Raw genomic sequence first — 68,913 nt, 5'->3', positions numbered from 1 at the left:
GGGCACATATGTGGGTGTGTGTGGTATGTGTGTATGTGTGTGCATGCATTTGTGTGTGCATCTGTGTCTGAGGTATGTGATGCAGGTGGGCAGTAGGGCCGAGGGAGCCGGTGTACATGCTCAAAAACTAATCCTCCACCTCCACCTGAGGGCTGTGTGAGGGACAGCGAGGCCTATGCAGGTGTGGCACTACATTCATTGCTACCTTGTGTGTTTTTCTTCTCCTTTGTCAGCTCTGAGCCCCTTGTAGGCCTTGGAGTACCCCAGCCATCCCACCCCTCCCCCCAAGGAAATGTCCCAGTGAGACATACCTAAGGCAGTGTGTGAATGTGTATGTTGAGGGGCAAGCAAGGAGGAGGAAAGAATTCTGAGATTATCAGGGATAATCTGTCCCTCTCAAGCCAGGTCAGTGTGGGTGAAGAGCATTGACAAATAATTTAAAGCAAAATCTTATACTTTGTGTAGAGAAGAAGAGAGGTGGGAGGAAAAGGGAGAAGAGGAAAGCACAGGAGAAGAGTCACAGAGCTGAACTGAAGAAGACCTCAGTGTCCTCCTAATTGTTTTATTTTAATTTAACTTAAATTAATTTTATCCCTAATACCCTTTTTATTAAGGGGAAGGCACTGAGTTCAGAGAGGTCCTGTGATTTGCCCATGGTCATACACCTGTTCACTAACAGAGCAAAGACCAAGACCTAGATGTTCTAGTGCCTTTGTCAATCATATCGTCCATTCTCCTAAGTGGAAGTAAAGTTTTAGATCCCTTGTGTTTGTGGGGACTTGTCTCCCAGCAGCATGAGCTTTGGATGGGGACATCACTCACCCTGAGTGAGGAATCAACCAATGGAGGAGGAATGGCCTGCTACTTTCAGAGCAAACACCAGTACCGGGTGGGCCCAAGACATGCACTGTGGTGTGGGGAGATCCTGGCTGCTCAACCTTCAGCCCCACCCTCTCTCCCCATTCCCAAAGCATCCAAACCTGCAAAGAGCTGAGGACGTGGATGCGCTGCTGCTGGGCATGGCCTCCCAGATCGCTGAGCGAGAGGACCATGTCGTGGTCGAGGATGTGCTTGGTGAGGCTGAGGCTATCCCTTCAGCCTGTGCCCTGCTGGTCCCTGGGTGGGGCTTCTGCTGGAGCTCCCGTGTCAGGGCAGAGAGGGTGCCTGGGGCTGGGAACCTGCACTCTTTAACTGCTGAGAGACCTAGTGACCATGGTTCCCTCTGTGTGACTTCAGTCCCCCTGGGGCTGGTTGGAGCCTGGGTCCTGGGCTAGTGTTGCTGTGGTAGCCCTGAGCTCCCTCAGATCCTCCGCTATTTCATCCCCAGATTTCTGGCCTGGACCCCTGAAGTTTTCCCGCACAGACTACCTGGCTGGTTGCCTGCAGAGGGGCCGGGATCTGGGCCTGCCCTCTTACACCAAGGCCAGGGCAGCACTGGGTCTGGCTCCCGTTACCAGATGGCAGGACATCAACCCTGCACTCTCCCAGAACAACCACACCGTAAGGAGGGGTTGGGACCCAGAGGGCAGGGTGGGAAGGTGGAAGCACATTGGCCCAAGACAGGGAAGGCAGTCAGTGAGATACAAACACTAGAGACAAGTCCCTGGGGAGAGGGATGGGACTCACCCAGGTGGCATCCCAGTGTCATACACCACGATGGAAGTTACCAGACCAGCAGGATTTGGCAGTAGACCTTGTGACTCTGCCAATCTAGCAAATGTTTGTTGAGCATCTCTTGCATGCCAGGCACTTAATAGGCATTATCTCATTTGCTCTTCTAACAACCATCTGAGCAAGTGTAGAAGGTCCTTGACCCAGGGAAAAGCTGTACTATTTTACACTTTTTTGATACTCAAGCTGCCTTTGGGGAGTCAACTGTCATACCCTGAGCTATCTCGCCTGGGCAAGCGACGTCGCTTGCCATCAACAGACCAGTTTTGGTCCCCTTACCCTCTTGGCATAGTGGCATTTCTACAGTTGCATGCTTGCTTTATTGCTTTTCTCCTTACTGTTTTATAAGATTGTTGAAAAGTGGAGAATTGAAAGGTTGATGAAGAAGCATTATGCACATGGGGCCTGTAAGCTTTATAAAATCAATATAAAGATAGGGGTCACCGGGCACACCAAAAGTAGCAAATCTTTATCTTAACTGGCCCTTGCTGGAATTAAGCTGGGCAAATGTTTGTTTACATAGCAGAGAAAAGAACTAAAGTAAAGGTCAGGTAGAAAGTGCTGCTCATATAATGTTGAAGTCTGTCTCCAAAAAGAATGTATATGAAGGGATTTGATTTTTAAGAATTTTTTTAGTTCTCAAGAATAGAAACCTTCTCTAATACATCATTCTACCTTTCCAGCTTTTGTACTGATTTTGATCCTCAACTTTCATACCTTTTTGAGAACAATCCACATAGGGAACTGGCTGCCCATTTTATTCCAACGTTCTAAAATAGGCAGCTGAGTCTGTGAGCGAGTTTCCATAAATGAGTTAACTTGTGTAAAGCACTCAGAATGGTGCCTGGGGCTTAATAAGTGAGTAATTGTCACTTTCATTTATTATTATCATCCCTGGGGCTGATCCCTGCAAACTACCTCTTTTCCCCAGGGTGGGTGCCAGGTCCTTGCACTCACTGCTATCCCTTCTTGGCCCCAGGTGCTGGAGGCCATAGCTGCCCTGTACAACCAGGACCTGTCCCGGCTGGAGTTGCTCCCCGGGGGGCTCCTGGAGAGCCACGGAGATCCCGGCCCCCTCTTCAGCACCATCGTCCTTGACCAGTTTTTGCGGCTGCGGGATGGCGACCGCTACTGGTTTGAGAACACCAGGAATGGGTAAGGCCTGCCTGGGTCGCTTCCTCAGACTTCACCTTGGCCTGGGCCCCAGGCCCTCTGTGTATAATGTCAGCAGCCCCGTGATTCCCAGCTGGCCTCCCCCTCTCCTTGGCCCCTCTGGAGCCCTGGGCTAGAGCAGGCATTTCTCTCCCAATACAATATCTCCTCAACTCTCCCATCCCCAGGCTATTCACTGAGGAAGAAATCGCAGAGATCAGAAACACTTCCCTGTGGGATGTCCTAGTGGCTGTCACCAGGATGAACCCCAGTGCCCTGCAACCCAATGTCTTCTTCTGGCATACGGGTGAGTGGCCCGGGGGATGCTTGGAGTGGCCTGGGGTCTGGTATCTCATCCCTCCTCAGCTGTGGGCCTGGTTCGGGTGTGGCTGGGCAGTAGACTTCAAGGAGGCAGTGAGTCACGGTTCTGCCCTTGGGAACTTTGGTTCTTGGCACCAAGGTGGCCACATGTGGCTGTGTAGTTTCCCTTCTGCACAACCCCAGGGGGTACCCAAGTAGGGGCAAGACTGAGACTCAGAGAGACCTAGGGAGGAGACTCGCATCTGCTGGGCTGAGCCTGGGGTGGGTGTAATATCAAGAAGGCCCAGTGCAGTTAGGATATCCTAATCCCACAGCTGTGACAAGGGAAGTGCTGTGTGTGTGTGTGTGTGTGTGTGTGTGTACATATGTGTGCGTGAGGGAGAGAATGACAAGGGTAAGCAGCTCCCATACCTCTGCTACGCAGAACCCCCCCCCCCCCATGTTTCCTGCTACCCTAACCTCCTCAGTGATTCTGTACCAGAGCCTCTGGTCCAGCACTCTCAGAACTCTAGCTTCCTCTGCCTCCCCAGGAGACCCCTGCCCGCAGCCAAGACAGCTCGGCACCGAAGGCCTGCCAGCCTGTGCTCCCTCCATCGTGCGCGACTATTTTGAAGGCAGTGGATTTGGCTTTGGGGTCACCATTGGGGCTCTCTGCTGCTTCCCCCTGGGTAAAAGTGATGGGCAGGGGGGTATTGGGTGAAATGCAAAAGCTGAGGGGTGGCAGTGGGGTGGTTTCATCTAGGACACTAACTATGCAGAGTACTGTTTCTTTGGGCATATGATGAAAATATCAGAGCAGGAGGGGATGTGAGAAGTATCTGACCCGCAGATAAGTCAGCTTCAGGGAAATTTGTCTTTCTGTCCTCCTGGAGTCCTTCCAGGGCCCCGGTTGGTCAGGAGCCACAGGGAATCCAAATCTCACAGTTACTTGCAGGAGCCTGGGCCTGGGAAACTGTCCAAGGCAAACCCTACCTGAAAATCAGTTGAGAACTAGCTGGGGCAGAGGCTTGAGACCTAGACTTTGGCATGGCCATGTGTGAGTCCACCAGGAGCATGGCAGAGCAGGTCCAGTCTCTGGCACAAGGACTCTGGCCTTAGTCTCCGGCTGGCAAGGGACCTGAGTGGTGGAAGCCGCAGAGGCTGTGCTGGTCTCTTGGAGGATGCTCAAAGCTCCCTCCCCACCCCCAACCAGGGAGCTTCACAATTTGAGACAACTGAATGAGCTGACCTAAGAGGTGGGGAAAGCAAGGGGTCTTGCCTGTTAAAGGGGCCACTGATCTCGCCAGACCCCCCACCCCTTCCTCTGAACATCCTCCTGCCTCTGCCCACTCAGTGAGCCTGCTTAGTGCCTGGATTGTTGCCCGACTCCGAAGGAGAAATTTCAAGAGGCTCCAGGGTCAGGACCGCCAGAGCATCATGTCTGAGAAGCTCGTGGGGGGCGTGGAAGGTAGGTCTGAAGCTGCCAGGGCAGTTCAGGGGAGGACATAACTCAGAGCTGCAGACCACCCCCACCTCAGCAGCCTAAGGAAAAGGCCTCCCTTTTCTAGGCCTCCAAGCACATGAGGGCAGGTGGGAAGAGCCATGGAGGCATCAGGTGGACTTTGGACCTGGAGTCCTTCAACCTCCATAGAACCTCCCCATGGTCCCACAAAAAGTGGGTGTGATGGACTCATGGGGAGGAGTCACAGGGCCCTGACTACATTTCATAGGCTTACCAGGACTCTTTAGAATCCTCGGCAATGGATGCTGTGTGGCATCTTACCCTGGAATTTTAGGCAACAGAGAAGAAATTAATGGAAGTCCAGAGTCACACTGATGAGGACTGGAATCTGGATTCCACCACTTGGGCTTTTGGGCCTTAGGCAGATTTTTTAATCCCTTTAAACCTATTTTTTTCTTGTCTGTTAAACAGGAATAATAACAGCACTTATCTCACAGGTTTATGAAGATTAAATTAACTAGTTCACTCCAAGTGGTTGGTACAGTATTGGGCACACAGTAAACACTCAGAAAATGGTAGTTGTGCTTCACATGGGCTACAGGCACAGCAGGATTCTTGGGGAGGGGCCTCTGTACCTAAGAAGGGGCCAGGAGCTACAGAGGCCTTGACCTAATTCCAGCCTGAAGCCAGCCTCGTTCATCCTGGCCCCAGCCAACCCAGCCCTGTCTCTCTAGCATTGGAATGGCAGGGCCACAAGGAGCCCTCCCGGCCTGTGCTGGTGCACCTGCAGCCTGGACAGATCTGCGTGGTGGACGGCAGGCTCTCTGTGCTCCGCACCATCCAGCTGCGGCCCCCGCAGCAGGTCAACCTCATCTTATCTGGCAACCGTGGACGCCGTGCCCTGCTGCTCAAGATCCCCAAGGAGTATGACCTGGTAAGGCCCAGCTGGTCCCATTCCTGGGCCACAGCCAGGGAGGCAGCCCGGTGGAAGGGAAAAAGCACTGAATCAGGAAGGGTTTCCAGCTTCTAATCCCAGGCTATAGTACCTGATAGAGAGAGAAACATGAACACGTTTGTCCGGCTCTGGGCCTGTGGGGTGACGTGATCTCCCCAGTGCCACCTTCTTCCTGCGCAGTCCTCCCCCCTTTTCTAAGGATGCCCCAGTGGGCCCTAGCTGGGAGTCCTTGGAAGAAGTCAGGCCCTCTTCCCTGCCCTCTGATTATAGGATCTAGTGAATTGTTAGAGATTTTGGAGAGGAACTCAATCAGAGGCTGGTTTTCAGCTATCTGACTCCCGGTCCCTTCCATCATCTCTCCTCCCTGCCTTCCCTTCTCTTCTCCAGTGCGAACAGAGAGGGAAGGATGGCTGCAGACATGTGTATCTGAAGGCAGTCTCTGCACCTATAAGTGAGCCCAGAACCCCACTGACCCCAGGACAGAACAGTAAATTCCTTTTATAAGGGCACTCTTTCCAGCGGCCTCCGACAGAACTCACGCAAAGCTCCTGGCCCCAGGAGGCCTCCACAAAGTGTTGCTCTCCCTGTCACCACTCCGTAGGTGCTGCTATTTAACGTGGAGGAGGAGCGGCAGGTGCTAGTGGACAACCTCCGGGCGGCCCTGAAGGAGAGCGGGCTGAGGTTCCAGGAGTGGGAGCTTCGGGAGCAGGAGCTGATGAGGGCAGCTGTGACGAGAGAGCAGCGGAGCCACCTCCTGGAGACCTTCTTCAGGCACCTCTTCTCCCAGGTATGTAGCTAGGCTCGGGTCTATCCATGCATGTCTGCTTGTGGTTGTGCCCTTGCCTGCATGCGGCCATGGGGTGACTCCAGGGAAAGTCAGGAGCCCTGACACTGATAATCAGGCCTACCGCATTTTTGGCCCAATCACCTGGCCTTTCTGTAAGGAGATGCTCTGACGCCTACCTGTGCGACTCCAGGGAGGGCATGTCAGAAGTTTATCTGCGTGTGTCACTCAGCTTTCTCCTCAGGACTGTCCAGCCTTTCTGCCGTCACTTAACTCATTCTGACTAAAAGGCCGCAGGAAGCCCAGGTCAGTGTGGGGGCAGTGAGGGCCTTTGGTTCCCCCTTCCTTGGTGGAATGCTGCTGCCAGAGGCCTTCATGGGGCTTTGGTGCTCACTTTGCATACTTCCAAGAACTACTGAGAGGATGTGGGAAAACAAGCCAGGAAGAGAAATGCAAGGACTCAAGTCCCTATCAGGCACAGAAATAAAGTAGCCTGGGTCCAGGAGGGTGGAGAGGAGAAGCTTGGTAGAGATAAGATCCATCCAGCCCAGGTTCCACGCAAGGACTCTGTCCTGCCTCTGGGAAGAAAGAACAGCCACAGAAGGGAAGATAACCAGCACGGAATGATGGCTACAAAACAGCTAAGAGCTAAGCAGTGTAGGAGTTCAGCAAAGGTAGTGAGTCTTCAGGCTGGTGGACAGTCATGGTTCGGGTCACATTTGGTGAGAACTTAAAAAGAGGTGGAAAATTTTTGCTCAGAGGAAAGGAGCAGGAGGGACTGCACAGTGGTGCCCAGTAGAAAGGCAAACAATTAATGTTTGAGGAGAAGGAGCAGGGTTGGCTGGCCTGGGAGAAGATTTGGGAGGGAAGCGGCCAATTAATGGTCATTTACAATGTGCCAGGCACAGGTCTTTTGTCATTTACTCCCCAAGCCCATTGAACTGGAGTATGCACTAGAATGGAGGGATCCCCAGGAGAGGAGACTCATTGCGAGGGCCTGGGGGGGCCAGAGCACCTCTACTCAGTTGGGGACCCATCAGGACTACAGGGACTCCTTGTGCTGGGGGTGCGAGAGTGGGCTACTATGACTTGGGGGTAGCTGCCAACCCTCTCTATCTGCACAGTGCTTCCAGTTTTCAAGACATTTTCCACACAGTTTCTCTTGTTGATTCTCACAATAGCCCTGTCAGACAAGTAGGGCACATAAGGAAAATGAAGGCCAGACAACTGGAGAGACTTGCCTGTGGTCACACAGCAAGTGGGTGGCAGAGCTGGGACAGGAACCCGGTCTTTTGCCTCTAGCCCCAGGCTCTTTCCACTAAAGCTCCTTGTTTTGAAGCAACAAGGTTTGCCTCATGAAATCATAGCCAAGTTTGGACCGGGGGCTCCCGGTTGACAGGCAGGAGAAACAGGTCCTGTGGCCTGAGGCCTGCCTCCTTCCCCCACTGCCTGTTCTGATGCTCGGAAAGCTCCTGGATGGGCTGCAGATAGCCCACTGTGAGAACTCTCCTTTCCCAATCCCAGCTTTTTCTCAACTCAGCTGAGGCTTTTCTTTTCTTTTTTTCGAGTCAAAACTCCTTTGGGTGTAGGAGCAAGCTTGTACTGACAAAGGATCAGTTGACTGAGGCTACAGTGATATCTCAGGAATTCCAAAGGGAGGATTGTGTCCTGGCCTGGAAGGGGCAAGGAAAGGGAGAGTTGCCAGCCAACAGGGTCACTTACTTCTCTCTCTTAGCCTGCCTGGTTTTCTCTGTATGTTCACTTCCCTCTGTCTGTGTCTCTGAGCACTTGGAAGAACATGGTGGTCCACAGCTTCTGAGGTTTCTTGTGCTCAGGTCAAGACAGACCTGGGACCTCATAGTCCCATTCCACATCGCCTGCTTGGATCAAGTGTGCGTCCCTGATCTACCCAGCTACCATAGAGGACCAGAGCTCTGTAGAACAAATGGCCCTAGGGACCACCTCAGGGCACAGGACAGGTGCTCAGGAGATGGTGGGGGGCAGACACCTGGAAAAGGCAGCTCCTATAAGCCTCAGCTGGACTTCAAATCAAGGATACCTTGTCTCCTTCTCTCTCCCTCCTTCTGCTACTGCCCGGGGGCAGGTGCTGGACATCGACCAGGCAGACGCAGGGACCCTGCCCCTGGACTCATCCCAGAAAGTACGGGAGGCCCTGACTTGCGAGCTGAGCAGAGCTGAGTTTGCCGAGTCCCTGGGCCTCAAGCCCCAGGACATGTTTGTGGAGTCCATGTTCTCCCTGGCCGACAAAGATGGCAATGGCTACCTGTCCTTCCGGGAGTTTCTGGACATCCTGGTGGTCTTCATGAAAGGTAGGGGAGAAGGGAGTAATCGTCCAGGTAGGCGGTGATAGAAGGGGCTAGAGACTGAGGCTGGAGGGTAGCTGACCCATTGGAGATGGGGAAGTGCCAGGCCAGGTCTCCAGCCACAGCAGGCATCTGGGAGCACCCAGGTAGAGATCAGGAAGCAGAGTGACCCCTTGTTGTGCTCAGCAGTGGGTCACACTCATGTGAGGCCCCTTCTGGCCAGCCTGGGGTTAGGCAGGTAGGTTGGGGCTCTCACAGGGTCCTCCTCCTCCCAGGCTCTCCTGAGGAGAAGTCTCGCCTTATGTTCCGCATGTATGACTTTGATGGGAATGGTCTCATTTCCAAGGACGAGTTCATCAGGATGCTGAGGTTGGTCCTGTGGGATGGCCAGAAGAGTCCTGGTGGAGGAAAGGAGTGGGGGCATGAAGGTGGGAACAGGAGGGTAAAGAGCAGGGGCCATATAGCCGAAGACTGTTATAAACTAGGAGGGGGCTTGGGATTTGGCCAGTTGGGGCCCTTCTGTATGGGCTCCGAAGGCCTGGTGGGATGGCCAGTAGGTCCTCTTGTCTAGGCCTCAAGCTCCTTTTCTGGGCCTGATGGCTTCCCTCCCCCATCCCCAGGTCCTTTATCGAGATCTCCAACAATTGCCTGTCCAAGGACCAGCTGACGGAGGTGGTGGAGTCCATGTTCCGGGAGTCTGGCTTCCAGGATAAGGAGGAGCTGACGTGGGAGGACTTCCATTTCATGCTGCGGGACCATGACAGCGAGCTCCGCTTCACGCAGCTCTGCGTCAAAGGTGGGGCGGCCTGGGCTTGGGGCTGACTGATGTAGCCATTAGACACAGCAGGCACAGTGCCTCGGACCCACCTACTTTTAGAAGCCCGCAGAAATGTTTTAATCTCTTTAAAATCAGAAGAAGGAATAATAATAATGAATAGGTGGCAACATATCCAACCTGGATTATATCCTTTTATATACCAACATGACTGTAAAAAATATTTACCTTTTATAAATATATGTATTTACTTTTTTTTTTTTTTTTTTAAGGGCAGAAGTGGTTTAGTAAGTTGCCAGTGCCTAGGGCCCACAAGAGTCCTAATGCAGTTTTGCCCCAGGGGTGGGGGGGGCAAGATCGGGATGGGGTGCAGGAACAGCAGATAAGACTCTGCCTCTCCCAGCTCGCTGTCAAAGCCCCTGCCCTGGGTGCCCAGCACCGGGGGGGGGGGGGGGGGACAGTGTCTCCCTATTACAGCCCTGGGCCATAGTCACCTGAGCTACAGGGTTTGGTGGCAGGTGTTGATGTCGGGGGAGGGGTGGCTCTGGTTTTGTTTGCCTTTATATTCCTTGTCTGTGTGCTCAGTTCATGTTTGCTTGAGTGCATGGAGACCCACTTCTGTTGTCCTTCCCCCTACTCCTGTCCCACTCGCGTCTGACTCAGGTGGGTGGGGGCTAGAGCCAGGGTGAGGAGGGGGCAGGTAGCAGGACTCTGTGGCCTCCTCCAAGCTGTTACAGTACCATTATATTGTCTCACTGGGGCATGTTGAGACCAAACCCAGCCCCTCCCAGGATTACGAGAACATGGGGGAGTTGAGCAGCTCAGATCGGGGAAAGGGGCGAGTTGGGCAGGACAGAGCTAACACTCTGCTCAGGGTTTCCCTAGCCCGGGGCTGGAGAAGAGGCGCAGTGCAGTGCAGTGCAGTGCAGACCCAGTACTCCCAATTCTCCTGCTTCTCACTTTTCCCAGGCAGCCAGGGCAGTAGGCACCTGGGCCTGAGGGCAGAGCAGGGGCAGGTGCCTGGAGATGAGCCCAGGCCAGAGTCCCAGGAACATCCAGCCCCTGGGGTGGAGGACCAAGCTGGAGGAGTGAGGATTATGTAGAAGAGTACCTCTGGGTCCTATCTTGTTTTGCTTTTAGTTGTTGTTGTGTCTTGCTATTTCCTTCAGATTTACTATGAAACATTTTAAACATACCTACAGAAAAGGTACAAGAATAGCACAAGGATCATCCCTTTCCCTGTGCACCTAGATTTGCCTTTTGGTACCATTTTGCCCCTCAGTGCTCAGCCCAGACAGGCATGGCTGGCTCATGGGAGAGTATCTCCCTCCCCAGCATTTTATTATGAACATTTTTATTTATTTATTTTTTTATTTAGATTTATTTAGATTTATTTATTTATTTATATTTTTATTTTTTTTAAGATTTTATTTATTTTCTGACAGACAGAGATCACAAGTAGGCAGAGAGGCAGGTAGAGAGAGTGGGGGGAAGCAGGCTCCCCGCTGAGCAGAGAGCCCAATGTGGGGCTCGATCCCAGGACCCTGGGATCATGACCTGAGCCAAAGGCAGAGGCTTTAACCCACTAAGCCACCAGGTGTCTCGGTTATGGACATTTTTAAACAGAGGAAGGTGGCAAGGATTTTATGGTGATCTCCATTTATGCACCTCCTAGGGCTACATTTAATTCCCAGTAGCTTTTAAGCTGGAGGGTTTAGCAGGGGTTTTGTGGCAGAATGGTCTCAGCAGGAAGATTGTATATAGTTCCTGAACTCTATCCCATAAGCCTGGTTCCAGTTCCAGAAGTGGGGCTGAAGGTGGACATGCACCCAGGGGACACGGCCTGGCCAACTTTGTTTTAGGCCTTCTCCCTGCCCACTCATGGTTGGGACGGGGTCCCACTGGGAGCAGAGTTTAAGGCTGGGGCACCCAAAAGGCAAGGATACTGGCCAAGGACCCTCTATGGTATGGATATGGGGTGAATGCCAGGGCTTCCTGGGCTCTGGGCCCTGAGCTGCTGCTCTGCGTTACAGGGGTGGAGGTACCTGAAGTCATCAAGGACCTGTGCCGGAGAGCCTCCTACATCAGCCAGGAAAAGATCTGGTGAGCTCTCATTGCAGAATGTTGGAAGGAGGGCTGAGGTGGGAGGAAGACTTTTCTCTCCCTTACCTGCCTATGTTGTGCCTTCACACAAATTAGTAAAAAGGGCTCCTCACTCTAGGCAGACATAGCCCTGCACCAGGAAGAGCCGAGAACCTGCTGGATTTCAGTCCTCACCTACTTCCTGGGTCAGATGCCCTTGTGAAGGGCACCACTGTGTGTGTATCCCCAGGACATAACTCATTCTCTCTCTAGGTCTCTAGAGAATCCTGCTGTCCCCTGGCTGAGAGCTCTGACCCCTCTGAAGACAGACCGGGACAGCAGAGGATCAAGTGGCTCAGGTGGCCAAAATCCTCTCTCTCTCATTCCTGTCCTAGTCCCTCCCCCAGAGTGAGTGCTCGCTGTCCCCACAGCAACGCTGACGTGGAGTGGACAGCACAGAGACTGAAGTGCCCCATGGACACAGACCCTCCACAGGAGATCCGGCGGAGGTTTGGCAAGAAGTACGCCTGCTCCTCCCCTTAAGGCCAGGCAGGTCATTCATCCCTTCAGCATAAAGGGGTGTAGGCAGGAGGCAGAGTTCATGCCCAGGGAGATCATAGTCTGACAAGATGATCTGGTACATTGATAGAGTGTCCCACTGATGACTGTTGTAATAGTGGTCAGAGCAAGGGGCTTCAGAGCTCAAGGAGGTTCTCACCTCTGCCTGGGAAGTCAAGGCAGGCTTCCTGGAAGGGGTGTCTTCTGAGCTTCCAGCAAAGGGTGAGAAGAGAGCAGGGTAAGAAGGGCCAGCTGCAGACTGGGAGGGGAGAGGGCTATCTGAGTGTGAGTGGGAACAGGGCTAGAGGAAGAGCATCCCCTGGGATAAACTGACCAAGTGAGCACTTGCAAGGCTGTCCCTACTCTGCTTGGAGAGTGTGGTAAAACCTTAGAGGGTCTGCACACTGTTTGGCTTGAGCAACTGATGGCCTTTCTTTGCTCTGGGAAGATGGGTGTGCACTGGGGGAGGGGGCACTCCATAGCCAGAGCCAAGATTTCCCATCTCCCAGGGTCACATCCTTCCAGCCTCTGCTGTTCACAGAGGCTCACCGGGAGAAGTTTCAGCGCAGCCGACGCCACCAGACCTTGCAGCAGTTCAAGCGCTTCATCGAGAACTACCGCCGCCACATCGGCTGTGTGGCTGTGTTCTATGCTATTGCTGGGGGTCTCTTCCTGGAGCGTGCCTACTGTGAGTGTGGGCAGCCCCACAGTCCCGGCTCCTGCGGGCCCAAGGGGACTTTTTGAACTTGAAGAGAGGCTCTGGGGAAGGTGGCCGGGGTGGGCCCTTAACCCGCCTCCGCAGCTCTCTGTCCTTTGCACTGCTCCCCTCTCACCCGCCTGGGCTCCCCGACAGACTATGCCTACCAGGCTCACCACACGGGCATCACGGACACCACCCGTGTGGGCATCATCCTGTCCCGGGGCACAGCCGCCAGCATCTCCTTCATGTTCTCCTACATCCTGCTCACCATGTGCCGCAACCTCATCACCTTCCTGCGAGAGACCTTCCTCCACCGCTACGTGCCCTTTGACGCCGCCGTGGACTTCCACCGGCTCATTGCCTCCACTGCCATCATCCTCACAGGTAGGGCCCCGCAGTCCCAGGGTTTCTGTCCACATCCTCCTGCACCCTGCTGCCTGCCCCTCTGCTCTCCTTTGTGCTTGAGTGTAAGCCCCAGATGTCCTTCTCAGAAGGATGGAGCTGGCCCCATGGTGGTGTGAAGTGAGCCCAGGAGCCCCACATGCTCTCTTCCCATGCTCTCAGGGCCCCCTCACCAGCCTCTAGCTGACAAGCTACCCACACCCCAGAATGAGGGCACATCAATGCCTTCTTTCCCAGCTTTTATGTGGTAAAACGTACTCCTTGAGAGAAACCCAAAGAATGAACTTCCAATGGTATAATTTCAGATTCCTGTGGCTGTGCTCACAGATGGTATATATGGGGCATGGTGGAGGTGGGGAGGGACAGGAGGATGATGAGAGACCAGAAGTGCAGACCCCTAAGGCTCTTCTTCAGGCCTCCAAGACTGGGTGGCTGGAGTCCTCCAACTTGGGCTGAATGGGTTGAGGGCCCCCACCAGGCCACCCCCTGACTCACTCCCACCCTGTCTGGTCTTCCTTAGTCTTGCACAGTGCGGGCCATGTGGTGAATGTGTACCTGTTCTCCATCAGCCCACTCAGCGTGCTTTCCTGCCTCTTTCCTGGACTCTTCCATGACAATGGGTGAGTGAGTGGGTGACTGTGTGTGTGCATGTGCATATGTGCGTGTATGTGTGCATATGTGCGTGCGTGCGTGCGTGCGTGTGTGTGTCAAGGTGGGGGATACTTTATGGAGCCAAATTTCCTTGGCTCAGAGGATAGTGTCACCTTCCAAGCGATAGGACAAACAATGATCAGCCAGAGCCCTGGCCCCAAGTGGGCAGAAAGGGAGACTGGTGGCTGGGTTGGGGTGTTTCCTCTGGAATATTCTTTCTGGAAGTCCCAGACATCTCTCAGCATCCTTCCTTGCTTTCCCTTCTCCACAGGTCTGAGTTTCCCCAGAAGTATTACTGGTGGTTCTTCCAGACTGTGCCAGGTGAGAGTCCTCCCTACTCTGAATTTCTGGGTCTGGCTCTGAGCTCTTGGCTCTGGGTTCCAACTGCTATGAGGCAGCACTCAATCAGCTCTCAGCATGGGCCAGGCTCTGCCCTCTGGTCCCGAGGATTCTCCAGGGCAGTAAGAGCCTCTGCTTCCCAATCCTTCTCTTGGGAGTTTGGCTGGGCTCCTGCCCCAACTCTGAACATCCTCTGCTGTGGTATGGGAGTGTTCCCCTCTCCCTACACCCCAACATACACACCTACCATGACAGTGGCTTTGAGGAATGCTATGCATGTTGGAGAGATGGGGCTTGTCAAACTAGACAGAGCCCTCCACCCCTTGTAGTCTGTCTTGACGAGGGCTGTTTAGGGACATATCCCTAACTCCCCATAATCACCTATTTTAGAACTATTAGCTGTGAATCTATTCAGAAGCTTCTCAAACCTATTTATATTTTCAGTCTGTTCCCTCCTTGGGGTAATACATTTTCTACACTCCTCTCTGTGAAACACAGTATTTTTTTTTTTTTAAATCCTAAAACAATCTGCTTTGAACTTCAGAGTGCTTGCTAATTCCTGCACACTGGGATTTAGTGGGTAAGGCTGTGTTTATGCCCTCCTCTCTTTTCAGGCCTTTACAGGCTTTGGTTAGATCCCTTCTTAACCTCAGCTTTTCCATACTGCAGGGCTCTAATCTTCTTAATTTCTGCCTCTCTCCTCCTTGACACTTGAGAGGCCATTCTCTGTCCTCATATTCCCATCCTGAATCTAGTATTGCTCTCTTGTGTACCCCAGGCCTGGGATCCCCTGTGAGAGGAGGGTCCTCCCACCAGCACTGGGCTGAACACAGGGGTCTCAGGTGGCTGTGCTTACTCATTAATGGTCCCACAGCCCACGCTGTTGTAGCCAAGGCAGGGGCTATGGGGCTTAGACAGAGTCTTGACTCCATGGGGGCAGGACCTGCAATGTCCAAAGTCTAACCCAGAGGGCCCAGAGTTGTTGCCCCTGCCTTCTTTCAGTCAGCACACATTTATATGAGGCCCACAGGATGCCAAGCCCTCAGGAGGTGCTAGGATTCTGAGCTGAACCAGCAGCAGCCTGGTCTCTGTTCTTGTGGGCCCGACAGTGAGGGAAGTGACAGACAAAAAACAAATGACACCAGTACTCGAGAAATAACAATCAGGACAAGGCTTAGGAGGGATGAGCAGAGTCTGTTGAAATAAAAGGAATCTGTAATCAGTGGTGTGGGGAGAGAACAAAGGAGAAGCCTGGCTTCCACCACCCCCACCCAGAGCAATGAAGTGGGATGGGAACCCTCACCTCTGGCTGCCTCAGAACAGCCCCGCCCCTCTGCCCTTCTCCCCATGTTCATTTCGCAGGGCTCACGGGGGTGCTGCTCCTCCTGGTCCTGGCCATCATGTATGTCTTCGCCTCCCACCACTTCCGGCGCCATAGCTTCCGGGGCTTCTGGCTGACCCACCACCTCTACATCTTGCTCTACGTTCTGGTGAGGGCTCCTGGGGTCTGGGCGGGATGATCCCAGGAAGGCCATGATGGCTTCTCCATTCCCTTAGTCCTCTCAGGAATCCCCTCCACTTCTCACTTCACAGCTGGAGAATCTAGTGTGGGGCTGCCAAGCAGACAGACCCGGGGATGCAGCACCTGGAAGATGGATGCCCTGGCAGGGGTCTGGCAGTAGCAGCCCCACCAGGCTGGTCTGCATTCCTTGAGACACCCCCACATCATTTCTGCCTAGCCAGTGATTCTGTAGTTCCCCGGTGGCTAGTGTGAGCTCCTAGGTGGGCTGCCTACATGCAAGGGAGCAATACCCTTTCTATTTGAGAAAACGTATCTTAATTTGGTTCTGCCACTTTTGTTCCGATCCTGTTTTTTGAGGTCTTAGTACCCCAACCTTTCTGCCCAGTGGAGTGCCACTTGTAGAGTTAATGAGCTTGCTCAAAATGTTTTCACTTGGTCTATTGATAAGATGGATTTTTAAGACTCTACTTGTTCCCTTTCCTTCTCCTTAACCCAGGCTCTGCCTCCCTCTCTTCTCTTGTCGTCCTGTTCCCTTTATCTTCTGTGGGTTTGCCATCAGTTGCACAAGCTAGTTAGTTCCAGAGCTGACTCCAATCTGTGCCTGTGTCATGGTTCCACTTGGCTTCCTACTTCATGGTCACAGGCAGTTCCCTAAAGAGCACCCGAGAGTCCTGCTGAGAAGCTAAACTAAGTCCCAAGGCCCCAGCGTCCCCACCGATGATAGCTTGGCTGCCAACATTCAGAAGCACAGAGCCCAGATGGTTGCCATCTGTCACCTGGCTCCAGGCGGAACTGCACTCAATCGTGAGACAGAGGGAGAGAGTCCATGGTGGCCTGAGTTAGGCTGGCACCTGGGGGCTGCCCTGCCTCCTCTCAAGTGCAGTTCTGTCTTCACTGATCAGAGGGTCTGTTTCCCTGTTGCCCGAGGCTCAGCACTTCATGGTTCTGAAGATGAATACCCAGCGTTGGGTGAGGTCGTTTCCTAGAACTGATGATGTTTGTTTCCAAAGGGATCTCTGCGTTCTTTGGAAGCTGGCTAATTTGTCCCTCCCTACCCACCCTTGCTAGGGTGGAGCCGCAGCCTCCTGGGTCACAGTTTCTGCGGGCGGGCGGAGGTGATGTTCTGGGTCCTGGTGAAAAAGCAGCTGTTCTCGATGGGAGATCCAGAAGGGTGGCCAGACTGACTCCCTGAGACCAAGACCCCTTTCTGACTTATTCCTGGGTTTTGGGGATCACTGGAGTTCAGAGCCACCCTTCCCACCAGCAAGGAAGTCAGCAGCTCAGAAAGGTGCGAGACCCTCTGCTGGGCAGTCCTAGAGCTGGCCGCTAGAGGGAGTCTCACCTGGGGGGATATCAGGGCCGAAACACCCACTTATCCCTCATGGCCACTTGACTTGGGACAGAAAGAGAAGCTACAAGTAAAGGATCCCAGCGTGGAGTGGACCCTGCAGAAGGACGTCCAAGCTCCTGATCCAGGCAGAAGAGGGCAGGACTAGCTCCCCCCACCCCACCCCAGCTCCTCAGCCAACCATGAATCTGCAGCAACTTTGTGGTTTAAAAGTAGAGCCAACACTAAATAGGATGTATAAACAGAGCGGTATGAGGTCACCCAGACATTGTGCTCAGCCTGGTTCAGTGCTCAGAAAGCCTTGGGGGTGGGTGTGGGCTCCATAATGAAAGAGGAGCTTGGGGAAAGTGGAGCCAGTTCAGGGAAGAGCCCAGAGAGGTTTGGGTTAGTCCTGTGGGCAGAGGAATACTAAGCTGGGGATGGGGAGAGCTGAATGAGGCGTCATAGTTCAGTTTAACAGTTGTCCGTTGAAGGGTCTAGTACACATTTGTTCGGTGGTACGCTGTAGTGAGGTGGAGGATGGGGAGACTCAAAGCTAGGCCCTCAGGAACTTGGGATTTGCTGCAAAGATAAGGGCCATGCCCTTGAAATGGTCAGAATGAGCAGACAATATAGGATTAATTGCTGAGCTGAGTGTTCCAAACAGTGAGTTTATAGTAGCTCACTGAAGGGAATTTCATTTGGGCCAAACTGGTTAGGGAAGACGTTGGGGAGAAGAAGATGGGACTTGAGCCAACCCTTAAGGAGAGGTAAGCTAAGATTTGACAGGGCAGAGTGGAATCTGAAGAGCATTCCAGATAGAATAAAGGGCATGAGCACTGGTGCAGAGGTGGAAATGATGACAGAATATTCAGGGCACAGATGGGACAGGCCTGGCTGTGGATGGCCCTAGGGTATTAGGTGGTGGCAGGACCTGTGTGCGCTGCAGTGGCCACTGAGGGGCTGTGGCTCAGTGGGGGGGCCGGGCCACATGGGACAGCATAGACAGAGGAGACTGGGCAACATGCAGGATCAGGGCTGGGAGAAGGAATAGAGAGCCAGTGGAGAGATGGAAAATGAGTGGCCCAAGAGAAGCAGCAGATGTGGCAAGGAATGGGCAGTTGCTAGTGCCACAGATGGCCAACCGTGGGAGCAAATGGAAGGAGACCTTGGGGTCTGACCATTCATGGGACGGGTGAACCCCCAGCGAGCAGGTCCTGAGAAGAGGTGGAAGCAGAAGCCAGACTTACCAGACTTAGGAACAAGCAAATGGCAAGCATGGGGGCAAGTTGTGTCTGACCTTGTTAGACCAGCTTTTTGGGGAAAGGACAAGAGCTGAACAATTCCTCAGTTATTTCATGGAAAAGGGGGACTGGTTAGGTGTTCTTAGTCTCCAAAGGCAGAGGATAAATTGGGGGAACTCCTTTTACTAACTCAGCAGTTATTAAATGCCTACTGTGTGCCAGGCAGCAACTGGTAAGAGCTGAGAGTATGGTGGCAAAAAAAAAAAAAAAAAAAAAAAGACAAACACAAACCCCCAGTCCAGTGGGGAAACATGTCAATGAAGAAACAACATTAGTGTGGATAATGACAAATGTTCTGACAAATTTTAAATACATTTTAAAACAATGAGAGAAGTAGCCAGGGGAAGAACCAGGGAGAAGGCATTCCAGGGAGAGGGCACAGCAGGTGCCAAGGTCCTGAAGCAGAAAGACTTGCTACGTTTGAAGAACAGGGAAGGGGAAACAGTGGCAGGCAAAGGCCAGAGCATCTCAAGATCCTGTGGTATAATGGGAAGTCCACTAAAGCTGGTTAAGTTGAGATGGCATGATAAAATGAACTTTAAAAAAGTCACACTGGCTGCCTTGAAAAGAATGGGTCACACAGGGCAGCCCTGTAGAAGACCACCCAGGAGGCTACTGCAGAAGACCCATCAAGAGTCAAAGGGGCTGGTTTAGGATGGTTCCAGAAAGGTGAAAGTAGTTGGGGTTGGAAGTGGTTGGATCTGGGAACCTGGAGGGAGCATGGTACACGGAGAGGTGGGGGTGGAAGGTGACCGTGGGGTGGGGTGGGGTGGGTGGAGGATCCTAGGGGCTAAGCTCTGAGCTGGCCACAGGCACTATTGTGGGTATGGCTTGGTCTGAGCCGAATTCTTCACTCTGTCCAGCTCATCATCCACGGCAGCTTTGGCCTGATCCAGCTGCCCCGTTTCCACATCTTCTTCCTGGTCCCGGCACTGATCTATGTCGGGGATAAGCTGGTTAGCCTGAGCCGGAAGAAGGTGGAGATCAGCGTGGTGAAGGCTGAGCTGCTGCCTTCAGGTACCAGCCTAGACACAGTCAGGGACCACCTGGGTGGTACTGACAAAGCCCACAGGGCATGGCCAGAGCCTGGACCTTGCAGTCTCCTGGCCTGGCCCAGTGGAGTTGGCAGGGGCCTTGGGGTGGCAGTGATGAGGGAGCTGGCAAGAGAAGCTCTTGGCCAGGGGACCTGAGCCTCTCTCACAACAGAGAGGGAAGGAGCCCAGGCCAGGCTGCTCCTTTCCCTGTTGACCATGTGTACCAGTGCTTCACTGCCCCTCCTTCGGGTGGGCATGGCCCAAAGGGAGTCACGCCTTCTGGTGGGAAGAGGCCTTGGCATATTCCAGAAGGAGAGCTGAGGCTGCAGGTGGGGGAATTTTCTAGAGGCCACAATGGTGTTGGGTCCTGGATAGCAGCCTCCTGCCCACTTCCTTTCCTCAGGAGTGACCCACCTGCAGTTCCAGCGGCCCCAAGGCTTTGAGTACAAGTCGGGACAGTGGGTGCGGATCGCCTGTCTGGCTCTGGGGACCACTGAGTACCACCCCTTCACACTGACTTCTGCACCCCACGAGGACATGCTCAGCCTGCACATCCGGGCGGCAGGACCCTGGACCACTCGGCTCAGGGAGATCTACTCACCTCCAACAGGAGATGGCTGTGCCAAATACCCAAAGGTGACCAGACCCAGGCCAGATGAGCTACCCATAGCAGGCCTTGCCCTGCAGCCCCAGGCTCCCCAGCGTCCCTCCCCTCCCCCAATCCAGAGACCGGTCTTTCCAGGTAATGCCATGGTACCCCCTTTCGCCTCACTCTATAAACATACCCGCCTTTCCCTGCCTCCCCCCTCTAGCTTCAGAACTATTGTGGTGGTGGAGCTTAACTCCAGCCTACTCTTCTTGCAGCTGTACCTCGATGGGCCATTTGGAGAGGGCCACCAGGAATGGCATAAGTTTGAGGTGTCAGTACTGGTGGGAGGGGGCATTGGGGTCACCCCCTTCGCCTCCATCCTCAAAGACCTGGTCTTCAAGTCTTCGGTCAGCTGCCACGTGTTCTGCAAGAAGGTGAGTGCCCTTTCTGCCTACCCCTGCTCCCTATCACTATGTCCATCTCTGCCTGTCCCCCCTGCCTCTGTTCTTCATCTGAAGAACAAAGCACAGTTGGCCTGACCCCAGAGTCGTCAGGGTATCCTCAGACCCTAAGGAACAGAGTTGGAGAGGGTTAAAAAAACCTCTCTCTGTCTTAGAGAGGTGGCCAGTCCCTGAAGGGAGCATTGTTAGGTTGAGAGAAGAAAGGGAACATTTGGGGTGGGGCAGAAGTGAAACAGGCTCTGCATTCAAGAGGAAGAAGAGGGGAGGTGGTGCGAGGCAGGCTGGTGGGCTGGGTTGGTTCCAGGAACACAGCCCAGGCCCTCAGGCCCCCTCCATCCCAGTCCCTTCACCCCAGCCTGGACCCAGTAGCAGGCCCCTGCTTGTTTCTCTGGGCCTGGCGGGTGAGTCAGGGGCACAGGAACGCAGCAGGCAGAGGCCCAGCCCATGCGCTGTCAGCACTTGGAGGGTGACAGACCGCTCCTCTTCTCCGCTGTCCATGCCAACTCTGCCTCTGCTTCTTAACTCACACAGCTCCGCTTCATTCTCTTCAGAAGTTGGACGTGGGTCTCTCTGTGGCAGCTTCCATCCTTTCAGTCTCTCTTTGAGCCCATTCCCATCTGCTCCAGGAAGCCAGCTGGGTCTTCCCTAAGGCTGCTCTGTGATGTGCCCCTTAGTAGAACCCTATCCCTCTGGGCTAGGGTTTAGAGCCTCGCAGCCTGAGGAGGGCCCATTGGAGGGAATGGCAGGGCAGGCTCGGACTGAAAAAGCTGCTTCCCACCCCATCAGACCTTCAGCTCACTTGACAAGTGTCCTTTTTCACCACCCCAGGTTATCAAGCCTTTTACCTTTCTATACTCTGGGATAACTCCACACATACTCCCCACCCAGAACCTGGCCTCATGGTCCCTGCAACACACCATCCCCCAGGGTGTCTGGGGAGAGACACAAGCTGGCCAAGACCGGAAGAGTTCTGTTGCTGGATCCCTGGGATATGGGGACCCTGAGCTAAGCCAGGTCCTGAGCTCCCACCATGTGTCCCCAGATCTACTTCATCTGGGTGACGCGAACCCAGCGGCAGTTTGAGTGGCTGGCTGACATCATCCGGGAGGTGGAGGAGAATGACTGCCAGGACCTGGTGTCCGTGCACATCTACATCACCCAGCTGGCTGAGAAGTTTGACCTCAGGACCACCATGCTGGTAGGGCAGGGCGGCTAGGTGGGTATATGGGTTGGCAGGGTGACACAGATGGCCAGGCCAGGTGCGTGGACAGCCAGGTTCAGACAGCAGGAGGCACAGAGATGGTGGTCCTGATCCACAGCCTCCAGCTCCCTCCCCACCCCATTCTCTGTCTCCTGAGCTGCAGGCTGGCTTGGTCTAGGCATGGACCCTGACTGTCCTTGGCCTGACCTACCTCTGTGCCCCCAGTACATCTGTGAGCGGCACTTCCAGAAGGTGCTGAACCGGAGTCTGTTCACGGGACTGCGCTCTGTCACCCACTTCGGCCGCCCCCCCTTCGAGCCCTTCTTCAAGTCCCTGCAGGAGGTCCACCCGCAGGTCAGTCCCACCCCATATGAAGGTTCTCCTGGCCTTTATCCCCGGAGGTCTGAGCAAACCTCCCAGGTCATCTCCATGAGGGAAGGAATTGATGGGTGATGAGAACACATCACCCAGGAAATAAGTGGGTTTCATGGAGTAGAGAAATAGTAGGGGTCACTCTGAGGGGCTAAGGGGGGAGCAGCAACAGAGATTGCTTCTTTTAAAGCCAAGGTGCCTGTCTAGAGGGAAGGGTGCAGTGACTGAGCTCGTCCTTACCGTAAAGTCAGAGCTACTCTTACCATGAATACCCAGCCAGCCCTCACCCTAGATGCTGATCTTTACCATGAACGCTGGGATAGCCACTGTCTCATAATGGCCTAGCCCTCAGTGAGACACTAAGCTAGCCTTTAACTGGAACGTTTATTAACCTCGCCTTGATCTGAAACACTTATCATGTCCCCAAAGCTGACAAATGCCTTCAAGGAGCTGGAGGTTGGACCCACACAGAGCAGGTCTACCAAAACTGAGCTAGATGTAAATACATCGAGCCAGCCCTCACCACACATGGTGCAAAGCAAACCTTTACCAGAAACCTGGAAGGAGCCCTCATCAAGGACTCTTGCCTGTCTTTAACACGAACACTGAGCTAGCCTTCACGTTCCCCTCCCCCAACAGGTCCGGAAGATTGGGGTGTTTAGCTGTGGTCCCCCGGGCATGACCAAGAATGTGGAAAAGGCCTGTCAGCTCATCAACAAGCAGGACCGGACTCACTTCTCCCACCATTATGAGAACTTCTAGGCCTCCTGCCCAGGGGTTCTTCCTACTGCCCAGCTGAGCAGAGGTTTGGGCCTATACCTTACTCTGTACTTCCTATTTCTGACTCCCTCTACCTCCTCCCCATTCCCACCTCCGAATTTTGGTCCAGGTGGCCATGGTCAGTCATCCATATGGGTTCAGAGACTCCCAAGTCCAGAATGTCTCAGCCTGGAGAAGGAGGAGGCACTGGCTGGGAAACAGGTGAGACCTGTCAGGAGAGCTGTTATTACTTTGGGGCAAAGTGATACCTCTTCTTCCAAGCTAAGAAAAAGTCTCTAAAGACTGGAGCTGACAAGCAGTGCGTATGTATATTAGGGAGCTGTGAGCCTAAGGATGGAGGGGGAGCACAGATGCTGGCATCTTGGAACTCTCCCACCAAAAAAGCCTCCCCCTCCGCTAGGCTCCCCACTGTCAAAAGGGCTGGCAAATGCCTTGAGGTGGGGTAGAGGCTGGGCCCGAAGAAAGAAGTCTACAGGAACCCCCTGAGCATCCTAGTCTAACAGCACAACTGATCTTCTCTCCCCAGTTTTAAAACGTGTACTGTAGTCAGAATCTGGCCCAAAATCTATGTAGTGCTCCTCACGCCTTGTCTCTTCTTCCTACTGCAGCAGTCTCCTTTACAAATAAACCACTTTTCTGCCCTCTGGGTTTCTTTATCCTGCCTGAGAGTGGGGTTGGGCACTGGCAGAGGAAGCTACTCCACCAGCCAGCTCACCCAGGTTGGTGCAGACAGTCGTCTGAACCTGCCAGCACCTTCTGGATAAAGGAACCGGCCCAAGGTCGAGTGCTTTAGCTGGAAACCTCTTTCCCAGCTCCCGTTCCTGATGAAGGGCCTCTCAGGGCAGCTAGTGTGGGGCTTCTGGAGCCTGATCAGGAAGGGGTGGGAGTTCCTGAGAAGGTGGGCTGGGCACCAAGTTGTGGGGGTGTGTGGCAGGACAAGGCAGGAGCCCACAGGGAGCCAGTCCGCCTGGCTGGCTCCAGGACCTCTGAGCAACAGGAGTTGGCCACTTGGTGCCTACATGGGTCTTCCCCATAAAGAGATGAAAGCGAGGACACGGATGAGCACATCCCCTAAACACTGAGCCTGTTTGCTCATCTCATCTCCAGAGTGACTCAGTACCCTTCAAGTTATAGGGCAAAGCTCTGAGGGAATTTCTAAAGCAGGGCCCAATTTCAAGTGAGACTTTCAATTGTCCTCACAGAATTCTATTTGTGAGATCGCATATCCTCGATTTCGATAAAATATTTCGATAGAATAGAAAATCCGAAATCCCATGTTGGACACTACATTCGGATGTTGCAGGTCCCAGGGAAACGGATGTTTGTTCAGCCCCATGGGGAGCCGCGTGGGAGCAGGAGGGCGGGCCTGGGGCGGGTCGCCAGCGATTCCGACCGGCGACCCGGTGGGTATTCCCGGGGGCATGGCCCACAGGCTTTGGCCGGTCCAGGTGTGGGCGCGGGCCGGGGCGTCTCCGTGGCCGGGCGCCGGGTGTGGCCCGACACCCGCGACTCGCGGTTAGAGGCACGGCCAGCAGGGGGCACGCGCGGACCGCCCCGTCAGGCTCAGCCGCCAGCCGGAGGCCTCAGCCCGAACGTAGATCGGGCCCAGACCTGCAGGCTGCGTTTCCTGGGGGCCCGGAGTCCGGGTCGGCGAATGGAGGAGGCGCAGCAGGCCCCGCTTCCTCTGGAAAGAAAGCGCAGTCGGCCGCGCCAGCTTTCCCGCCTCCGCGGGTGCGCGGCTTCCGCGTGGCAGGGCCGCCCGCTCCCCCTCGCCTGGCGCGCTGCCTCTTTGTCTCTCCGCGGCTCCCCTCCTCCCAGACGAATGGCTGTTGGCAGGAAATTGGACGCGCTCTTGGGGAGCTGCGCAAGTCGGCGTGGCGGGGAGGGGGCGCCGCGCGGCCGGCCGGCTCCGGGTGCCCCCGGCCGGGGCGGGGGCGGCGGGGGATGTTTTGACATCTCGTCAAGGGAAGGAACTTGATGCTTCGAAAGTGCTTTTCACAGCCGGCCTGTGTCTGCTCCCAAGTTGATTTATAAACAGAATCTGTGCTCGCTTCGCAGCTCCCTCCCTCGACAGCCCGGGGGGCGGCGCTGGAGGCGCGGACGCGGCTGTGCCTGGCAGGACTGGGTTTATTTATTGCATTTGGCCGGGAGCCGGGGCGGCCCGGGGACTGCACAAGTTCCCTCCGGCCCGAGCCCTTCCCCTCGTCTTCCAACCCCCAAGACCCGCTCCATCCTTGGTGGGGCGGGGGTGGTGGTGGTTTCTGGCTTCCCCAAGCCCCGCACCGGACTCTGGGCGGAGCCCGCCGGTGGTTTAGAGATGGAGGCAGAGAGATGGCCAGGGCGCCCCAAAGGCCCGCGTCCTGCCCCACCCCACACTGACCCGGGGGAAGGAGACGGTGAGGAATGGGGTCTCCCCCTGTGCCCTAGCGGCGGAAAAGGCGGGGGGGGGGCGCTGCGGATCTTAAACTCCTCTGGCGACCAGGGGCTCTGACGCCCCCTTCCTCCAGGGGCTGTCCTCTCTCCCCAGAGATTCCTCTGTCCTCAGCTCCAGACAGCCTTTTACTCCAAGGCCCCAGTAGGCCTTCCCGTTTAGAATAAATTAAGGAATCTCCAGCGTCCACTTGATTTTGGGAAGAGGGGAAGAAAGGTTTGTCAGAACATGTCCCTGGGAAGAGCCACAGACCTCAGCAGGGGGGTGGGCACAGGACTGGGTCCAGATTTGTCACAGTGCCCAGGCCTCCCATTTACAGAGTCCGAATGGCCACAGGGTAGAGCAGGGACATGTGCTCGGCCCCCTTAATGGGCAGCTTGCGGCTGGCGTAGTGATGCACAATTTCAGGGACGCTGCTGAAGGGTGGGCTGTTCTGGCCCAGCACGTACTTGTGTTCCTTGGTCCGGGACAGCTTCATGTGCATGAAGCCCTGACTGCTCCTGGGAAGAGGAGAGGAGACCCTGGTGAGTAGGGGCCCTCTCGGGTCCCCCTTCCCTCCCCAACCCCGACCCCTGCAGCAAATGCTCTTTCGGGCCAGCTGTGTGTGGAGGTGACTAGGGGAGGTGGAGGCCAGTCCAGGAAACAGGGAGGAGGCAGAGAGGATTTTGTGACTGGGTAACAGTAGGCATTGGTTTTGTGGTAAGGGCACTGGGTGTGCCAAGAATGTGTGTGTAGTGTACAGGGCATGTGCAGGTGGAAACAAGCGACCACTTTCCCTACCCCAAATCCTGGGACCCAGGCACCAGTGTCCTCCAGTCTGCATGGCCAAGGCTGGTCTGCCCTCCCCATCTCTGAGCTATGGAGGGGGTGGGGGTGGGGCTCCTAGTGACTCATGTGGAGACACACACATCCTTGGCAGGACATTGTTGACAACCAAGTGAATCTTGGTTGAGGCTCTCTTTTAGAAACCAGGGGAGGGTGTGAGCTAGGGGCTCTGGAAATCCTTTCCAAATCTGGAAGTCTCAACTGCCTTGTCCTGGGGATATCCCTTTACCCTCCTGCTAACTGGGCCTTGAGCCAAGCCCCCCCCCCCCTTTATCCCTTCAGCCTGGGATGACATCATCGGTGAGGCTGTAACTCCCTCCCTCAGAGAGGAAACGCTCCACTGCCTCTCCCATCTCCCTGACACAATCCAGGAAATCCACATTAGTGCCTGGCCCTGCCCCCAAGACAAGGACCCTGCTGCTCAGAGCTCTGGCCAGCTCCCAGCTACCCGGACACCCTCTGTCTTAGAGAGAAAGCATGGGGGTGGGGTGGGGACCAAGCAAGAACAGCGTCTGCCCAAGCTACCACAGGCCTGGTCCACAGGCAAGGAGGAAGCAATCCTTAGGGGAGCCCCAAAGCCTGAATACTTGTCTCCCAGTCAGAGCCTACCTGGGGACAAGTGCAGGGCTCAGAAACTAGTAAGGAAGTAGGACTGGTGAGGGGCAAACTTCATTTCCTTCCCCTGCCTGGGTACGAAGAGGGCTCTGACTGGACCCTTTTCACTGGGCCCACAAGTGAAGATGGAGAGTGGATGACTGAAGAGAGGAAAGGGATAACAGGAAAACCCCTCCCAATTCCTTCTCCTAGGATACAGTACCCTAAAGCCTGCTGGGAGCCCCAGGCTGGGTGTATGGGGTGGAGGGTGGGGGACACAGGCATCCCTCTTCTGTAGGCCTGAGATAATGACTGAGGCTGATGGGGACCACACAGACTCTGAGGAAACTGTACAGTCCCCGAGGGCGGTGCAGAGAGGGGGAGGCAGTGAGTAGATCCTCTCCCCTGTCTGCCCTATGCCATGGCCCAGGCCCAAAGCTGTGGGTACTAGCTTGGGCCTTGCTTTCCCTCACCCTCTCACAGTTTGGGGACAAGCCCCTACCCACAGTCCACTTGGGATAATCACCTCTCCCAAAAATTGCACTGCATCTTCTCCTTGAGGAACAGCTCTGGCCAAAAGGGGCAATAAGTGGCAATAAGCCTCGATCTGGAGAACTGACCTCCTGGGATAAAGTCCCAAGCAGAGTCCTTGCCCAACCCTCAGGAGCCTGGATGGGACTGGCTGGGCCGCAGGGCCAGAGCTGACATGGCTTTCGGAGGAAGCTGTTTAATTACCAGTGAAAGCCCTTCTATTACACAGAGCAGAGAAACCATAATTGTATTTCAGAGAAGCCATTTATATGCAAACGAGGCTCTGGCAGCCGGATGCTGGTGGGGCCAGATGAGGCTGGGCTGAAGCAGCATCCAGGCCTGCCTCCCCCTTGTACTCCCCAGGGTAGGGCTGAGCTCTGCCCCACTCTGTTCAGGGAGCCAGACCCTTGCTGTCTAACCCAGCCTTGGACTGTTCCAGATTTGATGTCGGGTGGAGCTATGTGATGGAAGACTGTGGGTCTTGTAGTCAGGCTGAACTGAGCTGGGTGCAAATCCTGCTTTTGGCACTTCATTACCTGTGGCCTCAACCAACTCACATAGCTCTTGGTATTTATTTCTGTCTATAAAAAAGAGATTCATCTTATAGGCTGGTGCTTTGGAGAGGGTATATACGCTGCTCAGCACACAGTAGATGCTCTGTGACTCTAATCTATTAAAGCAATACACATTCCTAGTGTTTTATCAGATTTTTGGCATATTAACTTTTCCTAAATGCTCCTTTGATTTTATGATAATTTTCAGGGTATAAGAGTGGCAAGAAACCCAAGTGGTACCCATTAATGCGTTTTGCAAAGGAAGAAACCAAGACCCAGACAGGTTTCATGATTTGCCTAGGGTCACATAGCTAGTTTTATTAAGCCCAAGAATAAAATTTGAATATAGACTGGCATTTTCCCCTTATCTTTTAGTTGAAGTTGAATAATCATCCTTAAATGTATCTGTTTAATAGTCCCAACTTTTCTGTATATTGCATTTGTTTGAAGTGGGGGTTACCTGTAATCTAATGCCCCCGGAAAGTGTGGTAGGAGGTGGTACAGATGTCCCAGCAGTGTTGGGGGGGATGTGACTAGACACACCACCTGACAGGCTGTTGTTGGAGTGTAGGATCTACCAGGCAGAACTCCTGGGGACGAAGGGGAAGGCTGGCCATTCTACCAGGATGGCCTAGGAGGCCAATGCTGATCTATCAGTTCCTGGGAAGGAAGGCTGATGGGAGGGGAGGTCCTGCCACCCCCTCCTCTTCCTGGATCCTTTAAGATTCAGTTATCAGCCACTAGTACCCAGACCACCTGCCCACTTCTTCACAGTGAACAATAGCTTTGTGTCCGCTGTTCCACCCTCCTCCCAGGACCCAGCCTCCCTTGAGCAAAGTTCCTCTCTCCTTGCCTGTGCTTTAAGAACATTTGGACTTCTATTAATAAAGATGATGGTGATAATTTATTTAGCATTTAGCACCATGTTAAGTGCCTCCCACATATTACTTCAGTTGATCCTTCCCTACAAGGTAGATATTATTATTCTCCCATTTTATAAGTAAGAAAACTGAGGCCCAGAGAGGTTAAGGGGGCTCCAGGCCACACAGCTAGTAAGTGACAGGGGAGGGGTGGCAGGACCCTCCCCTCCCATCGGACAGGCTTGACTGTTTCCTCTAATGGACTCTGAGCTCCTTGAGATCAGGGGCTGAGCCTCAGACTGCTCCAAATCCCCAGGGCCTGGCCCAGGGTCAGCAAATGTTCATAGGGACAGAGCTCTCCCCAGCTTGGTTGGGCATGGGGAGAATGTTGGTCCTCCTGTCCTGCTGGTTGTCCTCCCATGGATTCTCCTTGGTGCCATGCTTATGAGCTAATCCTGCCTAACACTGCTTGTTGGCCCACCCCTACTCACTTGAGGGACAGGGAGAAATCATTCTTGCTGGTCTCACTGTTGCGCACCAGGTAGCTGGCCTCTTTGCACAGTCGGAGCAGGTTCTCGGCATCTGTTCGACTGATGGCCCCGTGGTACCAGCTGAGGACAAGAGAGAGGAAGGGGGGCATCTCTGCTGGGTCCCTCGCCGTCCTGGCCCACCCATTCTGGGTGTCCCCTGCAGGCAAGCCAGTGGCAGGAGGGGAAGGGAGGGGAGAGAGTCCCCAGCTGGACACAGACACTCACACCTGGTTTTCCAGAGGCAGTGCTGGGTCTGTCCACTCCCCAAGGGGGCTGCTGGGCTCCACGCTTAGGGGCTTTGCTGACTTGGGGTTCCCTGCAGAGAGTCGGGGAGGTAGCCGCCCCTTCTCCTCCCGGCCAGGTGACAGGCAGCTCTTCTCAGATCCTTCAAACTGGGCTGTGGGGAATACACCAGTCATAGACTCCGAGGACCCTTAGAGACAGAGCTCTATAGAATAACCAGTGCTCCCCCCATTTTCTGCCAAAAGGGGTCAAAGGAATGTTCTAGAAGGGTGGGACATGCTCCTGGGCTTGACTGGCTCTGGGGACAGAATCTTGGGTTCACTCCCCTGTTGGGGGTGGGGCTCAGCCCTCCTATGCCACACTGTACCTACCAGTCCCCATGCTGTGGGAGGAGAGGAGAGAGAGGCAACATGAGAAACCACTTCAACTTCTCCCTCTGGAGCAGCTGCCTGCCTTCCCCTATTCCATTACCCCTCGGGGTGGCTTCAGCGCTGATAATATTGTTTCTTTCTCCTCCTCAGAGTTCATTACCGTTCTCCATATCACCCTGCCAAGCCATTCTGTAGAAATGACTTATTGATTTGAGAACAATTATCCGATTCCCCTTGGTGCCATCCTGACAGGCTAATCCTGCCTGAAGCCACCAGCCAGCCAGCCCCTCCCCCGCCCCCAGGGCTGCTGCCCACAGGCTCCCTGCCTCCACCCGAGAAACCCAGGTGGGGTGGCTCTGCCCCACTGAACCAGCAGCCCCCTGGAGGGAGGAAGCCAGTGAGCCACATGGGCACAGGCACACATGGACAGGTGACAGAGACCCTCTTTCATCCTACATTTACAAAATACCCCTCACACTCAGGCACAAATGTACAAACAGGTGTTCACAAACCCCTGGCTGCCCATTCTGTACAAAACTGAATGGAGATGGAAGTGCTCAATGCTTCCTTTCTTCTCATTTGGGTTTTTTCTCTCCTTGTAGCATTTTCAGGATCTTATTGTCTCTCAGTTACCAGATGCAAGGATCAGACCCTTTTACTTACTGGAAGGACTCAGACACTTCCTGTGCTAGCATCATCCCTGCCTCAAGAGTTATTCACACTGTCAAAGGGTGGGGTCAGGCAAAATCCTATGCAAAGAAGTGAATCTAAAATAGTGGATTTTTGTGGCATGGTGGGAAAGATATTTGGAAAGAGACTCCTTTAGGAGACCCCTTCCCCCACACGTTTTGGAGGAAGGAGGAATGTGTGCTTTGTCCCTTCTCTCTTCCTCCAGGACGAAGGGAATTCTTCCTGGGTTCTCCAAACCTTGCCCCATTCCAGCTCCTCCAACCCAAGCCCACAGGGCCTGAGGCATGAGAGAACATGTCACCCTGGCCAGAAGCTCCCACAGGACCCACCGCTGCTGTCCTCCAGGCTGGGCTCAGGGAGGGGTGAGGCTGGACCGGAGATGTCCCTGTCCCCGTCAGGGAGGGAGGGGCTGCTGTCCAGCTGTCCCACCGGCGGAGGCCAAGGTAGGTCTTTGATGACCTTAATGTCAACTGGAGCCAGCAGCAGGGAGAAGAGACACAGACAGAGACAGAGACAAAGAGAGAGAGACAGAGAGAGGCAGAGGTTGAGACACCAAAACCCAGAGCCAGGACACAGGATAGCCTAGAAAGGAGGAGGGTCAGAGCAAAGGCAGGAGTGGCTTCTGAGGGGGGAGCAGGACTCTCAGAAGGTTGGATGGAGCCACAGTGACCACACCAGGCTAGCTCAGTCAAAGGGTGGGGGGCACAGATAGCAAACAGGATGCAGAGTCTTGCCCTGCCAGCCACGTGAGACCCCTTCATTTGAAGCCTCAGAAGCCTCCAGGGCCCAAAAGGAGCAGGAAAGGAAGAAAGGAGGGACAACGAGCTGCCCTCACCTCCCGGCACCACACCCAGGTTCCCACAGCCTCCTGGCACCCTCAGACTTGCCGCCCTTCCTTTTACCCACGGTCTGGGAAGTCATGGGCAGTGAGACTGACAGCCCAGCTTCAGGCTGTCAGGAATACTCCGATGTGGGGGCAGATATTTTATTGAAATTTAGCCCCACACCCTCAATCTTGAGCCCCGACAATTAAGAAAGGGATGCCACTGGTGGCTGCAGGACTGCTAACGAGGTTTCCTAATGACGAGCATAGATTTTCCCATTAAGCAATCCAAACAGTATTGATTCTCCAAGGAGACTTCTGGAGATAAATGGTCCCTCCTCAATGGTGCACGCTTTACAGGAAACAAATTAGAAACCTGTGGTTTTCCAGTCTAGCCGCCAGGGCGGGGAGGACAGGGCAGAGAGCTGAGTCCAGCTCTAGCATGAGCCCCCTTGCCCAAGGAGGGGTGAAGGGGCCATAGGAGTGGGGGTGAAGTCAAATGGCATTTACATCTTTTATGTTCTCATTGAATCAAGAATCCAGGGGCTAAAGCCCTCTCCAGCCGCACCCACTCAGCACGACCTCCCCAAACCTCCCCGGGTTGGACTCCAGGCCTGGGATCCGCACTGGGGTGTGTGACACAGGAGAAACCTAACCCTCTTCAACCAAGGGGATTTCTTACCGCCTCCTTCTCCCCACCTGTTCCTGCTCCTCAGAAATACCCTCAGGGCACAGGTGCCCCTGGTCTCATCCAGCCTGCTACTGGGAGACACAGCTCTCTGATTCACAGCTGGGATCTCTAAAGGTTACACACACAGCCCTTTTCATTGTCTGGGCTGTTAAATGCCTTCTTTTGTTAAGGGTAAATATTTAACATGTCACAAGTTTTATCTTTTTGTTGGAATTTCTGTATTTTAAGATATACCCTGTCTCCCAAAAGAAGGAAGTGGCCTAAGCCTTTTGGGCTCTGAGAGGTGGTGATGCAGGGAGACCCTTCATCCTCCCTTACCTGTTCCCTGACCCGCACACAGCACTGCACCCACATGGCCCAATTCGCCAATCTCTGAGATGCACTCAACTTCCTCCCTTGGGCCTAGCTTCAGGGCCTCCCCCAGTCCCTGGGGTCCACTCCTTCCACTGCCCTGGGCCTGGAGAGCTGTTTGGAGACCCCAGCAGACCCACCAACTCCACCAAGGGCTTACCTGCAAAGGCTTTGGAAATTCTCTCCTTCTTCCACTCCCAGGGCTGGTCATACTCCTCAGGGGGCCTCTCATCATCCTCTGGCAGCCGGGACTCCCGAGGCCACGCGGCCCCCTCACCCTCAGGGGTGGTCCCCTCCTCCTCTGGCTCATAGGGCGTGTCATACAGCGGCAAGGCCTGAGCGGCTGTCTCCTTGGAGCTCCGGATCTCTACCAGGACAAGGCAGGAGGGGAGATGTGAGAGCGGCCCTGGCTGCCCAGCTCAGCTTCTCTGTCAGCATCCTCAGCAACACACCAAGCCTCCTTCAAAGGAGATGCCACTGGCTCTGGGGGCCCAATGGCCCTCAAAACATTTCTGGGGTTCCAAAAAGCATGGGATGCAATGGAGGCAGGGGCAGAGAAGCACCAGAGTGAAAGACAGAAAAAAGATCTTTAGATGGCCAGCAAGGGGTCGGGAAATGAGGCTTACACATTTCGGAAACTGAGGCAGGGTTCTCTCCTAATCCACCTCCTCCTGGCTACACAGCTCCAGTTTTTTCCTTGCATCCCAAGTAATACCACTTGACAATCAGAAAATACTTCTTTGTTGCTCAGCTATTGCTGAGCACTCCCTCCTTGCAACTGTCCCCTTCTGACAAGTCATTTACATGGTTGTCCTCTCTGGTCACCCGTTTGGACTCCTTCCCTGGCCCCTCTCTTGGTCTCTGTTCCCCAGAACCAGGCCTTATTTGCCCTCACTCCTTGCCCAGTCTCATGGCACCATATACACTTCCAGTTGCCAATAAGATCTTTCACTTGAATGTTTCAAACTTGCCGCTTTCCCAAGAAATTCTTCTACTCTGTTCTGTGATTTTCTTTTTGCGATCACTGGCCCCATTGAAAATACAATAAAAGCTATGGAGCTACTCTCCAGAACATGTGCAAATTCTCACATACAATTCCAGGGCATTCATGAGCCTCTGAGGGGTACACACCACTCTGATCTAAAGACGGTAGTCACCCTTCCACCTTCTCCCTTTCTGTCCACTACACTGCTCTCCTCGGTCCTGGCCCTCCTTCCTGCTCTAAATCCCACCTGTTTGCCCCCAGTACCTGAGGACTCTTAGTCTCATCTCTCCACATCTAGATTGCTGCTAGGGTGAGCCCTCCTCGCCCTCCTCTACTGGCTGGAATTTCCATGAGCTCCATGGAGAACACTTCTGACCGCTCTTCCATGAGCTCCATGGAGAACATTTCTTACCGCTCTCTGCCCCCTCACCCCACTCCCAAGTAGGGAGAGCAGCTTATCTGATCACCAGCGGATGTTCACTCTCTTTCACAGCTCTGCCTTCTGGCTCTCTCTCCTCCTGCCTCCTCACCCTGCTCCTGTGAAGGGGCCTATAGCTGTGCTGCATTGCCCAAGCCCAAATGGGGAAGTTTAATTCTCTGAATTATTAAACGGAGACATAGCTAAGTGATGTTCTCCAATCTACTGTATCACTAATAAAGCTGACATTCTTATCTTCATCCATCTAGTTCCTTAATCTGACTTCTCAGTGATCTCCAAGCTCAGGAGGGGAAGAAAGCGGTGCTAATTATTGCTCCCTTAAAGCCTCAGCAGTTTCTACAACTGCTAACTCATCTTTCTGATGCCCAGTTCTCCTGGTCTGTTCTGTACACCAAAGCCTCAGTAATCCCCTTAAAATGCCGTATTTGTCCTGTTTCTGTCTTGCTCAAGAATCCATATTGGTTTTCTTCCTCCTCCAGAGCAAGTCCAAATGCCTCATTCCCCCCTTCAAGGCCCTTCACTGCCCCCGTGACCTCTCATTCTGGCTCCTCAGTATGCCCAACACTAAAATGGTATGCCCTTGAACAAATCTTCTTCCCCTCCTGCCTTGGGGTCTTGACTTGGACCAAGTCACCCCTGTCCTCCTCTCAGATCACCTCTGCTTAGTTCTCTTTCCCTGGACCCTCTCTTGACCTCTGCTCTGCTCCCCAGGACCAAGTCCTACTCATTACTCTCTGCCTGCACTCCTTGACCAGCTTGCCCTTCTCTAGCCCTGTGGTTCCAACCGCTATAAAGCTGTTTCACTCTGACATCACAACCTCTCAAGCTCACCACCTTCCCTAAAGCTAGTGATTCTTTTTTGGGTTCTACGACCCCCAGCCCACACCACTTATCCTGCCCCTCCTGATTATCCTAACTCTATCGGCCTGACCTTTAGTTGTGTGGCCTTCTCTACTACCTCACATCTCAGGCACCACAAGTCATGGCTCCTTCTCCAAACTGACTCTCTTGAAGGCAGTGGCCAGTGACCCAAGGTGGTCCGTGGTGTACCCATGGTCTCATGGAATCAATCCTTAGTCTTGTGGGTCCCAGAGCCTGTTGTGCCAATACCTAGGTCTCAGGCAGCAATCCCCCACCCCTGACTCCATCACGCACCAGCCATCATCTTTTGGGCCTCATAGGGTTCCATGTAGCCATCATTTTCAGGGACCTTCTCGGGGGCTCCTGAAGCTCCTGCTGGGCCTTCACCAGTCTCCTGAACATCAAATGGGTCTGCGTAGTCTTCAAGGATTGCCAACTGTGGGAAGACAGTGAGGACAGCAGGCTTCAGACATCTGAGAGACAGCTCTGTATCTCCCCAGATGCTTTGTCCATGGGAGTAAGTCCTGGACAGAATGTCTTAGACCTAGAGGAAAAGGCATCCACAGGCAGGCTCTGAGCTTGGACGGGGACAAGCTCTGCTTCTTCCTCTGCAGGTTTCCCCTACTAGGCTGCCGACAGAGTGGCAGATCTATCTTTTCTGTTAATTTTTTGCCTCTGGGTCATCACTTAGGTTAAATGACCAGGATAAAGCTCTGGGCACTAAGGCCTGCCTCAGTCCTTGTCCAGGCAGAGCGACAGAGGTGTTCAACACCAGATGGTTCAACAGAGGGATTCAATTCAGAGAACTGGTTACAAAGGTGTCGAAGGAGTTCACAGAACAAGTAGGAAACAGCAGGCAACTCAGAGATTAACTTGGTCCATGCCTACAAGTTCCATCCCAGATGCTGAACAAAGAAAAATTTGCTGACCACACAGAAAAACAAAACCAAATACTCACTTTATGGCACAGTCCTGCTGGTCTAGCCTCAGAACATTCACCATCACGTCATGTCTGCATTGTTACACTCATTTTAAGGAAATGGAGGCTCAGGGCAGATAGGGAATAGTACGGCCAAGACCATTCCACCTAAGTGTGGGAACCCAGTCGGAACGTGTGCCCTCTGTGCAAAATGCTTCTGCCAACCTGCCACCAGTGGGCGTCTTGGCCATCCTAGGAGAGAGACCAATTTTGACAGCCCTGAGGAAAGCCAGGGTTTGGGCTCAGTTGAAATCCCCTGGTTCCTGGAGGCTAGGAACAGGGAAGGCGTAGCCTTGACACTCCACATCCCGCACTGCCCCTTTCTCCCTCACAAGTGGTTCATGACCAACCCTCTTGTCCCTGCTCCAGTCAAGGCAGAGCGAACTGTAAGCCACACACCCTGAGGAAGAGCCCAAGGTGCTCAGGGCGGGGTGCAGCAGAGGACAATAGAGCCTTTCTCCAAGCTGGGCACAGGCTCCTTGAAGGGGGCAGGCCTAAGCAGAGACAGAGCCCAGCCCACCAGGACTGCCAGCACCTGAGGGGAAGCACTGCACTGAGTTGACAGGCATTGACAAGAGGTGGCTCTGGGGCCTGTGGCATGAGGAGGGGCCACTCCTGCCTCTCCTCCATTCTCAATGTAGGCTTTGGGTCTGGGCCAGACCAGAACTGCAGGAGCCAGTTGAGCAGGAAGGCTATGGGGGTGATTTTCTGCCCTGGGTCAGTAGATCTGGGACCCCATAGCAAAGCAGTGATGGGGGAAAGGAAACTACCCACCACAGGGACTCCTCCTGCATGTTCCTTGGACCCCCACGAGCCCCTCCAGGGGTCTCTGAAGCACATCCCAATAACTCCTACCATCTCTCCCTTCAGTTCAGCTCCCACCATGTTCCACCTTGTTCCACCCAAGTCCCCCATCTCCTTCACCTCCCTCAAATCTCCACCTGCTTCTGAGAAGACCACCATCTCAAGTCATACCATCCCCACCATCAGCTCACCCACCAGCCTAGAGTTCTTTATTGTTTCTGTCTCTCTAGCTCTAAGAAGCGCCTGGCTCACAGTAGGTACTATAAAAATGTTTCTACTAGATCACTGCCTGTCTCCCCTCAGAGCCCTCCACCCCTAGTCCTCCTTCTTCCAGGAAGGAGAGATAAGAAATCCACTCCCACCCCAGGCTGCTTCCTCCCAGACATACTAGCACCCACAGCCCCACCCACCCAACCAAGGGGGCTCTACGGTTGGCAGCTGGCACTCAGCCTCACACTCCTATGTAACAGCTATTTAACAGGAACCGAGTTATCGGATGAGATATCCTTAAACAGTGTAATGCCCACAAGAAAAAGTCCAGAGTTAAAGGGACTTAAAGATTCCACTTCCCTCTTGGGCTTCTCCCTACCCACCTCGGATCACTCTGTTACCTGAAAGGTTTGTGCTTTGTTTCTTACCAAAGAGGCTTTCCCTCTGCCTGGATTACATGATTTTCTTTCTTCAGAATTCCTTTCCATTCTTCCCCCCAGGTATGGTTAGATGCCTCTGTGCTGGGGTATTATTACACTGTAATAAATACTTGTTTCATCATCTGTCTTCCTGCAGATCCTGAGCCTCCTGAGGGTAGGACCATGCTTACTGCTAAATTCCCAGCACCTAAAAGTGCTCAGTAGGTATCTGTTTAAATTAGTTCACATAAAACAGGAAGAATGGACAAAGGAAGCAGTTCTCCTTGTTTATTCAGAAGAGAAAGGCATCATGAGTCCAGTGGGGGGCGGGGCACTGAGTCCTGGAGAAACTGCTCTGAGAGAAGTGCTGCGCCCAAGCCCCAGTCCCCCAGGCTCTGCAGAGACCCCTTCCCTCCCTTCCCCAACCAAGCCAGTGCCCTTCCTGCTGGAGCCCTGGGCTGGACTTGAGCTGTGACCTCTCCCTGGCCCAGCACAGGCCTCCCTGGGGCCAGCCCACGGTGCCTGTGGGCACCCAGGTGGCAGCTCTGTGGGCAGTTCAATGGCTCCTCTGTTCCACCCCAGACTCCACACCCTGCTCCAGGAAAACCTAGCCCCCCGCCCTGGGCGGGTCACCTAGAGGAGCCACCCACAGGGCTGGGAGGCAGGAGCAGAAGCAGAAACACCTGCTGGGAAGGTTGGCAAGACAGGCACCCACCCGTGATTTCTAGGCCATATGAGAAGGCCAAATGCTCAGTTGGGGGAAGTTGCCTCTGCAGGCTTCTGACACCTTTGCTCTATCATGATTTATTTTGTTCATGGGACCTTTGTCTGACTGCTGTACTCACTGCTGTATACCACGTCCGCCACAGGGCCTGGCACAAGGGAGGCACTCAGTGTACATTTACTAGATGCTCCAAAGGCCTCTCTCTCTAAGACTCTAGCTTCTGGAGCAACAGACTCTCAGATCCCCATTCACCCCAACGCTGAGCACTCGGACAGACCAGTAGCAGCTGTGGGAGCAGGCTGTCCAGAGAACCGGCACTTGAGCAGGGATCAAAGCCTCTGGTTCAAGGGCAGAAGGGAAGAACTGGCAGGGAAGGCACCTAAAACCAGGGCTGATATTTAGGCAAACCTCTGGTAGGCAGAATGCTACTGAAAGGCTGAAATACTTCCAAATTAGTAGGCAAGTAGCTGCTGCCCGGAGGCCCCCTTGTCCCCATGCCTCCTGCCAACCAGATCCCCTCCCTCCTGCCATCCAGCAGGCTCCAGACCCGGCTCCTGTGCCTGTTCCAACGGGGCAGTGCCCCTCCCAGAGCAGCTGTCCTTCTTGGACTCTCCTTCCTGCCTGAGCCTCTCCTAAGATAGCTGGCAGGCCTACCATCTGGTGCTACCTTCCGCTCTGCAGCTGGGCCCCACTAGGAGTTCCTGACCCTACCCATGGGGCTCGCTGGTCCAAGGGCAGCTAGCAGGGGGCACATGTCACAGGATTTGGGCTCTGCAAGGTTGCCAAAGTCTACCCCTGTCCCTTTCCTCCATGTCTTCCGTTGACATTTAATGTCTGGAAGCCTCTGGTTTTTCACCTGTAGAATGGGGATGGTATTACTACCCACCTCATAGGATTGGAAAGAGGACAATGAGTGTAAAAGTCCTTCATTCAGAGGCTCGAATGCAGTCAGTGCTCAACAGATGTTGGCCCTGCCGCTGATCTCTTCTACTCAGACACTAAAGCCCAGAGTTTAGGTGCTAGAAAGGGGACACAGATGGTGGCAGTAGAGACAAGACTGGCACCCAGGTCTCCTGACTCTCACTGCCTTGCTGCAGATTTTCCAGACAACTCAGGAAATGGAGCATCCTCTCTCCTGCACTTGTAGATTTAAAATACACTTTAGCATGTTAAAGGCTCTGAGAAATCGTGTAGCAAAGAGAGCTGTCTAATTTTGTTTAACTCGGCATTTCTCCAAAGTATTTAACCGTGAAATCCTTTTTCTGCCGAAAGTCTGTCAGTTTTGGAAACGGTATGTACTATTTACCTTCCCCCAAATCTAACTTTCTGTGCCCTCTGTTCCCACTTATTGGAATCACCCTTCCCAATTTTATCTGCCATGGAAACTCCTTCCCACGAAACAAATCTGTTAGCATCTTTTTCTAATTACAAAGAAATGTCAAACTTGTAAGACATTCGAACATCACGGATACACAATGGAGGTCGATAACCCTTGTAAGGTGTGTTTGAGGCCACCTCAGGACTGGGTGGCAAGTGCTGGCCTTTCGGTTCAGAAAATGGAGAACCCAGCACTGTGTGCACTCTTCATTCCTTCTCTGAGTCTGCTCCCCACACTCGGTGAACAGCTCCCCAAAAGGAGCTGTGGTCCCACAGCACAGTGTTGGCAGCCAGTCTGCCATTGGGCCGCCTGGCTGTGAACCTCAGCTCTCCTACTAGCTGTGAAATCAGGCACGTGTGATGCAACACTCCTGGGCTTCAGTCTCCCTCTAAATAACCTGAGGATAATAACAATCTCTCCTAGGGCCGTTGTCAGAAGCAATTGGTCTATAACACATCAGCTGTTTCAAAATGGTACCAGGCACACGGCAGGTACTAGTTAATGGTCTGCGAGTATACCATGAAAGATGGAAAGACCAGATCTCTGGGTCCTCCAGGGGCTCACAGGGACAGCCACAAAGGCAGCTCCCTGAGTGTGGCACCCTGAGGGGCTGTGAAGCCCTGCAGCTGCGCCCCAAGCTCCAGAGGCCCCGCAGGCTCCCTGTGTGCCGGTGGGACTGGGCCCCAACTCTGCTCTCGCACAGCATCCCCACTGGTTCTGCAGGGCGGGGGGTGAGCTGGAGGGGGCAGCAGCTGCTCTTCCAAGCCCCAGGCCCCAGCCAGCTGCTCCCACCCATGGTCTGCAGCACCCTAGATGTTCCTGGCTCCCAACAGGTGGAGTGCCAGGGTTAACTGAGGTGTCCTTGAGTCACTGGCCAAGCCAACAAGCTGCAGATGCCTTCCCCCAAGAGTGAATGCCACAGTGTGAGGAGGCAGCAGTGGGAAGAGTGGGTAGGCCCACCATAAAGTCCCCTGGTAGCCGCAGGCCTTGGCAGTACCCCTTCACCCCCTGCAAAGCCCCAGTGACAGCAAAGATGGCCAGCCCTGGCCAAAGGGTTAAGAGCTCTAACCAGTCCACAAAGGTCCCTTCACCTGGACCCTTCTTTTTTCCTCCTCCTGCCTCCATTGGAGGACATGTGCAAGAGAAACAGATCACAACTCCAGACTCTGTGGAAGTCAGAAAAAGGAAAATTAAAACAAGAACAAACAAGCTCAAAAAAGGCAAGGACCAGGTCTTCTAGGGGGTGAGTGCCTTTCAGCGCCTGGGCTAGTGTCAGTTAATGTTCTAGAACTCCTCAGTGAACACTGGCTGAGGCACGATCTTACCGCAGCAGTCCTCAGGTCAGACTCCTGACCCCAGAGCAGGCATGTCTTGTTTGCCTTCTGACACCATCAATGTCTCCTTCCTTTTCCTCTCTCTACCTGACTTTTCACTTGCTTCCAAATTTGGGCGTGGAGGATCCAAGTCCATGTGAACACCATGTATTTATTTTTTAAAGTTCTTGATATTTGGGGCCCTATGAAACCCTTTAAGCATCTAGGAGCTGTTAGCCTTTTCTCAGAGAAATGCTCATGCACCCAAATATTTGCACAAAATTTCTGGAGGTTCATGAACCCCCAAAGCCTCTCCATGAGCTAAGAACAAGAGCCCTAGTTTCAATGCATACAGGGTGCCTTTCTTATTGTTCATATCATCTCTTTCTCTGTCTCTCTGTCTCTCTCTCTCTCACACACACACACACATACACATATCTTGGCAGGATAGAGGCAAAGGACACACTGTGCAGATGGTCACAGGCAGCTCCAAGCTTTATCCAATTAGGGCCCCTTTTCCATACCCATCCCCCTTTCCTAATTAGACCAGGATTTTCCTGTCACAGATCTGAGAAAAGGGAGCAAAGCAACTAAGGCCCAATTCTCTCACCCCTCTGCCCAAATGTGGCCTGGAGGCCAGACAGGGCCCAGCACCATGAGGGAGCTCTTCCCATGGCCAGATGGTGTGGCCCTGACTGCCTGGTCCAGGGGGCAGCTCCTGCAGCTCCCACACCTGCACTGCCAGGTCCGCCCAGATGGCCACCCTTGCCCCCTTGCCAAATGCAGCAGTGGGTCTCAGGGACGGCCAGTAGCCAGAGCCCTGCATGGGGAAACACTAATGGGCCTAAGAAACAGGCCTCTCAGGGCCCTGTCGAAAGCCCCATTCTCTCCTGCCCTCCAAAGTCACTTTCCACAGGGCTCATTTCCCCTCCATCTTCTCATCATAGCAGTATTTCCACCCATTTCATCAAACTTCACAACCAGGCCCTCTCACGGGGTTCTGAACCACCCGGCACCAGCTACTGGGCTCCAGGAAGGGAAGGAAAGTGGGCCAGCCTATGGCCCATCCTGGTCTGCAGTCCCCATCTCACCTCAGAAAGTAACCCCAAAGCAAAAAGCCAAGACGACCTGCATGGCCGAGAGGACAGGAACAGAGGATAGGGACAAAACACTTCACAGAACAGAAACTCCAGCTCAACAGGCCAGCTCACCATTCAGGGACAGGAACTTGGGTTTAGGATAAGGGGCTCAGGTGCCTAGCTTGGACTCTTCCTAGGGGAAGACTCTGGGACTCCCCAGACTGTACTCCTAAACGAGTGGAACTCCTCTCTCTCAATGGTGGGAGGCTCCAGGTCGGGGCCCGCAAAGACAATGTCCCTGCCCCTGAGCCAGTTTGGATGGCATCCTGGATCCTTCTCATCACACCCACTAAAGAAACCACAGATTGTGTAGCTCCTGGGAGATCCTGCTGGATTTCATTCCTGTCCCTGCAGCTGACAAAAGAGTCAGACACCTCTTGGCCCCTAACGTCTGAATAGCCCACAGACCACAGAGCCAACCCAGGCTGAGGCATGGATGCCCTCGGTGAGAAGAGACCATGGCTCTCTCACAGTTGTGTGGATGCAGCCTCTTCCTCGGGGGGTCTCTGTGGGGAAATGTACAAAAGGAGCTGTAGTTAAGGGAGTCTCTGACCTTCAGGTCACCCTAGCAATGGCCAGTCACCATTCAATGGATGTATTTTATTCACCCCTTTTCATGCCAAGCATGTCAGACACTTGGGAAATTCAGGCATGAGGAGGACAGTGATCCTTGTCCTAGAGGAGCCCATGGCTTCCGGGGCAGCCTATTAGGCCATTCCAAGACTTCAGAGAGGAAGGCCAGGTATAGCTCAGGCCTATGTGCCAATAGGCAGTGGTCAGGGAGTAAGAACAAGGCTCAATGCTTCCTCTTCCTCACTGCCACTGCCACCAACACATCACCCAACAGTGGGGGGACAATGAGGAAGGAGAGGAGCTGAAGGTCATGTGATGAAAGCAGTCTCCTTCTGCAGGCTAAGGATCCTGGCCCAGGATGGACAGTCAGGTCCCATGGAAGGAACGAGGAGAAAAATAATTCACATTCCTGAGGCTTCTGCTCTGATCCTGACACATCTCTTATCCAAGACAGAAGGGCAGTTTCTCCACCGAAAGCCTCAACACGGGATCCAATGGATTCAGACAGCAACTCTGCTCTCCAACCAAATAAAACTGTGTTCTCTGCTGAGGAAAGGGATTAAGCCCCAGGGATGAGCTTCCAGGGATGTGTGACGAGGGGACAACAAAGCCAAGGCAGTCCAGAGAGTCACTGTCATGGAATTTAGGGCCAGAGGGACCTTGATGGCTTTCAGCTATCAAGGAGGGTAAGACTTAAATGGAGTTGGGCAAGGGCTGGTTTCTCCACCAGTGGCCTCTGAGGCCCAGCTTTCCCTTCATCCCTTGCCTGCAGGTCCCCCAAAGGCTCTAGCCTCCCTCAGAATGGGCCCGGGAAAGGGGAGGCCAGGAGGAGACAAGTGGGCTCAGCTGCTCAGCCCCTTCTGGGCAACAGGTCGGAAGCACTGACTGCCCCCTTACACCAAGGGAAATAGTGCAGGAGTGAGCCTGCCTGGACCTCAGTGGTCAGTATCCTTGGTGAAGAACTATACATACTGTTTGTTCTAGCTTCCTGAGAACAACAGTCCACCAGGCTCCGGTACCACTGGATAAGGCAAAGGCCAGTTCTTGCTGTATACACAGGGAGAAACCTCAGCCCTCACCTCCTTCCTGGGGCTCCAGCAACTGCAAGGATGTTTGGGCTCCCCCGAGGAGGAGGAATGGAGCTTTGTGCTGCCTCTGCCCCGGGGGGAGGGGTCAGAGATCAAAGGGCAGGAGCTACTGCTCCCGGAGGGCAGAAAAGCCATAAACTGGCTTGGGGTGGGGGGTGCTCAAATACCGTTAGAAAAAAGCTCGCTGATTAGGCCCTGGGAGGAGGAGGAGGACTGACATGAGGAGGGCAGAGCCCCTGAGGAAGAGGGTCACTAGTCCTGGGGCGGTAACAGGGACAGAAGCAGAGTTTGGGGCACACGTCCCAGATTAGTCGGTCGAGAATTTGAACAAAGGTGGATGAAGCCTCCGAGCCCCCGGGTCAAGGATTAAGATCTTGTCCGCCAGGAACCGTGACATTAAGGGGCCCAGGCCCGGCCCTGGCCAGGCCACCTTTGTCCCTCTTGAAAGCCCCAGACCTCCTACCACCTCTCCTCCCGGCCACCCACGCCCGGAGCAGCACTCACCCTGTCGCTGCTAGCTGGGGGTCCAGAGATCCGCTCCTCGGGCGGGGGCGCTGGGGGGCCAGGGGTCTCAACCCGAATAAGGCGGTGGGGTGGCGAGCCGTGGCGCGGGGGCGGCGTGGGGCCGGGGACGGCGGGGGTGGCTGGGGCAGCTGCGGAGCTGGACGGCCCCCCAGAGTAAGGGTCTTCGAAGTCGCGCTCTCTCTGCAGCCGATAGGCGGCCAGGATGTCCGGGGGTGGCGCAGGGGGCGCGGCCGGGGACGGTGCTGGGGGACGGTAGTCCGGCTCCGGGGGCGCCGGCTTGCCCCCACCTCCGCCGCCGCCCCCCCCGCGGAAGCCCAGGTGCTCCCGGAGCCACTTGGCCACTCCGCCACTGCCGCCCCCTCCAGGGCCGGCTCCCGCTCCCCCGGCGCCCCGGCGCGACCCCCCCGGGCCGCTCCCCGCGCTCCCCTGCGCCCGCTGCCCCGGGCCGGAGCCCGCTGGAGGAGCTCCGCTCAGTAACATGGGGCCAGCCAGACTGAGCAAGGGGAGCTCTGTGGCCGGGCGGGGGGCGGGGGTGGGGGCGGAGCTCCGCCGGGCGGCGGGAGGGGGCGGGGCTCGTCAGTAACAAGGGAGGGGCGGGGTTCCGCTCCCTATCGGGGTCTACCTCCCGCAGGCAGGGAAGAGATGAGGGAGTGCAGGTTTCCAGCTGGTGTGGACGTACGAGAAGTAAGTGGGCGATCCCAAGGCAGGCGATGCGAATCCTGGACTTGAAGGTGAATCCTCCACGTGTCTCCACACGTGCCCCTGTGGGGGCGCACCTGTCTCCATCTGTTCCCCTTCTCCAGATCGCAGCTCACACGCGGCGCCTCACACCCTTGGGTTCCCAGCCCTCGGACTCCTCCGGTCCCTCCCCTCCCTTCCCCCAAGGACTCCTAACTGGGAAATATCCCAAGAGGAAAAGCTAGGGAAGACGAGAGATGGGGCTGTTCCTGTAACATTCTATTACAGATGTGTCTGTAACAATCCCCTCTTCTGTGTACCACGGGAGCCCCACCTACCTCCTCCCATCCAGCTGCTCCCACTGCATTGCTTCCCATCCAGGCAGACATATCTCACATCACAGATAATCAACTCTCTAGTGATACCCACTTCTCCCGTGTCTTTTCCACACACGCCCTCCTCACACGCAAACAGCCGTCATATGAATACTTCGAACCCAGGCACGGCAGCTTAGAGCGGGCCCACCCCGCCCTGATGGCAGCATGCAAACACGCAGAAATCCCTTAAAGTCAAATCCCAGGTTTCATTGTCAATCAGACAGTGACAGAATAGAAACAGACAAGTCAATAAATCAAGTCTAGAAACAGTTCCAATGTCGTCTATCACAAACCCCTTATCCTCTCCAGGCTCTGATGCTCAAGCCATAGGCATTTTTGTCTTAGAAATAAAGCCAGTTTCTCCACAGAAATAATGTAGCCCTGAAGCAAACGCCAACATTTGCTTTTGGCTCTGCTGGGAAGGTGGCAGCTTTGCCTCATCATCATCCCCCCAGGGCACTGCCTCAGAGTCTGTCTCACCCTTGGGCTTGAATCTGCATGGGAGGGAGCAAAAAGCCACATTAGGCCCCAAAGGGAAGGGGTCTCAGAGGTGGGGGGAGTAAAGAAAGATGTGATGGCAAAACTGCGAATCCCCTAGAAGTCCCAGGGCCCAGGTCTCCAAACATTGGTTGGGTTTCGGCTTTGTGCCAACTCTAGCGCTTCTCGAACTTTAATGTGAACACAATCACCAGGGAACTTGTTACATTGCCGTTTCTGGTTCTGTAGGACTAGCTGGGGTGGGGTCCTAGACTGTGGTTCTAACAGGTTCACAGGTTTATACAGATGCTGCTGGTCCCCACCCCCATCCCCAAACATACACACATGTTTGGAGCAGTAGGGTTGCGGGACACACTGACTCAGGAATCTAGTGGTTGCAGGCTCTAGCCAGATCTCTGGGCAAGTTACTCAATGCAAGCGACCTTCACTTTTGTTATAGCTGCAAAGGGCATAATAACTGTTATGGGAGGATTAGGGGAGATGATGGACAATGAACAGGCTTTGAAACCTGTAAAATGCTTATAATAGTAGGTGTCAAATGAAGCCACCTTTGTTTAAGAAGTAGGGAGTTAAGGTGCTGACAGCTCAGAGGAATGGAATCAATCAAATCTATACAAAAGATGGCAGACTTCATGGGGGAGGTAGACCTGAGCTGGGTAGGATTTGGGCACTTGAAGCAAAAGAGCCAAAGGTTACTCTAAGCTATGAATGAGGTCAGCATGAACTGAGCCAAGGCAATGAGGTAGGAAGCAGCATAAAGAAGGGGAGGATTCCTGGTGGAGAAGAATAGGAAAAAATGTTAGATGGGGGTGGGGTGATACCATAAAGGTAGAATTTAAATGATAATTTTAAAATGAATACCCTGTGTGTACCTTGCACTTCCTGTTGTTTTAAATGATTTGTTAATGCACTTTCTTCCCTCACCAGAGTGTGGACTCCTGGAAGCAGTCTGTTGAACACCTAGTGGGGGCCAAGCAGCTTGCTAGGAACCCAGGATGTAGAGGTGAGGTCATCATGGTAAGGCTCTCTGAGACTTGGATGAGGTTTGCCAGATCCAAAGTCTTGCATTTTAAGCATTACACCATAAAATCTGGATTTTGGAGGGGAGCAGGGTCCTCCCATCTCTTAATGCAGAGCTGGCAGGATCTTAACAAATGTTCAAATGAATAAAGATCACTTCTCTTGTTCTTATTTTTATATAGCTATAATTGTGGTATACACAATTTTATGTCCTTATTTTTTGTTCACTTAACATTGCATACTTTCCCCATTTTTATTATGTAAGCTTTATTTTCTTCCATTTTTCTAAAAATGTCAAACTTATAGACAAGTTTAAAGTACAGTGGAAATCTATATACCCTTCACTTAAATTCACTACTTTTTAACATTTTGCCACATTTACTCTACCCCTTTCTCTTTTTTCCTTAACCGTTTGATACAAGGTGCAAACATCAAGACACTTTTGCTTTAAATAATTCAGCAGCCATTTCCTAAAAATGAAGAATTCTTCTATAGAGCCATTCGGACACATCCATAATAGTGTTATTTATTATGTAGTCCGTTTTAAATTTTTTCCATTTTACTGAAATATCTTTTATATATATTTTTTTGTCCTGATTCAGGATTTAATCAAGGCTCTCCCATTACATTTGTTTAAGTTTCCTTAGTCTTTTTAAATCTTGACCAGTTCCCCATTTTATTGTTAATTTTTCATGACATTGATCATTATGAAGCATCCAGAGCTGTTGTCATGTAGAATGTCCCACATTCTGGGTTTTCTCGTTGTCTCATGATTCAATTCTGATTAGACATTTTGGAAAGGACTACTGCATAGGCGATGTTGTGGGCTTCCCACTGAATTACACTGGTAGACCGGTAGCGCACATTTGTCTCTTCATTGGGGATGTGGGATTAATCACTTGGTTCATTTGGAGTCCACCACATCTTTCCTTTACAATTTAAAGCAAGCTGTGGTGCGATATCCTGAGACCTTTGATTATTTGTTCCCAACAATATTTTGCCCAGTGGTTTTAACTTCCATTGATGATATCTCCTATTTGTTATGATGCTGGGGGATTGCAAAATGGTGACTCTAATTCTGTTATTTCTTCTGCATTCATTTGCTGGCATTCTCTTGTAACAAAGAACTGCTGCTTGCTTCTCTGTCTCTCTGTTTCTCTCTCTCTTTCATCCCCATGGTCTAAAAATTTATCTATTTATCTACATGTCTATTTTTTCAGTGTGATATAATCCATTATTGTTATTACTGTTGTTACTTTTTGATGCTCAAATTATCCCAAATTTGGCTAATAGGGGCCCTTTAAAGAGGCCTCTGTGTCCTTTTGACTTGATTCCATCAATCTTTAAGCAGTTAACTTGCTTCCTTACAGAAAATATTTCAGACTTGTAATTGCCCTGCTGGAGACCCGTAATCAGTCTTTTTTTTTTTTTTTTTTTTTTTTAAGAAAACCTTACTCCTTTTGGTTGGAAGTGGTATTTAAAAGTTGACCTAGAACTTCATTTATGTACTTTAGATACTTTAAAAAAGACTATTCAATATTTCATCAAATTAACATTTTAATTTGGCTCAATGTTACCTTATTTGTTGAGCATTCAGGATATTTGCACTCTCTTTCTTTCTAAATTACCCTGTGATAAACATCTTTATACAGATTCCTTTTCCAAGTTACGATTATGTCCTTTAGCAAGATTCCCAGAAATGGAATTATTGGGGAAAAGGATGTACATTCTTTTTCTGACTCTTGATACACATTGCCTAGTTGCTCTCATAGAAGATTTTTTAAAGTCAAAATGACTTCTTTTTTTTTTTTTTTAAAGATTTTATTTATTTATTTGACAGAGAGAGAACACAAGTAGGCAGAGAGGCAGGCAGAGAGAGAGGAGGAAGCAGGCTCCCTGCTGAGCAGAGAGCCCAATGCAGGACTCAGTCCCAGGACCCTGAGATCATGACCTGAGCCAAAGGCAGCAGCTTAACCCACTGAGCCACCCAGGCACCCTCAACAATGACTTCTAAGTGTCAAACCCAATAATTTTATCTTACTCCTCTTTCTCCTTTGCAGTACCTGAATCTGCTGACCTCCATCCCTGAAACCTTCTTCTCCCAAGCTTTCCTTAAATGACACCGTTATGGTTCTCCTCCTTTCTTTTAGGCCACACCTTCTTCCTCCTTTAACCTCCTAAATTTGTGTAGGTCCTAAGGCCTCATCTTTAGCCCTTACTTTTCTTAGTAGGTACTAAGTGGGGTGTCCTCACTTCTGTTTATCTAAATTTGGATGTCCAGTCCTCTCCTGAGTTCTGATCCCTTCTGAGTTTTGCCTTCTCCTAAGACTGGTCCTTGCCTTCTGTCTCCAGCCTTGCCTCAGGCCCATCTCTGTTCTTGAGAGGACAAACATTTATACAGCATACTTGAGAGGACAAACATATCTCAGTATACTCACGCATGCACTCTGTTCTTTGAGATTCTAGATATAGATGGAGTTTCATTTGGGCCACGTTTTCTATTTGTCTGATATGAAAATAATATGTATTTGAAAGAATACAACCTAAGATACAATCATGAAGTAAACTGGCCCACTTCACTCATTTATGGACACCATAAGAAGCCTCTCTTCAAATATTTATGTATGCTTGGAAAATATACATAGTAACATTCAGTTCTGCCTTTGATTAACTTGAATTTTCTAACTCTAGTGGCCTATAATTTAAGTTTGATCCTCATAATAAAATAACAGAGAAGTTGAAGTGAAGGGTCTCCCAATGGACTACCAAGTCAAGTCCCTCTTCCCAACCCCAAACCTAGGATGTTACCCCTGCCCTTCCAGCATGAAATCAAAACAGGACTGCTTCTCACTAGAGCCCAGGCTCAGATCCAAAGGTTTTTATAAGCACAATAAGGAATCTCGTTCCTCTGTCTCACCAACCCAGCCATCCCTCACCTGCCCCAGCCAGGATCCAGGGCCTAGAGACAAAAAGGACAGGGTGGGTGGGTGGATACTCCCTCCCTGTATGTGTACTCTTCCTTATAAAAGGAGATTGCCTATTAGTGCAAATATATCACCTCAAGTTCTTCCTGACTTCTAGGGATGAGGGCAAGGAAGGGAAGAGGTCATTTGTGTTATGCAAGAAGGGGGGGATATATTTTTACACAAATATGCTGTATAAATGTTTGTTCATACAAGGACTACCATGAAAGGTATGAAGAAAACTGCAATAATTGGTGGATGAACTGAAGAATGAGGAGACTTACTTTTCACTGGACTTGTTCGCATGTATTCTCTAAACATAAACAACTCAATTTTTAAAAAATTCATAAAAGGGAAAATCGCAAGGTCACGGGGGCGCTGTTTTGCTGCTGTAGAATGATTCAGATACCGATTTTCAGTTTCTTCGGGAGGGAAGGGATTATAACTGCTGTGAAACTGAATTCATAGTGTTAAGTTAGAGTTACTGAAGGTGGCGATCTTAAGGGTGGCTTACTCTTCAAGGCAGAAAGACGCGGTGGTTCATCTCAAAAAAGCGAATTGTGTTCTCTGTAGAACCTCGCTGCAAGAAGAAAAATTTAAAAAGACAAGCCCCTTGCCGTGCCATTGTTCCCACAATGCCGTGACTCGGATTCGAACCGAGGTTGCTGCGGCCACAACGCAGAGTACTAACCACTATACGATCACGGCGAGCTACCGGGGACCTGTAAGAAGAGCTTTCTGATTGTCCTCTTCAATAGTCATAGGCCTTCCCACTGTGCACGTCACCAAAAGACCCACCTATGGGGCGGAGTTCCAGCCTAAAACCGAATCTGAGAATGCGCAGGCGCATGGGCTCTCGACAGTTGCTCGGGTTCTCTCAGGTTTTGGTTCCTTAGCAACAAAAGTGGTTATGTTGCGGTGGGGAAGGGTGGGTTCTGTGTGAATAAGGTGAGAGTTTAGGGGGGAACACTTGGGTATGCAGGGACGGGACTGGCCGGAACTCAATGTTCACAAGTTGTAATTCCCTCTCCTAGGAAGATGCCCATCTGCTATGCTTGGGAGGTCCTTCCAGCGACCCGGGTCTGTTGGGGACGCTACTAAGGGGTTCGTGTCCCTGCTGATTCCCCTAGAAGTGACCCAACATCGCCTCGTTGGAGGATATGGATGCCCCCAGGACCGGTTGGTCACGCAGGAGGAGTTCAGTGAATGCGTCTCGCCCTGCTGATCTCTTCCCGCCAACTTCCTTGCAGCTTCCGTTCCTGCCGAGACCGCCCTGACTCCTCCCTTACAGTACTCCCGCCGCCCGAGCCGGTGGCCCCCTCGCTTGTACCCCGCGCGGCAGCAAGCACCAGTCCGGTTTTTCTTCTTGTCCATCGGTGCTCCCGCCCCCACGGCACCTAGAACCAGGCCGAGTCCACAGCAGGCAGAGGCCTTTTGCTACAGTGAGAACGTGCCACTGGTTCTAAGGAGAGAATCCACCGCGACCGCCTATCTGCTCTAATCATCACGCCCATCCCCTGCAGAGTCAAGGGGGGGATGCTACCAAACACGATTTGAATCCTTTCATTCCTCCACCCCTCACCCCCCACCCACAGACTGCGGGGAGATTCGCCCACCTTTTCCAGCTCATCCCTTGGCCCTCCGTGTCATTTCCCATTCCTGAATTACTTGCATTTATTCACTCAACAGGTCCTTCAGAGGTGGGGAAGGAGGAAGATTTATAAAGAATTGCCGATAGTTCCTTTTTGAGACCTCCTTCAGACCTTTGCACACGAGTATCCTGGCTGCTCGTCAAATTCCTTCTCTGCCTTTAAGAGCTACTTCAAAAGTCACCTCTGCGAGGCCTTCTCTTCCTATTATTATTGGGAGTCCTTTTCCAGCGCTGCCATGGAAATTCGTACATATGTCTATGACAATTATCGGCCTTACGAGAGCACTGTGCTTTGTCCCCACTGAACGGTATCGCGGGTAGGACTAGTAAACGGTAGCCTATATTCTTCGGAAGTCCAATTTAGCCAGAGCTGGCGTGACGTAAACCTAGTTTCCAGCTGTCAAAGGGGATTGGGATCCATTTTCGAGAATGTTATTACAAATTCGGGAAAAAAAAAAAAAAAATGTAGGACAGCGATAAAAGTCGAACCCCTTGCCGTGCCATTGCTGTCGCAATGCCGTGACTCGGATTCGAACCGAGGTTGCTGCGGCCACAACGCAGAGTACTAACCACTATACGATCACGGCGAGCTACTGGGGATTCGGCCCTCGGTTTCCTCGCCTGAGTTCTTCTGTGTTGAAAGCCCCGCCCCCTTGTCACGTCACTGTCGGTTCCTGCGGATCCCTAGCTTTGCTGTTCCCCGCGCACAAGCAGACGCACTGATCTCCATGCGTTCTCCGTCGCGATCCGCGCTCGGCGCCGGCCAGACCCCGCCGCTTCACGGGTTTGGCGGCTGCGCTGGAGCTCTCCCTGGCCCCCGCGCCTTGAAGGAAGGAGTGCGGGTGCTTGGAACTAATGTTTCCTTCTTGTTGTAGAATTCGAGAGACAGCCCCATTCCCAGCCAGAATCCTCTCAGATTGCGTCAGCGCCGGGCACGGTGGGTGTGAGAGGGACGACCCCGGGGCGTCATGTTCGTCCTCCTCGGACGGAATCCTTTCGTTTGCCAAGCACTTATCAGTCCTTTCTTTCACGGTGCGTGCGCACGACCGGCGGAGACCCGCGGAGGAGAACAACGGCACCCCAATTTCGCTTCGGGGTCAGCGCGAGGGCCAGGCAGGCCCGGCAGACCACGGGAGACATTGGAAGACTAAGGCGGCGGCCGGCTAGACCTGAAGGCCCATTCGGGGGAGCCTGATTCCCGCGGCGTCCCGGTAGCTCGCCGTGATCGTATAGTGGTTAGTACTCTGCGTTGTGGCCGCAGCAACCTCGGTTCGAATCCGAGTCACGGCATTGTGGGAACAATGGCACGGCAAGGGCGCCTTTTTAGCTTTGGGGAAAGCACATTGCATCGCGTGGTTGTGCCCCGACTGCCTCCTAGAGAGTAGGTTAGGGCAGGGCCGAAATTATAATGCGGCCAAAGTGGACAAAAGTTCTGCGGATTTCTAGGACTTTACTCCTTTAATTCTCTAAGTGCGAGGGGAGCGGCCCACCTCCAATCCTCTCTGCTGTGTGATCATTTTAGGACTTCGTTCTGTGTGGTACTTTTCTCTTTCCTCGTTTCCTCCACTGTCAGTGGTCAGATCGTACACACCAGGTCCTCAGAAAAGCCTCTCCCGGCTACAACTTCAATACTTGGAGTGGAGGGCTTATAGGAACAAAGGGCAAACATTTCCTGGGCGTTAGAAGAATGCACAATACGCTGAACCCTTTCTGGTTCAGATCTTGTGACCAGTGAGAAACATGACCACACTAGAGGCACTGTTTCCCACAGCCCTTGTGAGAGGTGCTAATGTGGGGCTTGTAGCCTCCGCTTCCACAGCCTCCTAGGTGCGAGGGTGTTTTCTCCTGGAGGGCTCTTCCCCCCTCCCCCTCAAATCTACCTCAGATTTAAAGCATACTTCATTTGTTAGTTTGTTTTATGTGCACTTAAAAAATCTGAGCCTCCCAAATTCGGGTCTGTCATTTGGCACTGGACAAAATCGAAGTGAGTTTTGGATTTGGCTCTCAGGTGGCTGCTGGCGACCGGGGTCACTGCCAAGGAGGGAATGAGATAGGACTGAGTGAGGAATGAGCCTCTCCAACTCCTCAGGGGATCTGGAGGTGGCAGAGCAAGTCAGAAAGCATTCCTGAAAGAGATGGACATTTCCCTGGGGCTGTGCCCCACAATCCATCAGCAAAGACTCACTGAACAGCATGTAAAAAGCAAGACACTACTGCAGATGTAATTTCCTAGGGTCTCCCCACTCCCAGTTCCCTAAATATGAGGAGTTTAAAGCCACAAAACAGGACACGAGAGAAAAGGAGAGCATAAAGTCAATCTGGGAACTTGCTCTCCCTTCCACCTCCAGGTCTTTTCTAGGTATCAGAACCAGGAAGGAGGCAGGAGATGTAAGACCTGTGTCGAATCACACATTCCAGCTCCAGCTATTTCTGTTTGAGTTGGATTTGTTATTTTTTGTAGGTTTCCTAGTCTCCACTGTAAATCACTTAATTTTTTTCTTTTCCTCTGATGGACTCTGTAGTAGCTGACACTCTTTAGGTTAGTCTTAACTCTAATTTTAAAGGTTAGCATGGCTTTAATTAAGCCAGTGACACCTAGAAGCAGGCTCCCCAAGGTTTGAGTCTTGACTCTTGAATTAATTAGCGGGGTAACTTTAGGTAAGCTACATAACGTCTCAGTGCCTCAGTTTTCTCCTTTGTAAAATGGGAATAAAAGCAGGCTTATTATGAGAATTAAATAAGTTAATATTTGTAAAGCAACAGTGCCTGCCACTCACTAAGCCTTATTTAAGTTTTAAATAGACTAATAATGAAATCAACTCCTTAAAATGGAACAAAGTGGGACTAACAATCTAAAGGAGTGTTGTGTTTCAAAGGAGACATTCCACTTTCTCCAATCAGCTGCCCCAAATATTTTTGGAACTCTTGTTTGGGGATTACCATCAGGCCTAATTTACAAGTCATACAAGTAAATCCATCTCAATATTTAAGGTCACATTTTATTTTGACATATTTTTTTACTGCTTTTAAATCCACCTTGAAAGAAAAAGAAAAACTGAGTTTTTAAGGTGCAACAAGCTTCATCAACAATTCCAAAAATGTTTTTGGCAACATTCCAGCAAAATACTTTTTGGTATCAGTGTGTTGGCTTCTTTAAAAAACATTATTTTTATTAAGTTTTTAATTTTAATTCCAGTGTAGTTAACATACAGTATGCTACTTTTTTTTTTAAGATTTTATTTATTTATTTGGGAGCTGGCGCCAGAGCGGGATGTAAAGCCCAGTCCAATGCAGAGTCCAGTCTCAGGCCCCCAGGATCATGACCTGAGCCAAAGGCAGAGGCTTAACCAACTGAGCCACCCAGGTACCCCCAGTGTGTTGACTTTTAAGTGGCAATCCTTGAAGGGGACAGCTGTAATTTATCAACTTAAGAATGTTTGCGTAAACAGCCAACCACATGGCTTATGGGTCACACCTGGTGCACTGGGGGCTTCTGTTGCTCTAATCACCGGCCACCACAGAGGTGCAGTACAGACTGGGCCAATAGCCTTGGTAGCTCCTGGAAGGTGGTTGGTAATTCAGAATCTTGGTTCACCACCCAGAACTACCAGATCAGAATCTTCATTTTAACAAGATCCTCCCCAGGTGATTTATCTGCACATTCAAGTTTGAGAAGTAGGGCTATTCTCTAGAACATTTGGCTGGAATGTAGCCCTTCGTTGTTCACCTTGTCCGTTGTTGTGGTTACTAGAAGGGACCTGCCAGAGTCCACTGGGCCTCATTTAAGGGAGTAACATTAAGGTTTGGAGGAATGACAAGATGTAGTTCTGGGAGGGAGTCACCAAGAGGCCTGTATTTGGGGGATCTAGGGAGGAGGTAGCACCCCTGGATTTCCACTAGGAGGTGCTGCACCCCAGGAAGTGGATATAAAACGCTGAGGCTGGAGAAGACTCCCTTTTGGAGACACCATTTTGGGCTTAACCCCCAACAGGGAGCCCATTCCTCAGAAGTTTTCTGGATATTCAAGACTCAAGTTTCATCCATTCATTCGTTTGGTAGACTAGGATCTTTTAGCTCTCAAAGTGCTTTGCATCCTGGGGAGCTGCAAAGGTACGTAGTGATACTGCTTGCCCCAAATAGTTTCATTTTCCAGCTAGGAGAAACAAATAGCCCAGAGGCAACAATCAGAAAACAACACAAAAGGGGCTCCTGGGTGGTTCAGTTGGTTAAATATCGGACTCTTGATTTCAGCTCAGGATATATTCTCAGGGTCCTGAGATGGAGCCCCTTCTCCCACATGGAGCCTGCTTAACATTCTCTCTTTTCCTGCCTCTCCCCACCCTACACACACACACACACACACACAATGGTAGGAGGAAGAGGCACATACACACACACACACACACATACACATACACAGAAAATGGTAGAAGGAAGAGGCATGCATTTCTTCAGTGGAAAACTTTCCACGAGAAAACGGATACAAACTTCTACTAGAATGTAAAAGAACTGAAGTTAATTTTTAGCACTTCCAGCCTCTCATTCTGACACTCTTTGTATTGTTCTTATCTCGTCATTCTCATTCATTAGATCAACAGTATTTATTGAGTGCCTCCAACGTTCCAGGCACTATTCTGGGTTCTGGGACTATGGTAATGAGCAAGACAGATGTGTTGTTCTCCTAGATCTATAGTCTAGTGCAGGAATCAGGAAGGAAAACTAAACAAAAAATAAGTAAGAGAGTTTGAGCCATTGGAAAATAATGTGATACAGTGTCCTATTCTCCGCCTGTTGTCCACCCTTCTATTACCTCAGCTCCTTCGTCCGTACAAAGTACAGTGACTGATAATAATAAGTGTTAGGGGCACCTGGCTGGCTCAGTGGATTAAGCCTCTGCCTTTGGCTCAGGTCATGATCTCAGGGTCCTTGGCATTGAGTTCAGCATTGGGCTCTTTGCTCAGCAGGGAGTCTGCTTCCCCCTCTCTCTGTGCCTATTGCTCTGCCTACTTGTGTTCTCTCTCTGTCAAATAAATAAATAAAATCTTAAAAAAATATTTAAGGAATAATAAGTGTTACTGTTAGGGTGTGTGACCAAAGGAGCGAGACTGATACAAAGCAAAGGTAAAGCAAAGCTTTATTTCACGCCAGCACGGAGAATCAAACTGACCCATCGGGGCCATCTCTTACAGAGAGAGCGACACACACAGGTGGCCAATGAGATTGTAACACACAAAGTTGCATAGTCAGGCTAGGTCACAAATGGGTGGCCAATTGAATTACTATTCACCCTATAGTTATTTGAACTAGCCTATCACCTTGGTCAGAATTGGCGGCCAAAAGGCACCCAAAAGGTGGGGCCCACATTCTTTAGGGAGATAGTGATTGGATGTCTCCGCCTGGCCTGACCCGCCCTTCTATTTGGGCTCTGTTATCTGGGACTGGTCGGCCAGTTTACTAGTTTCTTAGACTTGCTTTTAAGTAAGTCCCCTGGGTGGGGGGACAGGGTCAGTTTAAATTTTACTGCATAAACAACAGAATGGCTGTTCAACAGAGATGGAGCCACTCTGGCTAAATAGGCCCTTACATTACATTTTAAAAGAGATCAAAGTTTTACACTGAAGAGAGAAATTCTAACCCTGAATGGCTGAGATGTGGCATAAAGAGACTTCAAATCTGAGGCAGTCTTTTGTGTGAGGATGATTCTGGTCATCTGCATGGACCCACAGTAAAATCAAATATATCCAAGTGGATTCTAAGAACCAATGAGCAGAACCAGATGACCCCACTGGTAGGCCTAGAACTTACCAAGGACAGCAGGGAAACAAAAACTCCAAAACGTAAGACAGCTTTTTGAAAGAGTAAAAAGCATTGAAGTGATAATTTAAGGAGAGAGAAAAAAACCTGAGAACTTTGTTGGGAAATAACGAACTATATGTATTTAAATTTTTTTCTTTTCTTCTTTAACCCTTAGCCTGTTTCTTTCTTTAAAAAAAAAAAAATGGTTAATTACTTTATTTATTTGACAGAGAGATTCAGAGAAAGCGCAAGTAGAGCAGCCGGCAGAGCAGGTGGGAGAAGCAGACTCTCTGCTGAGCTGGGAGCCTGATACCAGGCTTGATCCCAGTATCCTGCGATCATGACCTGAGCTAAAGGAAGCCACTTAACTGACTGAACCACCCAGGCACCCCTAAAATTTTTTCAATTACATATGAGACATCATCTCATCAGTGCTTAAGACCTTGAGAGGTTTCATCTAGCCCTGCTTGTGCACTAATTCAGTCCCCAGCATCAAAGATGAAAGAAAGGGAGAGGAACCCTGAATTAAGATTATATTTGTCACCCACTGGGACATATTCAAATAGAAAATAAATTCAGTAATAAAAAGATAAGGTTGCATTTCTCGTAATCTGAGTTTTTAACTGCAATGGTAAGTGCTCAATATGCACTTCTCTCTATTACTGCAATAAGAAACCCATAGGGAGATCCTGAAGGACTATTCCTGGCATGAGACCTAAAACTCACTCCTGAGGAAAAATGCTGGAGCCACCTCTCAGAAGCAAAGGTCTAAATCAGTGGTTTCCAAACATTGTTCTAGAACTGATAAACAGGGAGGAATTTTTCTTCATGGAATGAGAGAAAATAAGGTCAATGTGGTAAGGTTTTCAAAAGGCCAAATGTATTTAATACCAAGGACTATCTTCTAGGCTGATTATGTCCTTCCTACTTTTGAGGTTTTAAAGTGACTCTTCTTTTATAACGTGATGGAGAAGGTAAGTGATAATTTCTACTGAAGTCTTTCCTTGGAAAATAAAAAAATTGGCGATCCTATGTTGATCTCCAAAACTATTTTTGAAATTTTGCTGTTCAGTAAAATCTAAAAGTACAAAGCTCACTACAGAGCAAAGCATTAGGGAGAGAAGAAATGGCCCTCAGTTTATAGGGAGTCTGCAGGGGAATGTTCATAGGTTATTCCTGTTTTGTCAGGCAGTGGTCCAAGCTAACACCCATTCACCTACCCAACAAACAGTAGACCCTAGTATGATTTATGTTAGGCCTTGGAGATATAAATTTGAATAAGACTCATTCTACCTCTGAAATGATCCTTTTAGTCCAGGTTTAATCAGAAGAGTGAAGAAACAATTATGTTAGAAGTATATACAAAATGTATTACAGCTTAGATCATTCATTCCCTCAGGAGATGATATTTGAGCTGGGTTCTAAGGCATGCATACTAATTTTCCTGGCAGAAAAGACGGAAAGGTATTCTAGGCAGAGAGAAAGGCAGAAACAAAGGCAATGAAGCATGAACATACAGGTAGCGTAGGGAAAGACAAGTCATAGCCGTGAAGATATGGAAGGGAAAGGAAAGGTGGAGTCAAATTCTGATGATTCTTTTGCCCTTTATTGAGTCAGGCCTTTTTTCCTGGAGGCTGGTGGTTCTTGACATTTTGTGTAACTTACTGTTTGGGGGATCCATTTAAAACCATAGCATTATTCTCCAAATGATGTCCCTATGACAAAAATGTCAGGAATTCACAGATTTCCTAAGAGCCATGTATAGACTTTGCTATAGGTATTGGGGGACCATGTAAGCCTCCATTTTTACACAGAAGAGGAATATAATCATATATGTATTTTAGAAGGATGAGGTACAAATGGGTAATATTATCAAGTCTTAATCTAAAGGAGAGACAGTAAAGAATTTCTGGTTCTGGTTCTGGTTGTTGAAGGTCAGGGCTTGGGGACTAATCCCCCGATTAGAGTGAAGGAGGGACTCTTCCCTCACATCACATCCATAGGTGTGTGATCAGAGGGCAGTAAGCTCAGAGGGTCTTGAGCTCAGAAGTAGAGGGGATGGACATGTTGGATGAAGGAAATGGTTGTGTGGTTTGAAAGGAAGCTCTAATATCAAGTGTGACATACTTTTTGTAGTCATGATAGTTAAAATAGTATGAAATTTGTATGTTACTCTAATAGCCTTGCTGGTATTGAGAATCTGACATGATGACAGAATATGCAATTTTCAAGTGTAATTTTAAGTTAAAAGGGAGAGACACATGTATAAAACTGCAAAAAGATGACTTGACTCTTTTCCCAATTTCTGTTAAATTTCGAAGTCAAAATACTTCTGTGTCACGACTATTCTTTGGTTCACTGGCTTCATCTGAATGACTTTCTATATTACTATATCATCAAAATTGCTAAGGACTTTTTCCTCCTTAAATCTCTTTAGAGCAAATGCTTCAAGAGAACTTGTGATTTTAAAATATGTTCGCAAGTTTTTTGATGTTCCTCCCTTCCAGAAGTAGAGCTTCATTTCTCTCCCCGGCATGCGGGCTAGACTTAGTGACATCTCCAAATGAATAAAGTAGAGGTGATGGTGTGTCATTTCTAGATTAGGTCATAGAGTGCATTGTGGCTTCCTTTTTGCTCTCTCTCTCTTGGATCTGTCAGAGGGGCATAATTTACCCTACAGGGTCCTTCTAGCTGGACTAAGAATTAAATTGACATGAGACAGATTAACAGGAGAAAATCACATTTAATAATGTTTGTACCAGGAATCCACACAGACATGGAAATTCCAGACAGTAAGGCAATAAGAGGCTTTTATGAGTTAAGGGCAAAGAGGAGGAGGGATAGGAACTTGAGGACAAAAGGGGGAGAAAGACAGTTAGGAAGAAGGTGAGAAGAGATGTTTGGAAAACAAAGGTCGCACTATTATGTGGGTAAGTTACTTAGGTAGAGAAGAGTCTGTTAATAGCTCTCTTCTTAGTATAAGCAGAGCTGAGGGAGGTATAAAGAGCTTTTCCTGAATCTACTGGCTTTTGATTGTTTTTAAGAAAAATAAAGTTCGTGTCAGAGTGGCCCATCTTGGGTCAGCCTTCCCTTGGCATCTACAGATCACTAGCTCCAGAGGAAGCCAGCTGCTATGTCATGAGGAGACTCAAACAACCCATGGATAGACTCCTGAGGTGAGGAAGTGAGGACTCCTGCTAACAATCATCAAGAAAATGAGGTCTTTGACCAATAGTTGTGTGAGTGAGCCATCTTGAAAGCCCGTCCTCCAGCCTCAGTCAACCTTCAGCTGCCTGTATTCTGGCCGACATTTTGACTGCAATTTCATAAGAGACTATGAACCCAAACCACTCAACTAAGTCACTTCCAAATTCCTGAATTAAGAAATGTGAAATAATCAGTGTTCATCAGCTTAAGCTGCTAAATTTCAGGTAATTCTTTACACTGCAGTTGATAATTAATACAGAGCACTGCCATAATATAAACACCTAAATATGAAAATGGCTTTGGAACTGGGCAGACAGAAGAGATTTGAGGAGAGTGTTAGGGGAAGTTTGGGTAGGGTCCCCCTTCCCGTTTAGGGTAAGTGTAATCTTTAATCCCCATCACCTTTCTCACCCATTCCCCACCCACCCACCTCCCTTCTGGGACAGACCACCAGTTTGTTCTCTATATTTGAGTCTGTTTCTTGCTCTCTCTCTCTCTCTCTCACTCTCACTTTCGCCTTTGCTCATGTTATGTTTCTTAAATTCCACATATGAGTGAAATCATATGGTATTTATCTTTCTCTGACTGACTTATTTCATTTAGCATTCTACTCTAGCTCTATCCATGTTACAAATGGCAGATTTTATCCTTTTTTATGGCTGAATAATATACCATTGTATATGTATACCACATCTTCTTTATCCATTCATCTATTGATGGACACTTGGGCTGCTTCCATAGTTTAGCTATTGTAAATACTGCTGCAATAAACAGGGGCACATGTATCTCTTTGAATTAGTGTTTTTGTATTTTTTTTGGTAAATACCAAGTAGTGTGATTACTGGATCATAGGGTAGATTTATTTTTAATATTTTGAGAAACCTCCATATTGTTTTTCACAGTAGCTGCAACAGTTTGCATTCCCACCAGGAATGCATGAGGGTTCCTTTTTCTCCACATCCTCACCAACGCTTGTTGTTTCTTGTGTTTTGATTTTAGCCATTCTGACAGGTATGAGGTGTTATCTCTTTGTACTTTTGATTTGTATTTCCCTGATGATAAGTGATGTTGAACATCTTTTCATGTGTCTATTGGCCATCTGGATATCTTCTTTGGAGAATATCTGTTCATGTCTTCTGCCCATTTAAACAAATAATTTGTTTTTTGGATGTTCTATCAGTTCTTTTTATAGTTTGGATACTCATCCTTTTTTTGATATGGCATTTGCAAATATCTTCTCCCATTCACTAGGGTGCTTTTTAGTTTTGTTGTTTCCTTCACTGTTCAGAAACTTCATTTTGATATAATCCCAATAGAGGGCTTACTTTGGCTGCACATGTACTAAAATTGGAACAATGCAGAGATTAGCATGGCCCCTTTGCAAGGATGACACACAGATTAATGTATAGTCCTAATAGTTTATTTGTGCTTTTATTTCTCTTACCTCAGGAGACATATCTAGAAAAGTGTTTCTACAGACTATGTCAGGGAAATTGCCTGTGTTCTCTTCAAGGGTTTTTATGATTTCAGATCTCACATTTATGCCTTTAATCCATTTTGAGTTTATTTTTGTGTATGGTCTAGTTTCATTTTGTTTTTTGTTTTTGTTTTTGTTTCTGTTTTTTGCAGGTAGGTGCCTAGTCTTCCCAGCACTATTTGTTGAAACGACTATCTTTTTCCCCGTTGTATATTCTTTCCTCCTTTGTTGAAGAATAATTAATCATATAGTTGTGGTTTACTTCCAGTTTTCTATTCTGTTGATCTATGTCTATTTTTATGCTGGTACCATACTGTTATAATTACTACCACTTTGTAATATAACTTGAAGTCTGGAATTGTGATACCTCCAGTTTGTTTTTTGTTTTGTTTTGTTTTCAAGATTTCTTTGGCTATTCAAGGTCTTGTGGTGCCATACAAATTTTAGGATTGTTTGTTCCAGTTCTGTGAAGAATGCTGTTGGTATTTTGATAGGGGTTGCATTAAATTGTATATTGCTTTGGGTAGATAGTATAGACATTTTAACTGTATTTATTCTTCCATCCCATGAAGATTGAATGTCTTTCCATTTCTTTGCATTGTCTTAAATTTCTTTCATCAGTATTTTATAGTTTTCAGAATACAAATCTTTCACCTCTTTGTTTAAGTTTATTTCTAGATATTTTATTGTTTTTGGCACAATTATAAATGGGATTATTATCTGAATTTCACTTTCTGCTGCTTCATTATTAGTCTTTAGGGATGCAACCAATTTCTGTACATTGCTTTTGTATCCAGTGACCTTACTGAATTAATTTATTAGTTCTGGTAGGTTTTTGGTGGAGTCTTTAGGGTTTTCTATAGATATATAGTCATCTGCAAGTAGAGTTTTACTTCTTCCTTACCAATTTGGATGCCTTTTATTTCTTTATGTTGTCTGATTGCTGTGGCTAAGACTTCCAGTATTTTGTTGAATGAAAGTGGTGAGAGTGGACATCTTTGTCTTGTACCTGACCTTAGGGGAAAAGCTCTCAGTTTTTCATCATTAAGTATGTTACCTGTGGATTCTTCATACAAAGCCTTTATTATGTTGAGGTATGTTCCCTCTACACCTATTTTACAGAGGTTTTTTTTTTTTTTATCATGAATAGATGTTGTACTAAAGTCTGAATAGTCTTGAAGAAGCTGCCTCAATTCTGTTCTCTAACTTTCATATAAGCACCTGTCATTTGTGGAATCTAACATAGAAAACAGTTGTCAAGGGATTCTAAGAAATATTTTCCAGAATTCCTAACTCTTAGGGGAGCACAGAAGTGGGAAGCTGAATTGTCAGTAGACAGTCTAGCGTAGTTCATTATTTTAGGTACTGAGGATCCATATATACCATTTTACTCACATTTAGTTTCCAAACAATGATGGTGATGATATAATGCTTATACCTAATGTGCTGTGACTATCTCTCTTACAAAGATGCCTTACCATCTAAGACCCAAAGTCTTATCAGTCATTTTTCTTGTCTGTATGATGGTCATCCTTTTTCTTTTTCAGTCATGATCCCCCGTTAATATCCTATAAATTAAAAACAAAATATAAGGTTAACTATCATCAACTCATTCTATATGGAAGAGCACAGGAAGGGAAGAGAGGAGAAGAAAGAAACTAGCAAGTATACATATATACAGATTAAACCAAGGGGAAAATATGCCTAGCTGTTAAGATCTTGTTTCTTAACTGGTGGTCAGTTGGTTCTTTATCTGATGACTCAAGCCTTTACTCTTAGGTGTTTGAATTAATAGTGGTCCTGACTTAATGGTATTGCTGTAGTCTTCCCTTAACTTCTACTATGTAACATCAAAGTATTAAGGGACACCATATTCAGAATAAGTGTTAAGTTCATTGAGCAACTGCTACCCCCTCCATGACGGGACAACATAATCAACTGTTATTGAGTGACTTGCTAGTGCCCCTGAAAAACAGTGCCATATTATGAACTTAGCATTGGTCACAGTTTTAGGTAGATTCCGCAATCACCAGCAGGAGAGGCCAGATTTGCCTTGGTGAGAAGTCCCTGTTGTAGAGCCTATGCATAACTTCCATCTCTGCCACCATGGCCATTTTGTTTATGAGTCCATTGAACAAACACTGGGGTAGTTGATGAATAGATTGAAAGATATCTAGTCTTTTGTCAGTGGTTCCCATTGGCTAAACCTAACCAAAAACCAGAGACTGAGGCAGCCTGGTGATGTAGCTCGCACTAGTCAGAGGAGGAGGAGAAAGATGGAAAGAGGATCTGGAGAAGGAAACAAAAGCTACGTGGTGTGTTCTCCACTGTTGTATGTCAGGTAAGATCTCTGCTTACCAGATCTAGACAAAAAAAATTTTTTTAAAGGATTTGTGGGCATGTTTTATTGTTATTATCATTATCATTATTATTGCTACTGTTTTTAAAAGATTTTATTTATTTATTTGACAGAGATCACAAGTAGGCAGAGAGGCAGGCAGAGAGAGAGGAAGGGAAGCAGACTCCCTGCTGAGCAGACAGCCCGATGAGCTAGATCCCAGGGCCCTGGGATCATGACCTGAGCTGAATGCAGAGGCTTTAACTCACTGAGCCACCCAGGCACCCCATCATCACTGCTATTTTTAAATAAACTCTATACCCAGCATGGGGCTTGAACTCATGACCCCATGATAAAGAGTCACAGGCTCTACTGACTAAGCCATCCAGGCCTCCCAACTTTTTTTTTTTTTTTTTTTTTTTTCCCGTTAAGGCTTTTATAGACACTTGTCTTACTTCTATGGAGATCATGAACAATTAGTCGATGACAAGGATGCCTATAGCTCAGACCATCCTGATTAACATACCAGACGTTTATCCTATTTCCCTAACCATGACTATACTGTCTCAGGTATTTATATGTTGCCCTTTAGCCCCTGCCACCCTGAGATCCCATTTTTCCCATTGAGATCAAGAAGTCTCGAAAAATGCCTAGCACATACAGTATGCTCAGTAAATCCTGTTAACTGCATACAGATTTTGTGAGTTATATATTGTTATCTCCTGTGTATGTATTTTGTTGGAGTCAACTGCCTTATCTTTCTGGCTGTATTTTATCAGTTCTCTGCTCTAGATCTTAGAATGATTCCCTAATGCCTAATATCAGTCTTAGTCAGATGTATTACTTTCAAGTCCAAAAGCTTAGTTGTTGGATGACCTAAGCATCGACTCATAGGAGAAGCAGCACCTGCAATGTTCTTCAATGCCTCCATCTCAGAAGTTATATTTTCAGCTGTGAAAAGTGTGAATTTTTTCATGTCTCTGACAAAATCAGAACTTAGAGGATGTGGAAAGGTGGCAGGAAAATAAACATAAGACTAAAGGAGTCCTGAGACTTGGGTTCAAACTTAGTTCTGCCCTTTGGGCACCTGTATTTGCTTCCTAGGCTTTTGTAGCAAATGACCGTAAAATGGCTTAAAACAGAATTTTGTTCTATATGGCAAGGTATGTGGTGATTGGAGGGTATGGGATGGGGGAAGTCCCTGATGGGCAGTTCCCAATTGGGAAGTTCCTGGGTGGAGAGTTTCAGTTTCTTGGCGGTGAGGTGGAGGCTGTAGTGAGGGTGGCGGGAAAGTCCACCATCTTGGAGAGGATTGGGGGGAAGATCTGCCATTTTGGAGCCCCAGTTTACCAGCTGGCCCACAACTTAGTTCCAACACAAGGCCCAGTGAGGGAAAGTGCCAATGGTGGGGGTTGGAAAGGCTGGTATAAGAGGAGAGAAGCAAGTCTAAGGAGTATCTTACCCAGGGTAACAGAGGGGAACTGGGAAGAGGTGACATCTGAGAAGATACAGGAAGTTCTTGTTTGTTTATTTAAGATTTTATTTCTTTATTTGAGAGAGAGAGACAGCACACATGCAAGCACAAGTCAGACTAAAAGAATCTCAAGCAGGTTCCATGCCCAGCACGGAGCCCAATGTGGGGCTCAGTCCTAGAACCCTGGTATCATGATGGGAGCCAAAGGCAGACACTTAACCCACTGAGCCACCCAAGTGCCCCTGATACAGGAAGTTCTTTGGTAGAACATAGTGGTGCTGGACATCAGTGGGTCATCTAAATGGAAATGACTTTCAGATTTTGGGGAAGACAGGAGCATGGAAGGAGACTTTTTAAGGTCAGGGTTAGAGAGAGGAACTGGATGTCCTCTCCAGGAAGTGGGAGGTATAGTAAGCTGTTGAGTTCACTGAGGGCCTGAATGCAGAGCCAGCAGAGCACCGAGTCCTAATGCCGTGACCCTCAGGTGATTGACTGTGGCTTGATGATTTGGATTATCTACAACCAGTATAGTTGTGATTAGCAGGAAGATCTTAAAGGTCCAAAAAGCTCTAAAAAATCTATATGACTCTACTAGATAATCTTCTCCAAGCCCCCAGATAACAGCTATTTTATGACCCTGGCTGGCGCCAAGGACTTGAGGTAAGAGAGGAACAGGGGAAGACCTACCTGTACTCTTCCTTGGTACTTTGATTTCTTCTGTCATTCTCTTGGAAGCAGAATAATTTCTAGAGCTGTTCTCTTAGCTGGTAACAGGATCGTGTATAACCACCCAACATTAACTCAGCCAATGATTAAAAGTTGGAATTTTCAGTCTCTTGAAATTTTCAGTCTCTCGGCCTTTCCTCTTAATATAATTCTTTCATTTTAAACAAAGTTTCAGCATTTTCTCCAGAGGTAGCTAAATGACATAAGCACTGCGTTAATACTGGCAGACCCAACATTAGAGCTCAAGAAAGGGTCACCCACATGGGAAGATTTCAGGAGTGCCTGAAAGATCCTGGTGTTCAAAGCTATCTAGCTCCTTTCCTTACAGCATGATTCCTTCTGTCTTTATTATTTAAAAAAAAAAAAAAGGTTCCCTTTTAAAAATATTGAAGTATAGTTGACACACAATGTTAGTTTCAGGTGTACAACGTAGTGATTCAACAACTCCATATGTTATGCTATGTTCATCACAAGTGTAGCTTTCATCTGTCACCACACAACACTATTATAATACCACTGACTCTATTCCCTATGCTATACCTTTCATCTCTATGACTTCCATAACGGGAAGCCTGTGCCTCCCACCCCCTCTTCACTCATTTTGCCCATCCCTTCCGTCTTCCTCTGTCAACCATCAGTTTGTTCTCTGTATTTATGGGTCTGTCTCTGCTTTGTTTGGTCATTTGTTTTTGTTTTTTTTTTTAAAGAGTTTATTTATTTATTTGACAGAGAGAGACGGTGAGAGAGGGAACACAAACAGGGGGAAGTGGGAGAGGGAGAAGCAGGCTTCCCACCAAGCAGGCGGATGTGGGGCTCGATCCCAGGACCCTGGGATCATGACCTGAGCTGAAGACAGCCGCTTAATGACTGAGCCACCCAGGCGTCCCTGGTCATTTGTTTTTTGTTTTTGTTTTTGTTTTTTTTATTCCACATAGAAGTGAGATCATATGGTATTTATCTTTCTCTGACTTATTTCACTCTAGGTCCATCCATGTTGTCACAAATGACAAGATATCATTCTTTTATGGCTGAGTAATATGCCATTGTAGGTATATACACACACATATATATGTGTATATGTGTATATATGCATATGTGTGTATATATATATGTATATACACATCTTCTTCATCCATTCATCTGTGGATGGACACTTGGGCTGCTTCCATATCTTGGGTGTTGTTAATAATGCTGCAGTAAACATAGGGGTGCGTGTATCTCTTTGAATTAGTGTTTTTGTATTCTTTGGATAAATACTGAGTAGTGAAATCCTGAATCATATGGTAGTTCTATTTTTAATTTTTTGAGGAAACGTCATTCCATTTTCCATAGTGGCTGCACCAATTTGCATTCCCACGAGAAATGCATGAGGGTTCCTTTTTCTCCATCTCCTCATCAACACTTGTTCTTTCTTGTCTTTTTGATTCTGGCCATTCTGACAGGTGTGAAATGATATCTCATTGTGGTTCTGATTTGCATTCCCTGATGATTAGTGATATTGAGCATCTTTTCATGTGTTTCTTGGCTATCTATATATCTTCTTTGGAAAAATGTCTGTTCAGGTCCTCTGCCCATTTTTTATTTGGATTTGGGGGGGGGGCGTTGAGTTCTTCGTTATTAACTATTTACTATCCTATTTATTTTCCAATTATTAACTATTAACTATCCAATAAGTATCAAGTATCTGCTGTGTAACAGCCTAAGGAGCACTGTGCATTTGAGTTGTCGGTGCCAAGTGCTTTGGTTGGTTGGTTTGTGTGTTTGTTTCAACTGGGTTACTAGTCTGCTGGAGAGGCTTTCCATCTATTTGGCAGATAGCTGAGGACATCACAGAGAAGAATGGAATCTTTCTGGGGGAGAGATAGGAGCAAAAAGGCCTTCTTTGTGTCACCTGACCTGTAGAGAGTTTAAGCAACCATTAAAAAAAAAGTTTGAAATTGAACTTCTAGAAGTGAAAACACAAATCTAGAATGAAAGTACACTGAATGGGATTAATAGAAGCTTAGACATTGTAGGAGAAAAGATTAGGAAACTTGAACACACCGCAATAGAAACTATCCAAAATAAAACAGAGAAGGGGGAAAGACTAAAAGAAAGAGAAAGAGAACAATATTAGAGATCCCTGGGCTATCATCAAGTGGCCTAATATACATATAATTGGAGTCCTAGAAAGAGGGGATATATGAGAGAGGCAAAAAAAATATTTGAAGATACACTATTTAAAAAAATCATATCTTTTTTTAAAAGATTTTATTTGTGGGGCGCCTGGGTGGCTCAGTGGTTAAGCCACTGCCTTTGGCTCAGGTCATGATCTCAGGGTCCTGGGATCGAGTCCGCATCGGGCTCTCTGCTCAGCAGGGAGCCTGCTTCCTCCTCTCTCTCTCTGCCTGCCTCTCTGCCTACTTGTGATTTCTCTCTGTGTATTTGAGAGAGAAAGAGAAAGCACGAGTGGCAGGCAGAGGGAGAGGGACCCTGGGATCACAACCTGATCCAAAGGCAGACACTTAACCCACTGAGCCACCCAGGCACCCCTAAAAATTGTATCTTAAAGTATATTTCATTGAACTTCATTTTTTGGTACACAGAAACACTGTTGATTTTTGTATTTTGTTTTTGCATATTCTTGTGGAAATTATTCCCACCATCAATGGGTGAGAAGTCCACTTGCTCTGAAAACCCATTAGTATTTGGTATGGTCCTTGGCTGTCCTGTAAACAGCTCTCTCATATAGAGCCAGTCACCTTTTAAGTGACAAATCTAGCATCTTTTTCTCATTTGCATGCTACCTGATTTTATACATCACCGAATATCATTGATCTCTCCTCCTTCTTACAGATTATATCTCTTTTTCACTTTTCCTCCTAGCTCACCAATTGCTTCTACTAAGTCTGCTCTCTCTTCTAGCTGTCCTATCAGAGTAACTATTCCGACTTCCTGGGAGGATGGTGGGAAACCTGGCAGGGTCAGGTGGGCATAGCAGGATAGGTGGGTGGGTATGAGCTGTACAAGTTCCCCGGGGGGAGGTCTGGAAG

The 68,913-nt window shown here is 50.1% G+C and overlaps 2 protein-coding genes and 1 long non-coding RNA gene across 10 annotated transcripts in view; 2 read left to right on the top strand and 1 right to left on the bottom strand.

The window, feature by feature from the left end:
- DUOX1 (dual oxidase 1) overlaps positions 1-23,387 on the top strand; it is a 32,710-nt gene extending 9,323 nt beyond the window's left edge. For 3 of the 6 annotated variants that reach the window (XM_082734271.1, XM_082734269.1, XM_082734273.1), the window contains 24 exons: positions 972-1,074; positions 1,328-1,500; positions 2,651-2,826; positions 3,012-3,130; positions 3,675-3,812; positions 4,478-4,591; positions 5,320-5,519; positions 6,142-6,327; positions 8,429-8,654; positions 8,924-9,017; positions 9,269-9,444; positions 11,457-11,526; positions 11,901-12,026; positions 12,573-12,751; positions 12,917-13,147; positions 13,686-13,785; positions 14,088-14,137; positions 15,518-15,645; positions 19,172-19,325; positions 19,746-19,978; positions 20,207-20,365; positions 21,435-21,590; positions 21,819-21,947; positions 22,605-23,387. In XM_082734271.1, the coding sequence (XP_082590397.1) occupies positions 972-1,074; positions 1,328-1,500; positions 2,651-2,826; positions 3,012-3,130; positions 3,675-3,812; positions 4,478-4,591; positions 5,320-5,519; positions 6,142-6,327; positions 8,429-8,654; positions 8,924-9,017; positions 9,269-9,444; positions 11,457-11,526; positions 11,901-12,026; positions 12,573-12,751; positions 12,917-13,147; positions 13,686-13,785; positions 14,088-14,137; positions 15,518-15,645; positions 19,172-19,325; positions 19,746-19,978; positions 20,207-20,365; positions 21,435-21,590; positions 21,819-21,947; positions 22,605-22,727 (3,543 nt within the window). In that variant the 3' untranslated portion in view covers positions 22,728-23,387. Of the gene's footprint in view, positions 1-971; positions 1,075-1,327; positions 1,501-2,650; positions 2,827-3,011; positions 3,131-3,674; positions 3,813-4,477; positions 4,592-5,319; positions 5,520-6,141; positions 6,328-8,428; positions 8,655-8,923; positions 9,018-9,268; positions 9,445-11,456; positions 11,527-11,900; positions 12,027-12,572; positions 12,752-12,916; positions 13,148-13,685; positions 13,786-14,087; positions 14,138-15,517; positions 15,646-19,171; positions 19,326-19,745; positions 19,979-20,206; positions 20,366-21,220; positions 21,591-21,756; positions 21,948-22,604 lie in introns of those variants that run through there. The other 3 variants (XR_014312730.1, XM_082734270.1, XM_082734272.1) reach the window with 3 other exon arrangements.
- A 1,467-nt stretch (positions 23,388-24,854) lies between these two features.
- On the bottom strand, positions 24,855-44,171 carry SHF (Src homology 2 domain containing F). Of its 3 annotated transcripts, XM_082734277.1 has the most exons (7): positions 43,656-44,171; positions 34,819-34,960; positions 32,400-32,606; positions 30,704-30,844; positions 29,296-29,467; positions 29,032-29,151; positions 24,855-25,676 (listed from the first exon to the last, which is right to left on the bottom strand). In XM_082734277.1, exons 1-7 carry the CDS (start codon positions 44,154-44,156, stop codon positions 25,490-25,492), a joined length of 1,470 nt encoding a protein of 489 aa, XP_082590403.1. In that variant the 5' UTR covers positions 44,157-44,171; the 3' UTR covers positions 24,855-25,489. The 3 variants fall into 3 exon arrangements, with proteins under 3 accessions (XP_082590403.1, XP_082590404.1, XP_082590405.1); XM_082734278.1 differs by lacking the exon at positions 30,704-30,844; XM_082734279.1 differs by lacking the exons at positions 29,296-29,467; positions 30,704-30,844 and having other exon boundaries at positions 25,506-25,676.
- Positions 44,172-44,175: 4 nt separating this feature from the next.
- On the top strand, positions 44,176-52,382 carry LOC309866521. Its single transcript, XR_014312731.1, has 3 exons — positions 44,176-44,407; positions 46,157-46,232; positions 50,247-52,382. It is a non-coding gene; the product is annotated as an uncharacterized lncRNA (long non-coding RNA).
- The last annotated feature ends 16,531 nt before the right edge of the window (positions 52,383-68,913 follow it).

The sequence above is a fragment of the Mustela nivalis genome (assembly GCF_964662115.1).
Source record: "Mustela nivalis genome assembly, chromosome: 6".
Lineage (NCBI taxonomy): Eukaryota > Metazoa > Chordata > Mammalia > Carnivora > Mustelidae > Mustela > Mustela nivalis.
This window is presented reverse-complemented; position numbering and strand designations above follow the sequence as displayed.

Bases quoted from the DNA above. Each gene is read 5' to 3' on its own strand.
- SHF (XM_082734277.1), bottom strand. From the start codon at position 44,156: ATGTTACTGAGCGGAGCTCCTCCAGCGGGCTCCGGCCCGGGGCAGCGG. The intron at 32,607-34,818 runs GTGCGTGATGGA...TTGTCCTGGTAG, and splicing joins GGCCCAAAAGATGATGGCTG to AGATCCGGAGCTCCAAGGAG. The intron at 25,677-29,031 runs GTGAGTAGGGGT...TCCTCTTCCCAG, and splicing joins GATTTCTCCCTGTCCCTCAA to GAGCAGTCAGGGCTTCATGC.